Source organism: Schistocerca americana, chromosome 6, assembly GCF_021461395.2.
Source record: "Schistocerca americana isolate TAMUIC-IGC-003095 chromosome 6, iqSchAmer2.1, whole genome shotgun sequence".
Taxonomy (NCBI): domain Eukaryota; kingdom Metazoa; phylum Arthropoda; class Insecta; order Orthoptera; family Acrididae; genus Schistocerca; species Schistocerca americana.
Window position 1 is genome coordinate 592,059,938 of NC_060124.1, and position 72,089 is coordinate 592,132,026.

At 50.7% G+C, this 72,089-nt stretch overlaps 2 protein-coding genes across 2 annotated transcripts; both read right to left on the reverse strand.

Annotated features, from left to right (window-relative positions):
* Positions 1-21,563: 21,563 nt before the first annotated feature.
* LOC124620312 (mucin-4-like) lies at positions 21,564-29,549 on the reverse strand. Its single transcript, XM_047146985.1, has 8 exons — positions 29,013-29,549; positions 27,365-28,857; positions 26,765-27,182; positions 25,813-26,675; positions 24,367-25,530; positions 23,016-24,182; positions 22,667-22,883; positions 21,564-22,634 (listed from the first exon to the last, which is right to left on the reverse strand). Exons 1-8 carry the CDS (start codon positions 29,547-29,549, stop codon positions 21,564-21,566), a joined length of 6,930 nt encoding a protein of 2,309 aa, XP_047002941.1.
* A 2,408-nt stretch (positions 29,550-31,957) lies between these two features.
* On the reverse strand, positions 31,958-33,463 carry LOC124620313 (mucin-6-like). Its single transcript, XM_047146986.1, has one exon. It carries the CDS (start codon positions 33,461-33,463, stop codon positions 31,958-31,960), a length of 1,506 nt encoding a protein of 501 aa, XP_047002942.1.
* Positions 33,464-72,089: the final 38,626 nt, after the last annotated feature.

Sequence of the window (72,089 nt, forward strand, 5' to 3'; positions counted from 1 at the left end):
GTACCAAATGGGTATGCGGGAGCACGAGCGTTACGTCCGCATTGGGCAGTACAACAGACCTACAGACACAGGAAACCACGAATACTGCTGCAGCGCAATTAAATGCAGTGACACCTAAGATGGCGAAATGCAAGATCAGAGAATCTACCAAAATGCTCGGCACTCTATTAGCCGATGTTTACCAATTATGGAGTGCAGCGTATCACCACTCCCTTCACCAGCGAACCCATTACAATGAGCTTTCCCACTCTTCCACTAGCATGCAGAACCTATTAATTGCAGTTTGACGTCACGCTCAGCAGAGCCATCATGGTAACGTAAGTGATTTAGTACGAAAAACAATAGACCCACAAGAAGGCCACTGCAACCGTAGCCCAAGAAATGGTTTCACCTATGATACTATTTGACTCGCTACGATACGAACGAAACTCCTCTGACGGAAGTTCAAGGCCATTCACATATTGTCAATTGTCTGACAAAAGTATTCTTAGAGGCCGCACATCACCCAACAAACTATGCCGTGTGTAGCGCTGTCGTGCTAACCTTCCGTGGAAAGTTGGTCTTGTCACTGTGGTTGGCTCTGAGCACTATGGGACTTAACATCTCAGGTCATCAGTCCCATATTACTTAGAACTACTTAAACCTAACTAACCTAAGGACATCACACACATCCATGCCCGAGGCAGGATTCGAACCTGCGACCGTAGCAGTCACGCGGTTCCGGACTGCAGCGCCTAGAACCGCACGGCCACAGCGGCCGGCACTCTTGTCACTGTGCGCGGGATTAAATACACAAGACTGGGTGCGAGGCGGTCGAAGCCTTAACGACACTTTGTGGAGATATTGAAAAGCTGCAAATCTTGGGACACGTCATGCGAATATAGATGCACGAAATGAAGCACTATTTTTAACTAATCCGTAAGTGTTTCGCGTGGCTCAGTAATAGTCCCTCGAATTTCTGTTTTTAGATCTTGTTTTCAATACTAACGGGAAATTTAATATAAAAGCTGGAATATCGACATATAGTGGTCGTTAATTTGTAACATATACAGCGATCTTCCTACAAAAACAATTCCAACGTTCCTGGGAAGAGAACAGTTCAAATTTTTATGCATTCAACGTGAGCCCCATGTGTTGCACAAATACCAGAACGGTGGTTCACTTCATGCCAGACACGAAGTAGCTGGTGTGTCGTTGTCGAACTCACAGGTTAAACAATACGATGACTATGAGGCATGGTGGAGGGGAGGGGGGACAGATGGAAATGCCGTCTTTTACATGACCACACAATAAGTCACAATATGTGACGTCTTGAGTCTGAAGTGTCAGACATCGCGTCGTTCAAGCTGTGAGCTCGATAATGAGACACCAGCTGCTTCGGTGTGGCAGGAAATGAGCTGCTATTCTGGGATTTGTCGTGTAACACATTGTGCTCTCCTTTTACACATAGAAATAAGAATTTTTCTGCTTCAAGGAACACTGGAGTGGGGTTGAAGTCTTTTCCCTCTTTTTGAATAGCCCTATACTCTATTGAGGAGGTAATGAATAGAATTGGGGATAAGGAGCAGCTTGTGGCACAACTTGACTAGAAGAAGGGATCGGTTGGTAGGACATGTTCTGAGACATCGAGAGATCACCAATTTAGCATTGGAGGGCAGCGTGGAGGGTAAAAATCGTGGAGGGAGACCAACAGATGATTACACTAAGCAGATTCAGAAGGATGTAGGCTGCAGTAGGTACTGGGAGATGAAGCTTGCACAGGAGAGAGTTGCGTGGAAAGCCGCATCAAACTAGTCTCAGGACAGAAGACCCCAACAACAACAACAACATACTTGCTTCATGGTTATAAACGTTCAAAGTCCAGCCTATATCCAAACTTCTACGAAGAAGGACGATAGAATTTTTTTACAGGTCTTAGTTGCCAAGTACTTAATTTCTGATGTATCTGTAGTATTTATTAGATTACGTACACTATCACCACGTGTAGTCTTTCGTGTTCGGATTTAAAATAAGCTTCTTAAACTTTGAAGTCATTTTATGCTACGTGCGTAATGTTACTGTAAACCGTCTTTTTTGGCTTTAGCGTGATTTATTACCTCGCAACTATAAATCAGGTTGCACGTTTCACGAATTATATTAACTGATAACCGTGGGATACAACAGCACTGAATTTGAGGTACTCCTGACTTCTACCAGTCGCTAGAAATCGTAAAGTTGTTAACAGCCTCATTCGTTTTCGTTAAGAATTGTTTGATGTTCAGCAACTCTGAAATGAATAATTCGCCCCTTATCAGGTAATTGTGAAAATTATCGGGGCCAGCTGCTGAAGTAACAGAACGTGGGTGAATTTCTTTGCTCGCATTACTCACTTTAGTCCATAGCTCTCAGCTCTTTGGCCTCGTTACCTCTAAGACAGTTTATGCGATCCCCTGTTTGATTCCGTGTGAAACAAATCTGTATCTCTTAGGACAAACAATGAACTTTAGGTAAGGTCGGGACGTGTTTTGGCTGCCACGAAATTGGTCGGTTGGCCGACATGTTGATGCGTAAGTAGGAGCCCTCAGTGTAACTCACAGATCGTATTGCGAAATCAAAGAGTGTGTTGAAATTTTTTTCATAAAAAGCACATCTATGTCATTACTTTGTTAGACTGACGTACAGGGTGGTTAAAAACAGTGTGAAAGGCTTTTAAGGGTGTTGCACGGTAACTTGTACTGACAATTAACTGAAAGGAAACAATTCGATACGTTAGAGTTTCCGAGTTCATTAGCATTAACGTTAGCCTATCAGTTTGATCAGCGCGGAAATTCCAGCGTCGGAAAGAGACTGTCGCCAAACGTGTCCTTCGGTTTTTCCTAAAATCAAACAGGAGATTAAAAAATTTGGAGTGTGACGGTAGTAGGGATCGAACCCGAGCCAAACACTGAGCAACCTCGTGCGCCATCATCTACACCATGATAACTGACAGTTGTATGTGGAGGGCACTTTAATTTTCCCACGCAACAGCCTGACTTAACTTCAATGTTAATTAACTCTAAACAGTGCAAGGTATGTTGTTTTCTTGTCTTTTCAACACAACCTACCGTGGCACACCCCTTACAATCTATTGCGATTGTTTCTCACGACCTCTATAGATGAAGTGCATGCCTACCCTACAGACCTACACCGCACCTAAAATGTAACATGTTTCACATGAAACGAGTTTATGCTAACGAGAGAAGCGAGTTGGTGACTCCATTTCCTCTCACCACTAGACGTGACCAACTGTCCGTTCACGCCGTACACCACGTTAGTGAACGTGGGAGGTAAGTAATTCCAAAGCCGTAAGACGTATGCTAACGCATTTCCTCCTTTGGCAAAACACTGCACTTTTTCCATTACTATAAGATACTACACACCAACAGCACCTACTCTTTCGATTTCCGAGTAAATCATTTCTCTAGCATGTGTGAAGTTTTCTGGCTGTTGTCAAACATTTCGGTTGATTAGAATAATTCTTCGTAAGATATCAGTTTAATAAAATTTCTCAAACTTCAGGGGCTAACCCATCATCAAATTAAGATTTTATTTTCTACATGCTACAGATTTGACTGGCGCTTCCGTTAATATACACAATGCGAGACTAAAGGCAAATCATCTCACCTGCGCTACAGTAACTTTTTCGAATCCGCGATAGTGACAAACTGTACTGCAATGGTAAATACGTAGCTGTGAAGCTGAATCTCACCATTGGAACAGAAAACTCGATACCAATGGCTGCGCGCTTAGAGCAAATTCTAATGGTAACAGCCTGGAAACGGTGATTGTGGAAATGTTGCCGACACACGCGTCAGGTTAAGCAACAGATCTTAGACCGTAAAATCACAGCACCTAGCTACGAACGATATATATTGTTTCAGTCTGAGGTAAACATTCGCACCGAAATTAAATACCACAGTATTTAAGACTGACTCAGTAACAACATCCGTTTTTTATTTTGCTAAGCTAACGCTTAAGCAGTACATGGAAGACTTACATGTCCAGACTGATTTCCTGGTAAGACTACAAGCAAAGAAATGTTTGAATTTCTTATAATGGCACGTAAGGATGACAATTTTCGACAATTTTTTTAGTTTCAAGAAAAATCAAAGCACTCACTGTCAGCAGCTTATGTCACTGAAACTTCATAAATTCAGCGCTAAGATCATATTCGGCTCTTCACTTACCTTCCATGCCATAGCACCTTCCCAGATTTTACATGAGAAAAGTGAAGTGATTTTTTTACTGTTTTAACAGTTGCTAAATGGTTCATTTCTTATGTACCTGTGGCATTTATTACGTAGTGTGCGAACCGCCATGTTTAGACTGCCTTCGAATTTTGAATTTTTTATATTTACTTGTCAGTGCGTTACATAAATCAAATTTTGCATTACCATGATGTGTTTCTGTAGTAAACTATAAATCACGTTTACTGTTTCACAAACCACTGTAATTAATAATTGTGGGGATACATCAGCACTGAATTTGAGATCCTCTAACTTCTGCTATGGGGCAGAAATCTATGTAGGCAACAGCCTCTCGTGACTACCCGTTTTCGTTAAGAATTTGATTTCAGTAGGTCTGAAACACGATTCATCCATTGCTACACAATTAAGAAAACCATCGGCTCCCAGTTGAGTAAGTAGCGGAACCTGGGGAATTTATTTCCTTGCATTAGTTGCTTTTTTGGCCACAGCTTTCATTTTTTTTTTTTTTTTTTGCTTTGTTACGTCTAGAACAGCCAAGGAAAACCCTCCTTGTTTCTGTACAAAACCAAGGAGCAACTTTCAGAACAAACTCAATGAAGTTAAGGTTAGCAAATCACAACACACCGGCGCTGTAATCGCCGAGTGCAGTCTGTCGAGACGTGGCTGAACGCTGCCACGAAACAGGGCGGTCGGTTGGCCCAAATCCTGAAGCGTGTGTAGGGGTCTTTGAACTGTTACATGTTCTATTGGCCATCAGACGTATTCTAAGTCTAAGTCTACCCCAGCCTGTGGGTAAAATTACATTTTCTGAGGGATAAAAACTGAATCATTCAATTCTGTTTCGGTCACGAAACAATTATTTTCAAAAGACCATTAGTATCCTCAATTTTGTAAGACATTCTGATGATTTAAGCTACCAGTAATTAGGATGAGATTTTCACTCTGCAGCGGAGTGTGCGCTGATATGAAACTTCCTGGCAGATTAAAACTGTGTGCCCGACCGAGACTCGAACTCGGGACCTTTGCCTTTCGCGGGCAAGTGCTCTACCAACTGAGCTACCGAAGCAAGACGCACGCCCGGTACTCACAGCTTCACTTCTGCCAGTACCTCGTCTCCTACCTTCCAAACTTTACAGAAGCTCTCCTGCGAACTTTGCAGAACTAACACTCCTGAAAGAAAGGATATTGCGGAGACATGGCTTAGCCAAAGCCTGGGGGATGTTTCCAGAATGAGATTTTCACTCTGCAGCGGAGTGTGCGCTGATATGAAACTTCCTGGCAGATTAAAACTGTGTGCCCGACCGAGACTCGAACTCGGGACCTTTGCCTTTCGCGGGCAAGTGCTCTACCAACTGAGCTACCGAAGCACGACTCACGCCCGGTACTCAAAGCTTCACTTCTGCCAGTACCTCGTCTCCTACCTTCCAAATTTTACAGAAGCTCTCCTGCGAACCTTGCAGAACTAGCACTCCTGAAAGAAAGGATATTGTGGAGACATGGCTTAGCCACAGCCTGGGGGATATTTGCAGAATGAGATTTTCACTCTGCAGCGGAGTGTGCGCTGATATGAAACTTCGCGGCAGATTAAAACTGTGTGCCCGACCGAGACTCGAACTCGGGACCTTTGCCTTTCGCGGGCAAGTGCTCTACCAACTGAGCTACCGAAGCATGACTCACGCCCGGTACTCACAGCTTCACTTCTGCCAGTACCTCGTCTCCTATCTTCCAAACTTTACAGAAGCTCTCCTGCGAACCTTGCAGAACTAGCACTCCTGAAAGAAAGGATTTTGCGGAGGCATGGCTTAGCCACACCCTGGGGGATGTTTCCAGAATGAGATTTTCACTCTGCAGCGGAGTGTGCGCTGATATGAAACTTCCTGGCAGATTAAAACTGTGTGCCCGACCGAGAATCGAACTCGGGACCTTTGCCTTTCGCGGGCAAGTGCTCTACCAACTTAGCTACCGAAGCACGACTCACGCCCGGTACTCACAGCTTCACTTCTGCCAGTACCTCGTCTCCTGCCTTCCAAACTTTACAGAAGCTCTCCTGCGAACCTTGCGGCCTAGGTCTTCTTGTCTTCATTACGTATGGGAGTTCAGAACCCTTCGTTTCTGCAGAGGGTACTGAATATGCCGCACTTTGGGTGGGTCACTCATAGTCCTGGATTCACTCCATTAGTGTTAATGGTGAAGCTGCTATCAGCAAGTCGTTTCGCCAGTCGCAGGGTTGGGAATCTGTAACCAGCTCGGTTTGTTGTCAACCCAGGAATATCTTCATGGTGGGAACTTGAAGACTATTCATCATTTTGGAATATTCTTTCAAAAGTGCTTCTTGTCTTCTTACCATAGGAGGGACTATATGGCTGAGTATTGGAAGCCGGTATAGGGGAGCAGTTATCTCCACCCAGAGATGATCCTTGTGGTTTTATTGAGCTGAGTGTTTGTCCTATTTACGTGCCGGCTGTCCAAGCACACCGGAGCACAACACTCAACTGCGGAAGTTCGAAGCCTTTCTACTGATGCTCTACAGTTAGCACTACAAAGTTTCTCGGTAAGTTTCTTGTTTCATCGCCGGCATTGATTTTTTAATGTAAAAATGTCTTGTTGCATCGTGATTCTGGTTCCCATTGAGCTGTTGGTCCCCTTGAGGTTGGTTGTGTGGGTAAGTTCAAGGGTCGGAGGAAGACAAGGGCGTACCACATTCTGTAGGAACACGCTCAGCAACGCATAGGGGTATTCAGATCAGCCTCCGGAACGGTGACAGCCTCAACTTGTTAATGTAGCCACCAATGACGTAGCTGACACGTACTGAGTGCCTTTAACACAGAGCCCAGGTCTCCAAGGCGAAGCTCGCTGCCTTGGTTTCTGACATAGTTGGCGAACGCTCTGAAGTTATTTGGTAGATCACGCACATATCATGCGGCTTTACTTACGTAAAGATGTATTCGTATACGGTATCTTCTCAGGACTGTCTGTTGCGTAGAAACCTGTCTCTCGTTACATTCGTAGACGCTCGATCGAAAGTTCGTACTAGTTTCCTATAACGTAGATAACTGAAATGTGGTCATTATCAAGGAAACTGCAATGTGAAGAAATCTGCTACTAAACGTAAATGATCTCTGCTTCAACCTTATACAACCTCTACTGAAAGAACAGGTTCTAAATTGCTACGTAGAAACAATGACGGACCGTACAGGGTGTTCGTAAATTCCCGTTACAAACTTCTATGACTTGTAGAGAGGAGTGAGTACGTAACACTTTGAGCAGGAACACATGTCTAGAAACGTCATCCAACGTCGCTGCAGAGCCTCAAAGTTATACTGTGCACACATACATTTACAGGCGCCGGTGCATATGATTCCTTAATGATGTTACAAACTTTCTTGGATGAAAGCAGGAAGATAAATGTATCAATTTGAGGTAAGGGTCCCTGGTCCGGAGACGAAGGACTAAGGTTGCAAGAGAAAGTCGTTCTTATATCTCTGGTAGCGGAATACATGTACCGCTAGTGTTGTTGCTGAAATTGTAGGGTAGGCAACTTTCGGAGGTAGAAGTATTCACCCAAAACAAGAAAAGACATTTAGCAAACGTGGGCTTTAAAATGTATACCTTAAGAGCTATGAACACTTGTTCAGTAGAGGAGATGTTTCACAGCAGCATAGATAAACAAGTGCTCGTAGCGCCTCAGGTATGTGTTTTAGAGCCCTAGTTTACGGAACGTTTTTTCTTGTTTTGGTCCCTACTAGCACATCCGGAAGTTGCTTGCCCTAAAATCTTAGCAACAACAGTACCAGTACATGTATTCCACTGTCAGAGGTATCAAAATGGTTTTCGCTTATAACATTCGATCGTTCGTTGCCGTACAAGGACTTTACTCCAAATTGATACATTTATCCTTCTCCATCGTCTTAGAATGTTGTAACATCATCACGGAATCATCCAGCATATACTTACATTTACAGACACCGGCGCATGTAACTTTGTCGGTCTGTAGCGTCGTTGGGTGACGTTTCCGAAAATGGGTTTCTAAACAAATTATTATTCACTCCACTCTAAAAGTCCTAGAAATCTATAACGGGAATTTGGGAATACCCTGCATGCTAAGCACTTAATGATGAACTTATAGGGCTAAAAATTTTTATTGCATCTTGAATAAAATTTTGAACTCAAGCTTGACTTTTCTTTCTTTGATATTGTTTTCCTTCATCAACTCGTTAGCGCTAGGAATGATACGCAACGTGTTTTTAGTGATATCATTACATCACAGTCTCGACAGGTTATTTTTCCACGTTTATGTATGCAGTTCATGTGGTGCACGCTCTATAGAACGTGATGCAGTTAAGGGATTGGAGAAAAAAAAGTATAAGCGCTATGTCTCATCTCTTTCTTTATGTTTTTAATTGTCTTTTTTTGTTCTGGATCTAATTTCATTCTTCCCAGCTTAAGCGAAATACTAAGGGATCTTCTGCAAAGCAAGGCAAAAGTAAATAATTTGAAAAAAATTCTAGTAGTTTACACAAATTTTAAAAAAAGTTAGCGAATGAAATAAGATATTTTTTGCCCTAAACTGTCTGTCAGTGGCAGTTTACTTACTTCTTTGTTCGTATCGATCATTTGGATTCTCAAAAATGTTCGAATGTGTGTGAAATCTTATGGGACTTAACTGCTAAGGTCATCAGTCCCTAAGCTTACACACTACTTAACCTAAATTGTCCTAAGGACAAACACACACACCCATGCCCGAGGGAGGACTCGAACCTCCGCCGGGACCAGTCACACAGTCCATGACTGCAGCGCCTTAGAGTTTGGATTTTCGAATGAGTTGTTCTTCACTTCATCCTTCTAAACAATACCTCTCGTTCCTCTTGTTTCTCCCTATTTTCGTCTTGTTTTTGAGCCCGGTACTAGTCCAGCTAGGATATCCCACTTTTTTCCTGTGCCACAATCTATCTTGTGTTTCTGTGCATCAATCTTTTCCAATATCGCAGTTGCTTCCCATTATTTTCCGACTTCTTTCACTCAGTTCTTCCCCGTTAAATCTGTTTCGTTCCACATCTTTTGAGTCAAATTCTTACCGTTCACAATCATGATGTGCTTGAAAATCTCAATCTTCTCTTCTGTAACATGCTTAAATCCATATATCCATATATCCATATATCCAAAATTCACCCTGTTTTTCCGTTCGCCAAATGTCTCTTCAAATTTTCAGACCCTTATTCGCCAGATGTATGCAGACTCCCTTGCCCAACATGGTTGCTTCAGATCCGTACATCTCGGCATTTCTGGTTATTTTTGACATATTTCTGTAATTTGGCTGTAATTCATTACAGACATTATAATGTCTGCAAGTTGTCTTTTCAGCATATCGTGGTTTTTGCAGTATGTAAGGCCTGTCTAATATGATCTTGTTCATCTGTTGGTTAATTGTTATTTGGCAGTACATACTAACTGATAAGGGAATAAAAAACTCTTACAATTCCCTGTCTTTTTCTTCTTTAAAACGTCAGATGGCATTTCAGGTCCACGACTCTATCCTGTAGTTACGTTACTTCTATCATGTTGGATTTTGATGTGTAGATTGAAACCATTTATGATATAAAAGAAAAATTAAAACTGTTATCTGTGTCAGTCACCTTTATTTTGTTTATCTTCTAACAGATAATTGGTCTACATTAGCATTTCTTTTCATGGACGTAGCTGGATGTCTGTCTTAGGCTTCAATTCGTTAAAAATGAGTTATTATGTCCCACTTGTTATCATAATATGTCACTGAAGGCACACATTATAAACGACGACAAAACTTCTTATAAGATGATAAATCAAAAGGCATATTATATGTTGTTATGTATACGCGTTTTTGCAACTGATTATTGCTAGACCACGCATTTTTTAGGTCGTGAAAGTACATTTTTGGCACCTAAAATATGCTCTTTTAGATCTTCATTTTGGCTATATAAAACCTGAAATAGGCCCTAAAATGTATTATGTAGTAGAACTAACTACAATGTAAAGTAAACATTCTTGACATATGAGCATATTGTTACTCATAAAAAAAAGGAAAATATAAATATGCACAACAACTCTACACAGCAGATGCTATACCACTTTCATGCTCAAACTGATCTCAAACCTCCTCAGTTTTCCTAAGGTAAAAATATAGTATAAAACCCATACAGCCATACGTTGAAATAGTGTAATATGTAATGTAATTAATTGCTGATAAACCAGTGGTTTCATACGTTCAGACCATAGCTGGCCTCGCGCTAAATAACTAAAACCTTATCTACGTTTTCCAGAGTAAAGCTAAGGTGCTTGTCAGTCAGTATTGATCTATAAGCCGGAAAAAAAGTTCTTCCTCAACAGATGTGACAGGGGTGAGTTTTACTTTCGTCTCATGTTAGACATGAATACTGCAATCAAGGGACGAGGATTTTCCGTTACTTATGTATGCTGTTGTATAGTAATTCAGCCGTTTTCGCTCATGCTTTTCCTCCCACTTCACTCGGCGCTTCATTAACTTTCTTTTTCACTTCCTTCAGTAAGGATATGCTCTCGTTGGTCGGTCTCCCGAGCCTTCTAATTCGGAAATGGTCCTCGCTACAAATGTGTAGTGGGCTCTAATATATGCCATGTCCCGCTGGATTGAAGAATTTTGGAGCACGTGCTTTGCAAAAGTTACAGAGGCGACATCGTACATTAGATTTCCAGTTACCTTCTGCGGTCCTGGCAGGTGCTTATTGTAGCCCACTGCCGCTAACCACCTGCTCCAGCGATTAACATGTTTATGTGGCTGGGAAAAAAAATTCTTTACTATAGAGATAATTTAATTTACGTTAGGGAATTCTAGCCATACTTGCTCTGCTATACGGTTGGTGCCATGTACATGCAGTATGAAAGGGTAGAAAATTTGAAGCAACTGAAACGCTACAATCATATATGCAGCGGCATCTGGAAGACAGAAGCACCTCGTTTCTATCCAGGCCTTTTGGATTCAGCACATTCAAAGTGTGCAATTGTTTGCTAGTTACTCTTTGGGAGCTGTTTTGAACAAATCAGCTAAGTCCTAGAAGTGGCATCTGGGTCCGACGTGCCAACAATCAGATTTACAGTGTACCGGACAAGACTGTCAGTATTTTGATCAACATAAATCCATGTGCAAGATTCCGTAATATTCTCTCGGGTTCTACGCAGTGCGTCAGTGGAAACTGAATCCACGTAATTTTTACGCAACTTTGCCTTTGCCGGAACCGACTGATTGCAGTACTTTTCAAGAAAACCTTTGAAATTAGGATTTTTTAGATTTCGAAAAGGGATGTTTGATGCCACAATAGCATGACACAAGTCACCGCTGAAATGGTTCTTTCTGATGGATTCTTCAGATTTCTTTGTTAAAAGCGATTGCTTTGATTTTGATTTTCGTTCAACATTTACCTTATGTAATGCTCCACCTCTATGATGACGCCAAGGGGATTTTTCACAACGCACGTTACCAAGGGGTGAGGGGGTGAGAGCGTACTTTGTGCCCTCCCGAAAAAAATCAAAAGAAACAAAAATTCGTTAATTGTTGTTGATTTATATAAACAACACACTTTTTAAAGAGTTGTTGATTTGTAAGAATGATCTAGAGACTCAAATCACGTTTTATCACGTTCTTTGCAATATCAACACACTTTCAATAATGTATACCACTGACTTCATGACCGCCAAAAAAAAAATTGGAAAAATGCAAACTTCGTTCATTGTTATTGACTTTTATTTTCAACATACTTTTTAAGAAATACTGGTGTGTAAATACGGCCCTGAACCACGAACCACTGAATAACACACTTAGCGGGGAAAGTGAAAACTGTTACAGAGACTTAAATTTGTGGGTAGTGTTTAACTGGAAATTTTTAAAGGTTCATGAAGTCTGGCAGAAGAATTCATTAGAACCAACAAACATTTTTCAGAATTTTAAAATAAAAAATTAACTGACTAAATTACAGCTTTTTCGAAAGGCGGGCATGAAGTACTGCCTCCCCCCCTTGGTATTGCGAGGGGTAAGTGGGACTTTTTGTGACTCAGAGCCTACTACAAGAAAGAAACAGGAGAGTGTATACAGGTGCATATAAAAAGTATTTGGTGTTGTTAGAGTACACTGGTACTTATTTTTAGAAAAATAATAAAGGTCAAACAGGAAACATAGAATAAAGTTTGACAATTTTAGTTTTCCATCCATCCTGCCACTGAACAGAGTTTCGTTACAACTCAAAACTTTGAGCAAATTAATACCCGGTGCATGATTTTAAGAACATGAATGCTTTTACCTATAGGTTTGCCATTTTCACACTGCTTACTTTCCCTTTGTACAAAGACTGAGCTCAGTAACCAACGTGTTCTTGTGTCTCTTAGCATGATATTAAGCAATATTTACATAATAATATGCTTCAGGAATGCTCTGGTGGTGAAAGATGTAACGACTTTGAGTAGAGGGAAAACATGTGTTCTGAGACAATTTTTTAGTGCAGGTTGCAAACATTCAGGGAAAAACTTGATTGATTTATGACCCCTCCCCTTGCCCTTAACAAATTGCTCTGTTAATTTATGTATGACCACCTGGGGATAATACGTCCTTCTGATAAAGCCCCCTCAACCCTCCCCCCTCCCCTACCCCTGCCGCTCTGGGAAACACTTCGTTGATACAAGTACACTTTTGATATCAAATTAATTGACTAATTAATTAAATTGATATATTAATTACTCCCTTCCCCTACTGAGAAATCTCCAGCCCTCCCCTCTGACCCATCATCCCCCTATCCTCCGCCACCTCTCTGAAAACCTTCAACCTTCCCCCCTCCCCCTCGCCAATATAGGCACAGTTTCAGGCCCCCTCCCTCTCCATTAGTTTGAGTGACTAATTAATTAAATCAATAAATTAATTAACCTCTCCCCCTCTGGCAAATTCCCTCGGCCCCTCCCTTTCCACACCTGGCTATTGACGACTACATGCTGGGGAGGAAGGATCTCATAGCAAGAAATTCAATTACAAAGCAGAGGATATGCTGTTTATTTATAAAATTCAATTTGGAGGAGTTGTATTTCTGTTGCTCATTATTCTCTGCCATATTGGAAGATGCATGTCTTGTAAAATAAATAAAAAAGACGTAATTGAATAGATCGCTTTTTTTTCAATCACACAAAGGATATCATCAACATAACTCACCATAAGTAATTACACTGTTAAATGTCTTTCGCACTGACTGCAAAGCATTGTGCGCCTATATGCCAACCGATTCGCTGGACTGCACCATGCACTGATGTCCGAGAGATGGCACTATGCTCTCTCAGGCCCGTTCACCATGTGATCCTGGACACGAATTTTGAGCCTCGTTATAAAACTCTGACTGATGGCTTGGCTGTTCGCTTACGTGAAATTCCGAAAGAATGAGCCTGAATAGTGCGCCTTGGCGGCAGTTGATTCATTTTTATTCTATTACTCTAATGGCCCGCCCAATGGTGTAGATATTTCCTGACATCTTCGATGCAGTGTGTGTGTGTGTGTGTGTGTGTGTGTGTGTGTGTGTGTGTATGCTTACATCCCACCCTTAAATAGTGCAAGTTGCTGTCCTCTCCGGAGTTGACCTAAATTGGGCGTCTGTTTGGTTTAACCTTCCGTCTGTTAGCCACCTCTTTGAGTTGTTCTGGATGTCTGTAACGTCTCTCTTGCGATGTCGTTCAATGTGGCCACGTGGCGTTGCCGGCCTTGATTTCTGTATACTGCATTTTGCGCCCCTGTTAGCTCAGTGCTTCCATATTGACTCTGGTTTCAAAAAGGCTCTGTTCTATTTTGTACTGGACTTGTATTCCCTTCCCTTATGTATTTATTAAAACTCTTTCTGGACAAGTGGTATGGAACCGACCGTTAACACATGTCTTAGTGAGTGGTAGTTTGGCAGCGTGAGGGCCTCGCCTTGCGGAAGACGACGCGGGCCTGATGGGGTGGAAGGACGCTCGGAGCTGCGACAAGCGACGGACGACAGTTCTGCAAACGGCTCACTGAATCAACAGTTACGTAAAGCAGTTTATACGCATTTCCAAAGCGGCACATTTTGGGGGTGTGTCTCAAATAGTTGTCTTTTCTCCTAGAATGGTTGATGGCTTAAGAATTTTACGGAAAGTAATTGTAAGATTTTATTATGGTAACGCACAGAGACTTTAACATTTTCAAAGCAAAATACAGGAATTTGGGGAAGGTGGGTTGAAAGCTCATTTTGGGGGTGTGTCTTAATTTTTTTTAATGGTTAACACTTCTCTTAAGAATTGGACCATTGCAAATCTTCCTAAAGCACTCGAGTAGGTCTGTAGTTTGCGCTATGTGTATCTTTTATTTATTGATGACGTAATGAAGTAGGTCAGCAAATCGAGTTTTGTATCTTCTTCAAGTATGTGTAAATTCCTAAGAGACCAAACTGCTGAGCCCATCGGCCCCTAGACATACACACTACTTAGACTAACTTAGGCTAAGGACAACACACACACACGCACACACAGCCATGCCCGAGAGAGGACTCGAATCTCCGGCCGGCCGCGCAATCCGTGACATGGCGCGTCAAACTGAGCGGCCACTCAGGGGCATGCTTTTGTTTCTTGTTGTGAAAGTACTTTCTTTCAATGCTGCTCGTTGCGTCAATTTATATATGACTCCTGTGTGCATGTCGTATTCTTACAAGGACTTCAGTTCACTATTTGTCCTCTCTCTCCTTTTTTGCTCTGCGTTGAACATGGCTCCTGGATGTTCGACGGCACTGCCTATTTTTGTTATGAAGGAGCTTGCCATTGAAGGGGTCGAAGTCCTTGGTAATGATAGAGAAATGGAGTATACCTTTTTTCTGCGCCAGACCTTGATTCTATTTGTGCACCGTCCAGTTCCGGACGGACTTTGGAACGTTCCCGATTTTATGAAAAAGGATTGCGTTTTGTGTTGTGGAAAACTCCGCGGCATATTTCGCTACGAGCTGATTTTAACTATGTTGCGTCTTCTGGATCAGTTTCCCTGTCCTCAATTCTGTCGGAAATTGCAAGATTTAGTACATTCCTTGAAACTGCAAAACTATTAGATCTGTGAATATTTTACTCGTCAAATTTACTTATTTTACTGCTATTTCTAACTGTAGCCTTGACTGATTTTATTCATCTGATTGACTGCGTGATTAGTCGATGTTATCCCCACCAGTATGTTGTCGGTGCATAGGGACAGTGCAGCTAAATAAGGGACGATCACATAAAATATGGGACTTCTGGTCACCCTACCCCGGTCAGTCCGACGAAGAATCAGCAACGCTGGTGCCCTGTCCCTGGACTATAGTGAAGACTTCTGGATCCACCCATGTGCAACAGTGGCAGGTTGTGGTGTTACACTCAAAGACTGGTAATTACGGCGAGGTAGCCGTCTCAACCAATAACGGCTGCCGTTGCTCAGTAGCGTGTGCCAGGCGTCGCTTTACTGTAAACAGCAATCAATTGCGAAGGTCATGTACGTCATCGATCCGTCTGACCGCCTGCCTTACGAGCTACAATGCTGGGGTACGTATGGAGCGAAGTGGTGGCTCATGTTTACCTGACGACACACCGCATAGGTCTTGCTGTTACGGAGGTATCAGCGGATCTCGCTGTGCCGTGCTAGGTTAAAGAGATTTTTCTAGTGTGCGACGTGATCCTGTCCTGCGGCTTTGCCGCACTAAATTTCTCTGAGGTCCGCTGTCTGACCATCCAAAAGCGCTGGTGTTGTGTTTTCCCCCGACCCGCTCTCGGTGCAGAAATGTTATTCTTCGCTCCTGCCTCCTGTCGACTCCACCGTAATGCTAGCGAGATGGCTTCGCTCTGGGACTTTAAAAATCCTAACCGTTTACTGCCTTGTTGCTGTACAACAGCAGGTGAGGTTGACCAGCTATCTGGCCAGTGCTGTCCGAGTTAAATGCGCCGGTACAGCTGTTTGAATGTACGATTCCTACCGATGTGCGCGTAACGCACAGAATAAACTTTTTACTATTATGGTACTTGACTGTACTCGAGACTTGTTGGCTCCTGCTCCATGTGAAATAAAATCCAGTGAGATTCCAGTAAACGCGGAAGAATACATGGTGTAATCTTTACATCAGTTTCATTCTTGTGAATAACACAGTATACCATCTCCGACTGTGGCTCTTGCGGAAGAATGGATTGTCATTTCTTCCGAAATTCAGATACCAGAATGAAAGTGTCCCCAGCGGAGTTCAGTTCGTTATAAAGAGGGATACACACTATCCCAAATTAAAATCCAATAATAATTCTGGAGATATTCCTCATCAGAAAATATCGCAGGCGGTAGCTGGCATGGCGGCCTTGTACACGGGCGTGCGGGACTGCAGCGGCAACTAAAGCTGTAATATGTCACGTTAAGCATTAAAGAGTAGTTCTAAGACTGTAGTTTGGCCCTGAGAGGTCTTTTTTATTCGTGAAAGTGAATGTAATCTTGCGTGCCGCGTGGCGAGTTTCGTAGGCGGAGCGTCAGGCCACGGTGGTGTCAGCGTGGAGTGCAGGGGGCTGTGGTGACGTCAGAAGCGGACGGTGCTCACAGCGTGGAGTGCAGTGGGCTGTGGTGACGTCGGACACAGACAGCACTGAAAGCGTGGAGTGCAGCAGGCTGTGGTGACGTCGGACATGGACGGTGCTGACAGCGTGGAGTGCTGCGGGCTGTGGTGACGTCGGACGCGGACGGTGAACACAGCGTGCAGAGCAGCGGGCTGTGGTGACGTCGGACACGCACGACGCTGACAGCGTGGAGTGCAATGGGCTGTGGTGACATCGGACACAGACGGCACTGAAAGCGTGGAGTGCAGCAGGCTGTGATGACGTCGGACACGGACGGTGCTGCCAGCGTGGAGTGCAGCGGGCTGTGGTGACGTCGGACGCGGACGGTGCCGGCAGTGTGGAGTCCAGCGGGCTGTGGTGACGTCTAACGCAGACGGTGCTGACAGCGTGGGGTGCAGCGGGCTGTGGTGACGTCGGACACGGACGCTGCTGACAGCGTGGAGTCCAGGAGGCTGTGGTGACGTCGGACACGGATGGTGCTGACAGCGTGGAGTGCAGCGGGGTGTGGTGACATCGGACGCGGACGGTGCACACAGCGTGGAGACCAGCGGGCTGTGGTGACGACGGACACGGACGGCGCTGACAGCGTGCAGTGCAGTGGCCTTTGGTGACGTCGGACGCGGACGGTGCTGACAGTATAAAGTCCAGTGGGCTGTGGTGACGTCGGACACGAACGGTGCTGACAGCGTCGAGTCCAGCAGGCTGTCGTGACGTCGGACGCGGACGGTGCTGACAGCGTGGAGTCCAGCAGGCCGTGGTAATGTCAGACCCGGACGGTGCTGACTGCGTGGAGTGCAGCGGGCTGTGGTGATGTTGGACACGGATGGTGCTCACAGCATGGAGTCCAGCGGGCTGTGGTGATGTTGGACGCGGACGGTGCTCACAGCTTGGAGTGCAGCGGCATGTGCTGACGTCGGACGCGGACGGTGCTGACAGTGTGGAGTCCAGTGGGCTGTGGTGTGTCGGACGCAGACGGTGCTGACAGCGTGGTGTGCAGCGGGCTGCGGTGACGTCGGACGCGGATGGTGCTGACAGCGTTGTGTGCAGCGGGCTGCGGTGGCGTCGGACGCGGATGGTGCTGACAGCGTTGTGTGCAGCGGGCTGTGGTGTCGTCGGACGCGGACGGTGCACACAGCGTGTAGTGCAGCGGGCTGTGGTGACGTCGGACGCGGACAGTGCACACAGCATGGAGTGCAGCGGGCTGTGGTGACGTCGGTCACGGACGGCGCTGACAGCGCGAAGTGCAGCGGGCTGAGGTGACGTCGGACGCGGACGGTGCTGACAGTGTGGAGTCCAGTGGGCTGTGGGGACGTCGGACGCGGACGGTGCTGACAGCGTGGAGTGCAGCGGGCTGTGGTGACGTCGGACACAGACGCAATGTCAGGGTGGAGTACAGCAAGCTGTGGAGACGTCGGACACGGTCGGTGCTGACAGCGTGGAGTCCAGTGGGCAGTGGTGACGTCGGACGCGGACGGTGCTCACAGCATGGAGTGCAGCGTGCTGTTGTGACGTCGGACGCGGACAGTGCTGACAGCGTGGAGTCCAACAGGCTGTGGTGACGACGGACACGGACGACGCTGACACTGTGGAGTGCAGCAGGCTGTGGTGACGTCGGACACGGACGGAGCTGACAGAGTGGAGTCCAGCGGGCTGTGGTGACGTCGGACGTTGACGGTGCACACAGCGTGGAGAGAAGCGCGCTGTGGTGACGTCGGTCACCGATGGCGCTCACAGCGTGGAGTGCAGCGGGCTGTGGTGACGTCGGACGAGGGCGGTGCTGACAGTGTGGAGTCCTGTGGGATGTGAAGACGTTGTACGCGGACGGTGCTGACAGCCTGGAGTGCAGCGGGCTATGCTGACGTCGGACACAGGCGGCACTGATAGGGTGGAGTCCAGCAAGCTGCGGTGACGTCGGACACGGACGGTGCTGACAGCATGGAGTCCAGCGGGCTGTGGTGACGTCGGACGCGGACGGTGCTGACAGCGTTGTGTGCAGCGGGTTGTGGTGTCGTCGGACGCGGACGGTGCACGCAGTGTTGAGTGCAGCAGGCTGTGGTGACGTCAAAGTGGTACGGCGCTGACAGCGTGGAGTGCAGCGGGGTGTGGTGACGTCGGACGCGGACGGTGCTGACAGTGTCGAGTCCAGCAGGCTGTGGTGCTGCCGGACGCGGACAATGCTAACAGCGTGGAGTGCAGCGGGCTGTGGTGACGTCGGACGCGGACGCTGCACACAGTGTGGAGTGCAGTGGGCTGTGGTGACGTCGGTCACGGACGGTGCTCACAGCGTGGAGTGCTTCTTGCTGTGGTGACGTCGGACGCGGACGGTGCTGACAGCGTGGAGTGCAGCGGTCTGTGTTGACGTCGGACATGGACGATGCTCACAGTGTGGACTGCAGCAGGCAGTGGTGACGTCAGACGCGGACGGTGCAGACGGCGTGGAGTGCAGCGGGCTGTGGTGACGTCAGACGCGGACGATGCTCACAGCGAGGATTGCAGCAGGCGGGGCTGACGCCGGACACAGCCGGCACTGACAGCATGGAGTGTAGCAGGCTGTGATGACGTCGGACACGGATGGTGGTGACAGCTTGGAGTGCAGCGGGCTGTGGTGGCGTCGGACACGGACGGTGCTCACAGCGTGGAGTGCTTCTTGCTGTGGTGACGTCGGATGTGGACGGTGCTGACAGCGTGGAGTGAAACGGGCTGTGGTGACATCGGACTCGGATGGTGCTCACAGAATGGAGTCCAACGGGCTGTTGTGACGTTGGGCACGTACGGTGCTCACAGCGTGTAGTGCGGCGGGCTGTGGTGACGTCGGACGTGGACGGTGCTGACAGCGTGGAGTGCAACGGGCTGTGGTGACGTCGGACACGGACTGTGCTGACAGCGTGGATTGCAGCGGGCTGTGGTGACGTCGGACATGGACGGTGCTGACAGCGTGGAGTCCAGGCGGCTGTGGTGACGTCGGAAGCGGACGGTGATGACAGAGTGGAGTGCAGCGGGCTGTGGGAACCTCGGACACGGACGGTGCTCACAGCGTGGAGTGCTGCAGGCTGTGGTGATGTCGGACGGGGTCGGTGCTGACAGCATGGAGTGCAGCGGGGTGTGGTGACGTCGGACATGAACGATGCTCACAGCGTGGACTGCTGCATTCAGTGGTGACGTCGGACACGGACGGTGCTGACAGCGTGGAATCGAGCCGGCTGTGGTGACGTCAGACACGGACGGTGCTGACAGCGTGGAGTGCACCAGGCTGTGGCGACGTTGTACGCGGGCAATGCTCACAGCGTGGAGTGCAGTGGGCTGTTGTGACGTCAGACGTGGACGGTGCTGACAGCGTGAAGTGCATCGTGCTGTGGTGACGTCGGACATGGACGGTGCTGACAGCGTGGAGTCCAGCGGGATTTGGTGACGTCGGACGGGCACGGTGCTGACTGCGTGGAGTGCAGCGGGCTGTGGTGATGTCAGACCCGGAAGGTGCTGACAGCGAGGAGTCCAGCAGGCTGTGGTTACGTCGGACACGGACTGAGCTGACAGCGTGGAGTGCTGCGGGCTGTGGTGACGTTTGACGCGGACGGTGCACACAGCGAGGAGAGCAGCGGGCTGTGGTGACGTCGGACACGGACGGCGCTGACAGCGTGGAGTGCAGTGGGCTGTAGTGACGTCGGACACAGACGGCACTGAAAGCGTGGAGTGCAGCAGGCTGTGGTGACGTCGGACACGGACGCTGCTGACAGCGTGGAGTCCAGCAGGCTGTGGTGACTTCGGACACGGACGGTGCTGACAGCGTGGAATGCAGCGGGCTGTGGTGACGTCGGACGCGAACGGTGCACACATCGTAAACAGCAGCGGGCTGTGGTGACGTCGGACACAGACGGCACTGATAGAGTGGAGTACAGCAAGCTGTGGAGACGTCGGACGCGGTCGGTGCTTACAGCTTGGAGTCCAGCGGGCAGTGGTGACGTCGGACGCGGACGGTGCTCACCGCGTGGAGCGCATCGTGCTGTTGTGACGTCGGTCACCGATGGCGCTCACAGCGTGGAGTGCAGCGGGCTGTGGTAACGTCGGACGCGGACGCTGCTCACCGCGTGGAGCGCAGCGTGCTGTTGTGACGTCGGTCACCGATGGCGCTCACAGCGTGGAGTGCAGCGGGCTGTGGTAACGTTGGACGAGGGCGGTGCTGACAGTGTTTAGTCCTGTGGGCTGTGAAGACGTCGGACGCGGACAGTGCTGACAGCGTGGAGTGCAGCGGGCTGTGGTGACTTCAGACACAGGCGGCACTGACAGGGTGGAGTCCAGCAAGCTGCGGTGACGTCGGACACGGACGGTGCTGACAGCATGGAGTCCAGCGGGCTGTGGTGAAATCGGACACGGACTGTGCTGAGAGCGTGGATTGCAGCGGGCTGTGGTGACGTCGGACATGGACGATGCTTACAGTGTGGACTTCTGCAGGCAGTGGTGACGTCATACGCGGACTGTGCTGACGGCGTGGAGTGCAGCGGGCTGTGGTGACGTCAGACGGGGACGGTGCTCACAGCGAAGATTGCAGCGGGCGGGGATGACGCCGGACACAGCCGGCACTGACAGCGTGGAGTGTAACAGGCTGTGGTGACGTCGGTCACGGATGGTGCTGACAGCGTGGAGTGCAGCGTGCTGTGGTGGCTTCGGACACGGACGGTGCTGACAGCGTGTAGTGCGGCGGGCTGTGGTGACGTCGGACGCGGGCGGTGCTCACAGCGTGGAGTGCAGCATGCTGTGGTGAAGTTGGACGCGGACGGTGATGGCAGCATGGAGTGCAGCTGGCTGTGGTGACGTCGGACGCGGACGGTGCTGACAGTGTGGAGTCCTGTGGGCTGTGAAGACATCGGACGCGGACGGTGCTGACAGCGTGGTGTCCAGCGGGCTGTGGTGACGTCGGACGCGGACGGTGCTGACAGCGTGGAGTGCAGCGGGCTGTGGTGAAGTCAGACCCGGGCGGTGCTGACAGCGTAGATTCCAGCGGGCTGTGGTGACGTCGGACGCAGACGGTGCTGACAGCGTGTAGTGCAGCAGGCTGTGGTGATGTGAGACCTGTACGGTGCTGACAGAGTGGAGTGCAGCGGGTTGTGGTGACATCGGACACGGATGGTGCTCACAGCATGGAGTCCAACGGGCTGTTGTGCGTTGGACGCGGACGGTGCTCACAGCGTGGAGTGCAGCGGGCTGTGGTGACGTCAAACGAGGATGGTGCTGACAGCCTGGAGTCCAGCGGCCTGTGGTGACGTCGGATACGGACGGCGCTGACAGCGTGGAGTGCAGCGGTCTGTGGTGACGTCGGACGTGGACGGTGCTGACAGCGTGGAGTCCAGTGGGCTGTGTTGACGTCGGAAGCGGACGTTGGTGACAGATTGGAGTCCAGCGGGCTGTGGTGACGTCGAAAGCGAACGGTGCTGACAGCGTATGGTGCAGCGGGCTGTGGTGACGTCGGACACGGACGCTGCTGACAGCGTGGAGTCCAGCAGGCTGTGGTGACTTCGGACACGGACGGTGCTGACAGCGTGGAGTGCAGCGGGCTGTGGTGACGTCGGACGCGGACGGTGCACACAGCGAAAAGAGCAGCGGGCTGTGGTGACGTCGGACACGGACGGCGCTGACAGCGTGGAGTGCAGTGGCCTTTGGTGACGGCGGACGCGGACGGTGCTGACAGTATAAAGTCCAGTGGGCTGTGGTGACGTCGGAAACGAACGGTGCTGACAGCGTCGAGTCCAGCAGGCTGTCGTGACGTCGGACGCGGACGGTGCTGACAGCGTGGAGTCCAGCGGGCTGTGGTGATGTCAGACCCGGACAGTGCTGACTGCGTGGAGCGCAGCGGGCTGTGGTGATGTTGGACTCGGATGGTGCTCACAGCTTGGAGTCCAACGGGCTGTGGTGATGTTGGACGCGGACGGTGCCCACAGAGTTGAGTTCAGCGGCATGTGCTGACGTCGGACGTGGACGGTGCTGACAGTGTGGAGTCCGGTGGGCTGTGGTGTGTTGGACGCGGACGGTGCTGGCAGCGTGGAGTGCAGCGAGCTGTGGTGACATCAGACACAGACGGCACTGACAGGGTGGAGTGCAGCCGGCTGTGACGACGTCGGACACGGACGGTGCTGACAGAAAGGAGTCCAGCGGGCTGTGGTGACGTCGGACTAGGACGGTGCTCACAACATGGAGTGCAGCGGCATGTGCTGACTTCGGACGCGGACGGTGCCGACAGTGTGGAGTCCAGTGGGCGGTGGTGTGTCGGACGCGGTCGGTGATGACAGCGTGGAGTGCAGCGGTCTGTGGTGACGTCGGACGCAGACGGCACTGACAGGGTGGAGTACAGAAAGCCGTGGAGACGTCGGACACGGTCGGTGCTGACAGCGTGGAATGCAGCGGGCTGCGGTGACGTCGGACGCGGATGGTGCTGACAGCGTTGTGTGCAGCGGGCTGTGGTGTCGTCGGACGCGCACGGTGCACACAGCGTGGAGTGCAGCGGGCTGTGGTGGCGCCGGACGCAAACAGTGCACACAGCAAGGGGTGCAGCGGGCTGTGGTGACGTCGGACGCAGACAGCACTGACAGGGTGGAGTACAGAAAGCTGTGGAGACGTCGGACACGTTCGGTGCTGACAGCGTGGAGTGCAGCGGGCTGTGGTGACGTCAGACACAGGCGGCACTGACAGGGTGGAGTCCAGCAAGCTGCGGTGACGTCGGACACGGACGGTGCTGACAGCGTGGAGTCCAGCGGGCAGTGGTGACGTCGGACGCGGACGGTTCTCACAGCGTGGAGTGCAGCGTGCTGTGGTGACGACGGACGCGGACGGTGCAGACAGCGTGGAGTCAAACGGGCTGTGGTGACGACGGACACGGACGACGCTGCCACCGTGGAGTGCAGCAGGCTGTGGTGACGTCGGACACAGGCGGCACTGACAGGGTGGAGTCTAGCAAGCTGCGGTGACGTCGGACACGGACGGATCTGACAGAGTGGAGTCCAGCGGGCTGTGGTGACGTCGGACGTGGACGGTGCACACAGCGTGGAGAGCAGCGCGCTGTGGTGTCGTCTGTCACCGACGGTGCTCACAGCGTGGAGTGCAGCGGGCTGTGGTGACGTCGGACGCGGACGGTGATGGCAGCATGGAGTGCAGCTGGCTGTGGTGACGTCGGACGCGGACGGTGCTGACAGTGTGGAGTCCTGTGGTCTGTGAAGACGTCGGACGCGGACGGTGCTCACAGCGTGGAGTGCGGCGGGCTGTGGTGACGTCGGACACCGACGGCGCTGACAGGGTGGAGTCCAGCAAGCTGCGGTGACGTCGGACACGGACGGTGCTGACGGCGTGGAGTCCAGCGGGCTGTGGTGACGTCGGACGCGGACGGTGCACAGAGTGTGGAGTGCAGTGGGCTGTGGTGACGTCGGTCACGGACGGTGCTCACAGCGTGGAGTGCTTCTTGCTGTGGTGACGTCGGACGCGGACGGTGCTGACAGCGTGGAGTACAGCGGTCTGTGTTTACGTCGGACATTGACGATGCTCACACTGTGGACTGCAGCGGGCTGTGGTGACGTCGGACGCGGACGGTGCTGACAGTGTGGAGTCCTGTGGTCTGTGAAGACATCGGACGCGGACTGTGCTGACAGCGTGGAGTCCAGCGGGCTGTGGTGACGTCGGACGCGGACGGTGCTGACAGCGTGGAGTGCAGCGGGCTGTGGTGAAGTCAGACCCGGGCGGTGCTGACAGCGTTGAGTCCAGCGGGCTGTGGTGACGTCGGACGCAGACGGTGCTGACAGCGTGTAGTGCAGCGGGCTGTGGTGATGTGAGACCTGTACGGTGCTGACAGCGTGGAGTGCAGCGGGCTGTGGTGACATCGGACACGGATGGTGACACAGCATGGAGTCCAACGGGCTGTTGTGACGTTGGACGCGTACTGTGCTCACAGCGTGGAGTGCAGCGAGCTGTGGTGACGTCAAACGAGGACGGTACTGACAGCCTGGAGTCCAGCGGGCTGTGGTGACGTCGGATACGGACGGCGCTGACAGCGTGGAGTGCAGCGGTCTGTGGTGACGTCGGACGTGGACGGTGCTGACAGCGTGGAGTCCAGTGCGCTGTGTTGACGTCGGAAGCGGACGTTGGTGACAGATTTGAGTCCAGCGGGCTGTGGTGACGTCGGAAGCGGACGGTGCTGACAGCGTGGGGTGCAGCGGGCTGTGGTGACGTTGGACACTGGCGGTGCTCACAGCGTGGAGTGCTGCTGGCCGTGGTGACGTCGGACGCGGACGGTCCTGACAGCGTGGAGTGCAGCGGTCTGTGTTGACGTCGGACGTGGACGGTGCTGACAGCGTGGAGTGCAACGGGCTGTGGTAAAATCGGACACGGACTGTGCTGACAGCGTGGATTGCAGCGGGCTGTGGTGACGTCGGACACGGACGGTGCTGACAGCGTGGAGTCCAGGCGGCTGTGGTGACGTCGGAAGCGGACGGTGATGACAGAGTGGAGTGCAGCCTGCTGTGGTGTCGTCGGACACGGACGGTGCTCACAGCGTGCAGTGCTGCAGGCTGTGGTGATGTCGGACGGGGTCGGTGCTGACAGCATGGAGTGCAGCGGGGTGTGGTGACGTCGGACATGAACGATGCTCACAGCGTGGACTGCTGCATCAGTGGTGACGTCGGACACGGACGGTGCTGACAGCGTGGAATCGAGCCGGCTGTGGTGACGTCAGACACGGACGGTGCTGACAGCGTGGAGTGCACCAGGCTGTGGCGACGTCGGACGCGGGCGGTGCTCACAGCGTGGAGTGCAGTGGGCTGTGGTGACGACGGACGTGGACGGTGCTAACAGCGTGGAGTGCAGCGTGCTGTGGTGACGTCGGACATGGACGGTGCTGACAGCGTGGAGTCCAGCGGGATTTGGTGACGTCGGACGCGCACGGTGCTGACTGCGTGGAGTGCAGCGGGCTGTGGTGATGTCAGACCCGGATTGTGCTTACAGCGAGGAGTCCAGCAGGCTGTGGTTACGTCGGACACGGACTGTGCTGACAGCGTGGAGTGCTGCGGGCTGTGGTGACGTCGGACGCGGAGGGTGCACACAGCGTGGAGAGCAGCGGGCTGTGGTGACGTCGGACACGGACGGCGCTGACAGCGTGGAGTGCAGTGGGCTGTAGTTACGTCGGACACAGACGGCACTGAAAGCGTGGAGTGCAGCAGGCTGTGGTGACGTTGGACGCATGCGGTGCCGACAGTGTGGAGTCCAGCGGGCTGTGGTGACGTCTATCGCAGACGGTGCTGACATCATGGGGTGCAGCGGGCTGTGGTGACGTCGGACACGGACGCTGCTGACAGCGTGGAGTCCAGCAGGCTGTGGTGACTTCGGACACAGACGGTGCTGACAGCGTGGAATGCAGCGGGCTGTGGTGACGTCGGACGCGAACGGTGCACACATCGTAAAGAGCTGCGGGCTGTGGTGATGTCGGACACGAACGGTGCTGACAGCGTCGAGTCCAGCAGGCTGTCGTGACGTCAGACGCGGACGCTTGCTGACAGCGTGGAGTCCAGCGGGCTGTGGTGATGTCAGACCCGGACGGTGCTGACTGCGTGGAGCACAGCGGGCTGTGGTGACGTCGGACACAGACGGCACTGATAGAGTGGAGTACAGCAAGCTGTGGAGACGTCGGACATGGTCGGTGCTGACAGCGTGGAGTCCAGCGGGCAGTGGTGACGTCGGACGAGGGCGGTGCTGACAGTGTGGAGTCCTGTGGGCTATGAAGACGTCGGACGCGGACAGTGCTGACAGCGTGGAGTGCAGCGGGCTGTGGTGACGTCGGACATGGACGATGCTACAAAGTGTGGACTGCTGCAGGCAGTGGTGACGTCATACGCGGACGGTGCTGCTGGCGTGGAGTGCAGCGGGCTGTGGTGACGTCAGACGCGGACGGTGCTCACAGCGAGGATTGCAGCGGGCGGTGATGACGCCGGACACAGCCGGCACTGACAGCGTGGAGCGTAGCAGGCTGTGGTGACGTCGGACACGGATGGTGCTGACAGCGTGGAGTGCACCGTGCTGTGGTGGCGTCGGACACGGACGGTGCTGACAGCGTGTAGTGCGGCGGGCTGTGGTGACGTCGGACGCGGGCGATGCTCACAGCGTGGAGTGCAGCGTGCTGTGGTGAAGTTGGACGCGGACGGTGATGGCAGCATGGAGTGCAGCTGGCTGTGGTGACGTCGGACGCGGACGGTGCTGACAGTGTGGAGTCCTGTGGGCTGTGAAGACATCGGACGCCGACGGTGCTGACAGCGTGGTGTCCAGCGGGCTGTGGTGACGTCGGACGCGGACGGTGCTGACAGCGTGGAGTGCAGCGGGCTGTGGTGAAGTCAGACCCGGGCGGTGCTGACAGCGTAGATTCCAGCGGGCTGTGGTGACGTCGGATGCAGACGGTGCTGACAGCGTGTAGTGCAGCAGGCTGTGGTGATGTGAGACCTGTACAGTGCTGACTGCGTGGAGTGCATCGGGTTGTGGTGACATCGGACACGGATGGTGCTCACAGCATGGAGTCCAACGGGCTGTTGTGACGTTGGACGCGGACGGTGCTCACAGCGTGGAGTGCAGCGGGCTGTGGTGACGTCAAACGAGGATGGTGCTGACAGCCTGGAGTCCAGCGGGCTGTGGTGACGTCGGATACGGACGGCGCTGACAGCGTGGAGTGCAGCGGTCTGTGGTGACGTCGGACGTGGACGGTGCTGACAGCGTGGAGTCCAGTGGGCTGTGTTGACGTCGAATGCGGACGTTGGTGACAGATTGGAGTCCAGCGGGCTGTGGTGACGTCGGACGCGGACGGTGCACACAGCGTAAAGAGCAGCGGGCTGTGGTGACGTCGGATACGGACGGCGCTGACAGCGTGGAGTGCAGCGGGCTGTGGTGACGTCGGACACGGACGCAGCTGACAGCGTGGAGTCCAGCAGGCTGTGGTGACTTCGGACATGGACGGTGCTGACAGCGTGGAGTGAAGCGGGCTGTGGTGACGTCGGACGCGAACGGTGCACACAGCGTAAAGAGCAGCGGGCTGTGGTGACGTCGGACACGGACGGCGCTGACAGCGTGGAGTGCAGTGGGCTTTGGTGACGGCGGACGCGGACGGTGCTGACAGTATAAAGTCCAGTGGGCTGTGGTGACGTCGGAAACGAACGGTGATGACAGTGTCGAGTCCAGCAGGCTGTCGTGACGTCGGACGCGGACGGTGCTGACAGCGTGGAGTCCAGCAGGCTGTGGTGATGTCAGACCCGGACAGTGCTGACTGCGTGGAGCGCAGCGGGCTGTGGTGATGTTGGACACGGATGGTGCTCACAGCATGGAGTCCAGCGGGCTGTGGTGATGTTGGACGCGGACGGTGCTCACAGAGTTGAGTGCAGCGGCATGTGCTGACGTCCGACGCGGATGGTGCTGACAGTGTGGAGTCCGGTGGGCTGTGGTGTGTTGGACGCGGACGGTGCTGGCAGCGTGGAGTGCAGCGAGCTGTGGTGACGTCAGACACAGACGGCACTGACAGGGTGGAGTGCAGCCAGCTGTGGTGACGTCGGACACGGACGGTGCTGACAGAAAGGAGTCCAGCGGGCTGTGGTGACGTCGGAATAGGATGGTGCTCACAGCATGGAGTGCAGCGGCATGTGCTGACTTCGGACGCGGACGGTGCTGACAGTGTGGAGTCCAGTGGGCGGTGGTGTGTTGGACGCGGTCGGTGATGACAGCGTGGAGTGCAGCGGTCTGTGGTGACGTCGGACGCAGACGGCACTGACAGGGTGGAGTACAGAAAGCTGTGGAGATGTCGGACACGGTCGGTGCTGACAGCGTGGAGTGCAGCGGGCTGCGGTGACGTCGGACGCGGATGGTGCTGACAGCGTTGTGTGCAGCGGGCTGTGGTGTGGTCGGACGCGGACAGAGCACTCAGCATGGAGTGCAGCGGGCTGTGGTGACGTTGGTCACGGACGGCCCTGACAGCGCGGAGTGCAGCGGGCTGAGGTGACGTCGGACGCGGACGGTGCTGACAGTGTGGAGTCCAGTGGGCTGTGCTGACGTCGGACGCGGACGGTGCTGACAGCGTGGAGTGCAGCGGTCTGTGGTAACGTCGGACGCAGACGGCACTGACAGGGTGGAGTACAGAAAGCTCTGGAGACGTCGGACACGGTCGGTGCTGACAGCGTGGAGTGCAGCGGGCTGTGGTGACGTCGGACACAGGCGGCACTGACTGGGTGGAGTCCAGCAAGCTGCGGTGACGTCGGACACGGACGGTGCTGACAGCGTGGAGTCCAGCGGGCAGTGGTGACGTCGGACGCGGACGGTGCTCACAGCGTGGAGTGCAGCGTTCTGTGGTGACGCCGGACGCGGACGGTGCAGACAGCGTGGAGTCAAACGGGCTGTGGTGACGACGGACACGGACGACGCTGCCACCGTGGAGTGCAGCAGGCTGTGGTGACGTCGGACACAGGCGGCACAGAGAGGGTGGAGTCTAGCAAGCTGCGGTGACGTCGGACACGGACGGAGCTGACAGAGTGGAGTCCAGCGGGCTGTGGTGACGTCGGACGTGGACGGTGCACACAGCGTGGAGAGCAGCACGCTGAGGTGACGTCTGTCACCGACGGTGCTCACAGCGTGGAGTGCTGCAGGCTGTGGTGATGTCGGACGGGGACGGTGCTGACAGCATGGACTGCAGCGGGGTGTGGTGACGTCGGACATGAACGATCATCACAGCGTGGACTGCTGCATTCAGTGGTGACGTCAGACGCGGACGGTGCTGACGGCGTGGAGTGCAGCTGGCTGTGGTGACGTCGGACGCAGGCGGTGCTGACAGCGTGGTGTGCAGTGGGCTGTGGTGATGTGAGAACCGTACGGTGCTGACAGCATGGAGTGCAGCGGGCTGTTATGATGTCGGACGCGGACGGTGCACACAGTGTGGAGTGCAGTGGGCTGTAGTGCAGTCAGACCAGGGCGGTGCTGACAGCGTAGAGACCAGTGGGCTGTGGTGACGTCAAACGAGGACGGTGCTGACAGCCTGGAGTCCAGCGGGCTGTGGTGACGTCGGATACGGAAGGCACTGACAACGTAGAGTGCAGCGGTCTGTGGTGACGTCGGACGTGGACGGTGCTGGCAGCGTGGAGTCCAGTGGGCTGTGTTGACGTCGGAAGCGGACGTTGGTGACAGATTGGAGTCCAGCGGGCTGTGGTGGCGTCGGAAGCGGACGGTGCTGACAGCATGGGGTGCAGCGGGCTGTGGTGACGTCGGAGACAGACGGCGCTGACAGGGTGGAGTCCGGCAAGCTGCGGTGACGCCGGACACGGACGGTGCTGACAGCGTGTAGTGCGGCGGGCTGTGGTCACGTCGAACGCGGGCGGTGCTCACAGCGTGGAGTGCAGCGGGCTGTAGTGCAGTCAGACCCGGGCGGTGCTGACAGCGTAGAGACCAGCGGGCTGTGGTGACGTCAAACGAGGACGGTGCTGACAGCCTGGAGTCCAGCGGGCTGTGGTGACGTCGGATACGGAAGGCGCTGACAACGTAGAGTGCAGCGGTCTGTGGTGACGTCGGACGTGGACGGTGCTGGCAGCGTGGACTCCAGTGGGCTGTGTTGACGTCGGAAGCGGACGTTGGTGACAGATTGGAGTCCAGCGGGCTGTGGTGGCGTCGGAAGCGGACGGTGCTGACAGCATGGGGTGCAGCGGGCTGTGGTGACGTTGGACACTGACAATGCTCACAGCGTGGAGTGCTGCTGACTGTGGTGACGTCGGGCACGGACGGTGCTGACAGCATCGAGTGCAGCGGGCTGTGGTGCTGTCGGACACTAACGGTGCAAAAATTGTTTAGTCCAGCGGGCTGTGGTGAAGTCGTACACTGACGGTGCTCACAGCGTGGAGTGCTGCAGGCTATGGTGACGTCGGACGCGGACGGTGCTGACAGCGAGGAGTCCAGCGGGCTGTGGTGACGTCGGACGCAGGCGGTGCTGACAGCGTGGTGTGCAGCGGGCTGTGGTGATGTGAGAACCGTACGGTGCTGACAGCGTGGAGTGCAGCGGGCTGTTATGATGTCGGACGCGGACGGTGCACACAGTGTGGAGTGCAGTGGGCTGTGGTGACGTCGGTCACGGACGGTGCTCACAGCGTGGAGTGCTGCTGGCTGTGGTGACGTCGGACGCGGACGGTGCTGACAGTGTGGAGTCCTGAGGGCTGTGAAGACGTCGGACGCGGACGGTGCTGACAGCGTGGAGTGCAGCGGGCTGTGGTGACGTCGGACACAAACGGCGCTGACGGAGTGGAGTCCAGCAAGCTGCGGTGACGTCGGACACGGACGGTGCTGACAGCGTGTAGTGCGGCGGGCTGTGGTGACGTCGGACGCGGGCGGTGCTCACAGCGTTGAGTGCAGCGGTCTGTGTTGACGTCGGACATGGACGGTGCTGACAGCGTGGAGAGCAACGGGCTGTGGTGACATCGGACGCGGACTGTGCTGACAGCGTGGATTGCAGCGGGCTGTGGTGACGTCGGACACGGACGGTGCTGACAGCGTGGAGTCCACGGGGCTGTGTTGACGTCGGAAGCGGACGGTGATGACAGAGTGGAGTGCAGCGGGCTGTGATGATGTCGGACACGACGGTGCTCACAGCGTGGAGTGCTGCAGGCTGTGGTGATGTCAACGGGGACGGTGCTGACACCGTGGAGTGCAGCGGGCTGTGGTGACGTCGGACATGGACGATGCTCACAGTGTGGACTGCTGCAGGCAGTGGTGACGTCAGACGCGGACGGTGCTGACGGCGTGGAGTGCAGCGGGCTGTGGTGAAGTCAGACCCGTGCGGTGCTGACAGCGTAGAGTCCAGCGGGCTGTGGTGACGTCGGACGCAGACGGTGCTGACAGCGTGGAGTCCAGCGGGCTGTGGTGACGTCGGACGCGGACGGTGCTGACAGCGTGGAGTGCAGCGGGCTGTGGTGAAGTCAGACCCGTGCGGTGCTGACAGCGTAGAGTCCAGCGGGCTGTGGTGACGTCGGACGCAGACGGTGCTGACAGCGTGTAGTGCAGAGGGGCTGTGGTGATGTGAGACCTGTACGGTGCTGACAGCGTGGAGTGCAGCGGGCTGTGGTGACATCGGACACGGATGGTGCTCACAGCATGGAGTCCAACGGGCTGTTGTGACGTTGGATGCGGACGGTGCTCACAGCGTGGAGTACAGCGGGCTGTGGTGACGTTAAACGAGGACGGTGCTGACAGCGTGGAGTCCAGTGGGTTGTGTTGACGTCGGAAGCGGACGTTGGTGACAGATTGGAGTCCAGCGGGCTGTGGTGAAGTCGGAAGCGGACGGTGCTGACAGCGTGGGGTGCAGCGGGCTGTGGTGACGTTGGACACTGACGGTGCTCACAGCGTGGAGTGCTGCTGACTGTGGTGACGTCGGACGCGGACGGTCCTGACAGCGTGGAGTGCAGCGGTCTGTGTTGACGTCGGACGTGGACGGTGCTGACAGCGTGGAGTGCAACGGGCTGTGGTGAAATCGGACACGGACTTTGCTGGCAGCGTGGATTGCAGCGGGCTGTGGTGACGCCGTACACGGACGGTGCTGACAGCGTGGAGTCCAGGCGCCTGTGGTGACGTCGGAAGCGGACGGTGATGACAGAGTGGAGTGCAGCGGGCTGTGGTGACGTCAGACACGGACGGTGCTCACAGCGTGGAGTGCTGCAGGCTGTGGTGATGTCGGACGGGGTCGGTGCTGACAGCATGGAGTGCAGCGGGGTGTGGTTACGTCGGACATGAACGATGCTCACAGCGTGGACTGCTGCATTCAGTGGTGACGTTGGACACGGACGGTGCTGACAGCGTGGAATCGAGCCGGCTGTAGTGACGTCAGACACGGACGGTGCTGACAGCGTGGAGTGCACCAGGCTGTGGCGACGTCGGACGCGGGCGGTGCTCACAGCGTGGAGTGCAGTGGGCTGTGGTGACGTCGGACGTGGACGGTGCTGACAGCGTGGAGTGCAGCGGGCTGTTGTGATGTCGGACATAAATGGTGCTGACAGCATGGAGTCCAGCGGGATTTGGTGACGTCGGACGCTCAAGCTGCTGACAGCGTGGAGTGCAGCGGGCTGTGGTGATGTCAGACCCGGATTGTGCTGACAGCGAGGAGTCCAGCAGGCTGTGGTGACGTCGGACACGGACTGTGCTGACAGCGTGGAGTGCTGCGGGCTGTGGTGACGTCGGACGCGGACGGTGCACACAGCGTGGAGAGCAGCGGGCTGTGGTGACGTCGGACACGGACGGCGCTGACAGCGTGGAGTGCAGTGGGCTGTAGTGACGTCGGACACAGACAGCACTGAAAGCGTGGAGTTCAGCAGGCTGTGGTGACGTCGGACACGGACGAAGCTGGCAGCGTGGAGTGCAGCGGGCTGTGGTGACGTTGGACGCGGGCGGTGCCGACAGTGTGGAGTCCAGCGGGCTGTGGTGACGTCTATCGCAGAAGGTGCTGACATCGTGGGGTGCAGCGGGCTGTGGTGACGTCGGACACGGACGCTGCTGACAGCGTGGAGTCCAGCAGGCTGTGGTGACTTCGGACATGGACGGTGCTGACAGCGTGGAATGCAGCGGGCTGTGGTGACGTCGGACGCGGACGGTGCACACATCGTAAAGAGCAGCGGGCTGTGGTGACGTCGGACACGAGCGGTGCTGACAGCGTCGAGTCCAGCAGGCTGTCGTGACGTCGGACGCGGACGGTGCTGACAGCGTGGAGCCCAGCGGGCTGTGGTGATGTTAGACCCGGACGGTGCTGACTGCGTGGAGCACAGCGGGCTGTGGTGACGTCGGACACAGACGGCACTGATACGGTGGAGTACAGCAAGCTGTGGAGACGTCGGACACGGTCGGTGCTGACAGCGTGGAGTCCAGCGGGCAGTGGTGACGTCGGACGCGGACGGTGCTCACAGCGTGGAGTGCAGCGTGCTGTTGTGACGTCGGACGCGGACAGTGCTGACAGCGTGGAGTCCAACGGGCTGTGGTGACGACGGACACGGAAGACGCTGACACCGTGGAGTGCAGCAGGCTGTGGTGACGTCGGACACGGACGGAGCTGACAGAGTGGAGTCCAGCGGGCTGTGGTGACGTCGGACGTTGACGGTGCACACAGCGTGGAGAGAAGCGCGCTGTGGTGACATCGGTCACCGATGGCGCTCACAGTGTGGAGTACAGCGGGCTGTGGTAACGTCGGACGAGGGCGGTGCTGACAGTGTGGAGTCCTGTGGGCTGTGAAGGCGTCGGACGCGGACTGTGCTGACAGCGTGGAGTGCAGCGGGCTGTGGTGACGTCGGACACAGGCGGCACTGACAGGGTGGAGTCCAGCAAGCTGCGGTGCCTTCGGACTCGGACGGTGCTGACAGCATGGAGTCCAGCGGGCTGTGGTGAAATCGGACACGGACTGTGCTGACAGCGTGGATTGCAGCGGGCTGTGGTGACGTCGGACACGGACGGTGCTGACGGCGTGGAGTGCAGGGGGCTGTGGTGACGTGGGAAGCGTACGGTGATGACAGAGTGGGGTGCAGCGGGCTGTGGTGACGTCGGACACGCACGGTTCTCACAGTGTGGAGTGCTGCAGGCTGTGGTGATGTCGACGGGGCGGTGCTGACAGCGTGGAGTGCAGCGGGCTGTGGTGACGTCGGACATGGACGATGTTCACAGTGTGGACTGCTGCAGGCAGTGGTTACGTCATACGCGGACGGTGCTCACAGCGAGGATTGCAGCGGGTGGGGGTGACGCCGGACACAGCCGGCACTGACAGCGTGGAGTGTAGCGGGCTGTGGTGACGTCGGACATGGATGGTGCTGACAGCGTGGAGTGCAGCGGGCTGTGGTGGCGTCGGACACGGACGGTGCTGACAGCGTGTAGTGCGGCGGGCTGTGGTGACGTCGGACGCGGGCGGTGCTCACAGCGTGGAGTGCAGCCGGCTGTGATGAAGTTGGACGCGGACGGTGATGGCAGCATGGAGTGCAGCTGGCTGTGGTGACGTCGGACGCGGACGGTGCTGACAGTGTGGAGTCCTGTGGGCTGTGAAGACATCGGACGCGGACGGTGCTGACAGCGTGGTGTCCAGCGGGCTGTGGTGACGTCGGACGCGGACGGTGCTGACAGCGTGGTGTGCAGCGGGCTGTGGTGAAGTCAGACCCGGGCGGTGCTGACAGCGTAGATTTCAGCGGGCTGTGGTGACGTCGGACGAAGACGGTGCTGACAGCGTGTAGTGCAGCGGGCTGTGGTGATGTGAGACCTGTACGACGCTGACACCGTGGAGTGCAGCGGTCTGTGGTGACGTCGGACGTGGACGGTGCTGACAGCGTGGAGTCCAGTGGGCTGTGTTGACGTCGGAAGCGGACGTTGGTGACAGATTGGAGTCCAGCGGGCTGTGGTGACGTCGGAAGCGTACGGTGCTGACAGCGTGGGGTGCAGCTGGCTGTGGTGACGTCGGACACGGACGCTGCTGACAGCGTGGAGTCCAGCAGGCTGTGGTGACTTCGGAAACGGACGGTGCTGACAGCGTGGAGTGCAGCGGGCTGTTGTGACGTCGGACGCGGACGGTGCACACAGCGTAAAGAGCAGCGGGCTGTGGTGACGTCGGACACGGACGGCGCTGGCAGCGTGTATTGCAGTGGGCGTTGGTGACGGCGGACGCGGATGGTGCTGACAGTATAAAGTCCAGTGGGCTGTGGTGACGTCGGACACGAACGGTGCTGACAGCGTTGAGTCCAGCAGGCTGTCGTGACGTCGGACGCGGACGGTGCTGACAGCGTGGAGTCCAGCGGGCTGTGGTGATGTCAGACCCGGACGGTGCTGACTGCGTGGAGAGCAGCGGGCTGTGGTGATGTTGGACACGGATGGTGCTCACAGCATGGAGTCCAGCGGGTTGTGGTGATGTTGGACGCGGACGGTGCTCACAGAGTGGAGTGCAGCGGCATGTGCTGACGTCGGACGCGGACGGTGCTGACAGTGTGGAGTCCGGTGGGCTGTGGTGTGTTGGACGCGGACGGTGCTGGCAGCGTGGAGTGCAGAAAGCTGTGGTGATGTCAGACACAGACGGCACTGACAGGGTGGAGTGCAGCCGGCTGTGGTGACGTCGGACACGGACGGTGCTGGCAGAAAGGAGTCCAGCGGGCTGTGGTGACGTCGGACTAGGACGGTGCTCACAGCATGGAGTGCAGCGGCATGTGCTGACTTCGGACGCGGACGGTGCTGACAGTGTGGAGTTCAGTGGGCGGTGGTGTGTCGGACGCGGTCGGTGATGACAGCGTGGAGTGCAGCGGGCTGCGGTGACGTCGAACGCGGATGGTGCTTACAGCGTTGTGTGCAGCGGGCTGTGGTGTGGTCGGACGCGGACGGCGCACTCAGCATGGAGTGCAGCGGGCTGTGGTGACGTTGGTCACGGACGGCGCTGACAACGCGGTGTGCAGCGGGCTGAGGTGACGTCGGACGCGGACGGTGCTGACATTGTGGAGTCCAGTGGGCTGTGGTGACGTCGGACACGGACGGTGCTGACAGTGTGGAGGCCAGCGGGCTGTGGTGCCGTCGGACGTGGACAGTGCTAACACCGTGGAGTGCAGCGGGCTGTGGTGACGTCGGACACAGACGGCACTGACAGCGTGGAGTACAGCAAGCTGTAGTGACGTCGGACACGGACGGGGCTGACAGCGTGGAGTCCAGCGGGCTGCGGTGACGTCGGACTCGGATGGTGCTGACAGCGTTGTGTGCAGCGGGCTGTGGTGTCGTCGGACGCGGACGGTGCACACAGCGTAGAGTGCAGCGGGCTGTGGTGGCGCCGGACGCAAACAGTGCACACAGCATGGGGTGCAGCGGGCTGTGGTGACGTCTGCCACGGACGGCGCTGACAGCGCGAAGTTCAGCGTGCTGAGGTAACGTCGGACGCGGACAGTGCTGACAGTGTGGAGTCCAGTGGGCTGTGGTGACGTCGGACGCGGACGGAGCTGACATCGTGGAGTCCAGCGGGCAGTGGTGACGTCGGACGTGGACGGTGCTCACAGCGTGGAGTGCAGCGTGCTGTGGTGACGCCGGACGCGGACGGTGCAGACAGCGTGGAGTCCAACGGGCTGTGGTGACGACGGACACGGACGACGCTGCCACCGTGGAGTGCAGCAGGCTGTGGTGACGTCGGACACAGGCGGCACTGACAGGGTGATGTCCAGCAAGCTGCGGTGACGTCGGACACGGACGGAGCTGACAGAGTGGAGTCCAGCAGGCTGTGGTGACGTCGGACGTGGACGGTGCACACAGCGTGGAGAGCAGCGCGCTGTGGTGACGTCTGTCACCGACGGCGCTCACAGCGTGGAGTGCAGCGGGCTGTGGTGACTTCGTATGCGGACGGTGATTGCAGCATGGAGTGCGGCTGGCTGTGGTGACGTCGGACGCAAACGGTGCTGACAGTGTGGAGTCCTGTGGTCTGTGAAGACGTCGGACGCGGACGGTGCTGACAGCGTGGTGTGCGGCGGGCTGTGGTGACGTCGGACACCGACGGCGCTGACAGGGTGGAGTCCAGCAAGCTGCGGTGACGTCGGACACGGACGGTGCTGACAGCGTGGAGTCCAGCGGGTTGTGGTGACGTCGGACGCGGGCGGTGCTCACTGCGGGGAGTGCAGCGGGCTGTGGTGAAGTCAGACCCGGGCGGTGCTGACAGCGTAGAGTCCAGCGGCGTCTGGTGACGTCGGACGCAGACGGTGCTGACAGCGTGTAGTGCAGCGGGCTGTGGTGACATGGGACACAGATGTTGCTCACAGCATGGAGTCCGACGGGCTGTTGTGACGTTGGACGCGGACGGTGCTCACAGTCTAAAGTGCAGCGGATTGTGGTGACGTCAAACGAGGACGGTGCTGACAGCCTGGAGTCCAAGGGGCTGTGGTGACGTCGGATACCGACGGCGCTGACAGCGTGGAGTTCAGCGGTCTGTGGTGACGTCGGATGTGGACGGAGCTGACAGCGTGGAGTCCAGTGGGCTGTGTTGACGTCGGAAGCGGACGTTGGTGACAGATTGGAGTCCAGCGGGCTGTGGTGACGTCGGAAGCTGACAGTGCTGACAGCGTGGGGTGCAGCAGGCTGTGGTGACGTTGGACACTGACGGTGCTCACAGCGTGGAGTGCTGCTGGCTGTGGTGACGTCAGACGCGGACGGTCTTGACAGCGTGGAGTGCAGCGGTCTGTGTTGACATCGGACGTGGACGGTACTGACAGCGTGGAGTGCAACGGGCTGTGGTGACATCGGACGCGAACTGTGCTGACAGCGTGGATTGCAGCGGGCTGTGGTGACGTCAGACACGGACGGTGCTCACAGCGTGGAGTGCTGCAGGCTGTGGTGATGTCGGACGGGGACGGTGCTGACAGCATGGACTGCAGCGGGGTGTGGTGACGTCGGACATGAACGATCCTCACAGCGTGGACTGCTGCATTCAGTGGTGACGTCAGACGCGGACGGTGCTGAGGCGTGGAGTGCAGCGGGCTGTGGTGACGTCGGACGCAGGCGGTGCTGACAGCGTGGTGTGCAGCGGGCTGTGGTGATGTGAGAACCGTACGGTGCTGAGAGCATGGAGTGCAGCGGGCTGCTATGATGTCGGACGCGGACGGTGCACACAGTGTGGAGTGCAGTGGGCTGTGGTGGCGTCGGTCACAGACGGCGCTGACAGGGTGGAGTCCGGCAAGCTGCGGTGACGTCGGACACGGACGGTGCTGACAGCGTGAAGTGCGGCGGGCTGTGGTGACGTCGGACGCGGGCGGTGCTCACAGCGTGGAGTGCAGCGGGCTGTGAAGACGTCGGAAGCGGACGTTGGTGACAGATTGGAGCCCAGCGGACTGTGGTGGCGTCGGAAGCGGACGGTGCTGACAGCATGGGGTGCAGCGAGCTGTGGTGACGTTGGACACTGACGATGCTCACAGCGTGGAGTGCTGCTGGCTGTGGTGACGTCGGACGCGGACGGTCCTGACAGCGTGGAGTGCAGCGGTCTGTGATGACGTCGGACGTGGACGATGCTGACAGCGTGGAGTGCAACTTGCTGTGAGACATCGGACGCGGACTGTGCTGACAGCGTGGATTGCAGCGGGCTGTGGTGACGTCGGACACGGACGGTGCTGACAGCGGGGAGTCAAGGGGGCTGTATTGACGTCGGAAGCGGACGGTGATGACAGAGTGGAGTGCAGCAGGCTGTGGTGACGTCGGACACGGACGGTCCTCACAGGGTGGAGTCCAGCGGGCTGGGGTTACGTCGTTTGAGGACGGTGCTGGCAGCGTGGAGTGCAGCGGGCTGTGGTGAAGTCGGACACGGACTGTGCTGATAGCGTGGAGTCCAGCTGGCTGTGGTGACGTCGGACACGGACGGTGCTCACAGCATGGAGTCCTGCCGGTTGTGGTGACGTCGGAATCAGTCGGTGTTGACAGCATGGAGTGCAGCGGGATGTGGTGACGTCGAACACTGACAGTGCTCACAGCGAGGAGTGCTGCAGGCTTTGGTGACGTCGGACGCGGACGGTGATGACAGCGTGGAGTGCAGCAGTCTGTGGTGACGTCGGACGTGGACGGTGCTGACAGCGTGGAGTCCAACCGGCTGTGTTGACGTCAGACACGGACGGTGCTGACAGCGTGAAGTGCAGCGGGCTGTGGTGACGTCGGACACAGACGGCACTGAAAGCGTAGAGTACAGCAAGCTGTGGTGACGTCGGCCACGGACGGTGCTGACACCGTGGAGTCCAGCGGGCAGTGGTGACGTCGGCCACTCATGCTGCTGACAGCGTGGAGTTCAGCGGGCTGTTGTGATGTTAGACCAGGGCGGTGCTGAAAGCGTGGATTCCAGTGGATTGTGGTGACGTCGGACAAGGACAGTGCTGACTGTGTGTAGTAAAGCAAGCTGTGGTGATGTCGGACGCAGATGGTGCTGACAGCGTGGAGTGCAGCGTGCTGTGGTGACGTCGGACATGGACGGTGCTGACAGCGTGGAGCCCAGCGGGCTTTGGTGACGTCGGACGCGCACGGTGCTGACTGCGTGGAGTGCAGCGGGCTGTGGTGATGTCAGACCCGGACTGTGCTGACAGCATGGAGTCCAGCTGGCTGTGGTGACGTCGGACACGGACGGTGCTGGCAGCGTGTAGTGTGGCGGGCTGTGGTGACGTCAGTCGCGGGCGGTGCTCACAGCGTGGAATGCAGCGGGCTGTGGTGAAGTCGGACGCGGACGGTGCTGGCAGCATGGAGTGCAGCTGGTTGTGGTGACGTCGGACACGGACGGTGCTGAGAGCGTGGAGTCCAGCGGGCTGTGGTGACGTCGGACACGGGCGGTGCTGACAGCGTGGAGTGCAGCGGGCTGTGGTGATGCGAGAACCTTACGGTGCAGACAGCGTGGAGTGCAGCGGGCTGTGGTGACGTCGGACACGGACGGTGCTCACAGCATGGAGTCCTGCCGGTTGTGGTGACGTCGGAATCAGTCGGTGTTGACAGCATGGAGTGCAGCGGGATGTGGTGACGTCGAACACTGACAGTGCTCACAGCGAGGAGTGCTGCAGGCTTTGGTGACGTCGGACGCGGACGGTGATGACAGCGTGGAGTGCAGCAGTCTGTGGTGACGTCGGACGTGGACGGTGCTTACAGCGTGGAGTGCATCGGGCTGTGGTGACGTCGGACACAGACGGAGCACACATCGTGGAGTGTTTCAGGCTGTGGTGACGTCGGATGCGAACGTTGCTGACAGCGTGGAGTGCATCGGGCTGTGGTGACGTCGGACACGGACGATGCTCACCCCATGGAGTGCTGCAGGCTGTGGTTACGTCCGGCGTTGACGGTGGTGACAGCGTGGAGTGCAGCGGGCTGTGGTGACGTCGGACGCGGACGGTGCTCACAGCATGGTGAGTAGCGGGCTGTGGTGACGTCGGAACAGACAGCACTGACAGCGTGGAGCGCAGCGAGCTGTGGTGACGTCGGACGCGGACGGTGCTGACAGCGTGGAGTGCAGCGGGCTGTGGTGACGTCGGGCATGGACGGTGCTGACAGCATCGAGTGCAGCGGGCTGTGGTGCTGTCGGACGCTAACGGTGCTGAAATTGTGGAGTCCAGCGGGCTGTGGTGAAGTCGGACACTGACGGTGCTCACAGCGTGGAGTGCTGCCGGCTATGGTGACGTCGGACGCGGACGGTGCTGACAGCGAGGAGTCCAGCGGGCTGTGGTGACGTCGGACGCAGGCGATGCTGACAGCGTGGTGTGCAGCGGCTGTGGTGATGTGAGAACCGTACGGTGCTGACAGCGTGGAGTGCAGTGGGCTGTTATGATGTCGGACGCGGTCGGTGCACACAGTGTGGAGTGCAGTGGGCTGTGGTGACGTCGGTCACGGACGGTGCTCACAGCGTGGAGTGCTGCTGGCTGTGGTGACGTCGGACGCGGACGGTGCTGACAGTGTGGGGTCCTGAGGGCTGTGAAGACTTCGGACACAGACGGTGCTGACAGCGTGCAGTGCGGCGCTCTGTGGTGACGTCGGACGCGGACGGTGCTGGCAGCATGGAGTGCAGCTGGCTGTGGTGACGTCGGACGCTGACGGTGCTGACAGCGTGGAGTGCAGCGGGCTGTAGTGAAGTCAGACCCGGGCGGTGCTGACAGCGTAGAGACCAGCGGGCTGTGGTGACGTCGGACGCAGACGGTGCTGACAGCATGTAGTGCAGCGGGCTGTGGTGATGTGAGACCTGTACGGTGCTGACTGCCTGGAATCCAGCGGGCTGTGGTGACGTCGGATACGGATGGCGCTGGCAGCGTGCAGTGCAGCAGTCCGTGGTGACGTTGGACACTGACGGTGCTCACAGCGTGTAGTGCTGCTGGCTGTGGTGACGTCGGACGCGGACGGTCCTGACAGCGTGGATTGCAGCCGTCTGTGTTGACGTCGGACATGCACGATGCTGACAGCGTGGAGTGCAACGGGCTGTGAGACATCGGACGCGGACTATGTGACAGCGTGGATTGCAGCGGGCTGTGGTGACGTCGGACACGGACGGTGCTGACATCGTGGAGTCCAGGGGGCTGTGGAGACGTCGAAAGCGGACGGTGATGACAGAGTGGATTGCAGCAGGCTGTGGTGACGTCGGACACGGACGGTGCTCACAGTGTGGAGTCCAGCGGGCTAGGGTTACGTCGTTTGAGGACGGTGCTGACAGCGTGGAGTGCAGCGGGCTGTGGTGACGTCGGACACGGACTGTGCTGACAACGTGGAGTGCAGCGGGCTGTGGTGTCGACGGACGCGGACGGTGCACACAGCTTGGACTGCAGCAGGCTCTGGTGACGTCAAAGAGGTACGGCCCTGACAGCGTGGAGTGCAGCGGGCTGTGGTTACGGCGGACGCGGACGGTGCTGACAGTGTGGAGTCCAGCGGGCTGTGGTGACGTCGGACGCAAGTGGTGCTAACAGCGCGGAGTGCAGCGGGCTGTGGTGACGACGGACCCAGACGGCACTGACAGCGTGGAGTACAGCAAGCTGTGGTGACGTCGGACACGGACGGTGCTGACAGCGTGGAGTCCAGCCGGCTGTGGTGACGTCAGACCCGGACGGTGCTGACAGCGTGGAGTGCTGCAGGCTGTGGTGACGTCGGACGCGGGCGGTGCTCACAGCGTGGAGTGCAGTGGGCTGTGGTGACGTCGGACGTGGACGGTGCCGACAGTGTGGAGTGCAGCGGGCTGTGGTGATGTCGGACATGGACGATGCTGACAGCGTGGAGTCCAGCGGGCTGTGGTGACGTCGGACACGGACGGTGCTAACAGTGTGGAGTCCAGCGGGCTGTGGGGACGTCGGACGCGGACGGTGGTGACAGCGTGAAGTGCAGCGGGCTGTGGTGACGTCGGACACAGACGGCACTGAAAGCGTAGAGTACAGCAAGCTGTGGTGACGTCGGCCACGGACGGAGCTGACAGCGTGGAGTCCAGCGGGCAGTGGTGACGTCGGCCACTCATGCTGCTAACAGCGTGGAGTGCAGCGGGCTGTGGTGATGTCGGACACGGACGATGCTCACAGCATGGAGTCCTGCGGGCTGTGTTGACGTTGGAATCAGTCGGTGTTGTCAGCATGGAGTGCAGCGGGATGTGATGACGTCGAACACTGACAGTGCTCACAGCGTGGAGTGCTGCAGGCTGTGGTGACGCCGGACGCGGACGGTGATGACAGTGTGGAGTGCAGCGGTCTATGGTGACGTCGGACGTGGACGGTGCTTACAGCGTGGGGTGCAGCGGGCTGTGGTGACGTCGGACACAGACGGAGCACACATCGTGGATTGTTTCAGGCTGTGGTGACGTCGGACGCGAACGTTGCTGACAGCGTGGGGTGCATCGGGCTGTGGTGACGTCGTACACGGACGGTGCTCACCCCGTGGAGTGCTGCAGGCTGTGGTGACGTCAGGCGTTGACGGTGGTGACAGCGTGGAGTGCAGCGGGCTGTGGTGACGTCGGACGCGGACGGTGCTCACAGCGTGGTGTGCAGCGGGCTGTGGTGACGTCGGACGCAGACGGTGCTAACAGTGTGGAGTCCAGCGGGCTGTGGTGACGTCGGACACAGACGGCACTGAAAGCACATAGTACAGCATGCTGTGGTGACGTCGGACACGGACGGTGCTGACTGCGTGTAGTACAGCGAGCTGTGGTGACGTCGGACGCGGACGGTGTACACAGCGTGGAATGCAGCGGGCTGCGGTGACGTCGGACACGGACGTCGCTGACAGCATGGAGTGCAGCAGGCTCAGGTGACGTCGGAGACGGACGTTGCTGACGGCGTGGTGCCCAGAGGGCTGTGGTGACGTCCTACGCGTACGGTGCTGACAGCTTTGAGTGCAACTGGCTGCGATGACGTCAGTTGCGGACGCTGCTGAAAGCGTGGTGTCCCGCTGGCTTTGGTGACGTCGGACACGGACGGTGCTGACGGCGTTGAGTCCAGCGGGTTGTGGTGACGTCGGACGCGGACGGTGCTCACAGCGTGGAGTGCAGCGGTCTGTGGTGACGTCGGACGCATACGGTGCTCACAGCGTGGAGTCCAGCGGGCTGTGGTGACGTCTTACGCGGATGGTGCTCAGAGCGTGGAGTGCAGCGGGCTGTGGTGATGTCGGACACTGACGGTGCTCACAGCGTGGTGTCCAGCGTGCTGTGGTGACGTCTTACGCGGATGGTGCTCACAGCGTGGAGTGCAGCAGGCTGTGGTGACGTCGGACATGGACGGTGCTGTCAGCGTGGAGTCCAGTGTTCTGTGGTGACGTCGGACACGGACAGTGCTGACAGCGTGTAGTGCAGCGGGTTGTGGTGACATTGGACACGGATGGTGCTGACAGCGTGGAGTCCAGCGGGCTGTGGTGATGTCGGCCGCGTACGTTGCTCACAGCATGGAGTGCAGCGGGCTGTGGTGACGTTGGACACGGACGGCGCTTACAGCGTGGAGTGCAGCAGGCTGTGGTGACATCGGACTCGGATGGTGCTGACAGAGTGGAGTCCAGCGGGCTGTGGTGATGTCGGACCCGGACTGTGCTGACAGCGTGGAGTGCAGCGGGCTGTGGTGATGTCGGACGCGGACGGTGCTGACAGCGTGGATTCCAGCGGGCTGTGATGGCGTCGGACGTGGACGGTGCTGACAGCGTGGTGTGCAGCATGCTGTGGTGGTGTCGGACGCTGATGGTGCTGACAACACAGAGTCCAGCGAGCTGTGCTGACGTCTTCCGCAGACGGTGTTCACAGCGTGGAGTGCAGAGGGCTGTGGGGACGTCTGTTGCAGACGGTGCAGACGGCATGGAGTGCAGCGGGCTGTGGTGATGTCGGACGCAGATTGTGCTGACAGCACGGAGTGCAGCGGGCTGTGTTGATGTCAGATGCGGACGGTGCTGACAGCGTGGAGCGCAGCGGGCTGTGGTGACTTCGGTTGCAGACCGTGCTGACAGCGTGGAGTGCAGCGGGCTGTGGTGACGTCGGACGCGGATGGTGCTGACAGTGCGGATTGAAGCGTGCTGTGTGACGTCGGTCACGGTCAGTGCCGACAGGGTGGAGTGCGGCTGCAGACTGCGAGAGCCACAGCTGTTCATCGCGTCAGGAGTCCCAGACAGCAGCGGCCGACTTGACAGACGCAGTCTACGGAAAGCTGGCTGCAGGTATCGTCAACTGGCCTGTGGCTCCTGTTTCCTGTTGTTACCGAGTAACAGCGCGTGAAGGTGCAGGACAAACTACACAGCGTACTGCGCTTCATGAAACTGGTTGCACTCAGTTTAGAAGCGAACTACATGCGCAATAGATCCATAATTTGGGAATCGACTGCTGTACGGCAAATTTCGTCAGCTGCGTGCTCTGTTTGCCTCACTTTTTTGAAGCATTTGGTAAGTGTGCATTGGCTTTTGACTAAGTTAAGCTCCACGTCCGCGAGTATACGTGGACACTGGAGCATACAATCTGTAGACAAGAAAAAGATAATTGAAAAACATTACAGCTTAAGGACATTAGGTGTGATGAGCCCAAGAAGTTCAGACCCCTGCTGCCAGTGCACCATGTCTCAACATATTTAACTGACCAGGAATTCTTAGAAGCGCTCCTCGAAAAAAACCTGAGTGAACACATTACTAAAGATGGGTTCGATAGTGAGGTTAAAATAAAATTTAAAACAGGACCAAAGGGCAAAAGGACAGTAAACAATATTTTAAAAGTGTCGCCAAGAATACGGTTACCGCTGCTTCAGAATGAAAGGGTTTTCATTCAGTTTGAATCTTTGTTTATCAGTGACTTTGTTGCTGTACAAAAATGTTTTAACTGTTGGCTTACTATTCGGTCACCGATCGAAGCATTGCGAGAAGGACCCAGTATGTGGGAGACGTGCAAAACAGTGACACAAAGTGTCAGCATGCAGGCAGGAGAATCCTGTAAGCTGTATACCTATCAAACCCACAAATAAAACATGCGATAAGGCAGGGGGTGGGACTGTCCTACATATAAACAGCCCTACGAAAGACAAATAGAGTGCACCGCGTATGATGTTCTGGACAACGTCCAATAATAAGGAGTGCTACCGTAACTGTCAGAAAGCACCCCCCTAACACAAGCAGGGACAGACGTAACTAGTAACATAAACAGGCAAAGGTACAAATCGCCGTCAACTAGAATGAGAGGCTGGCGGCGAGCCATTGCCTTGCAGCAAAACATGGGGTTCCTGCAATCCCCATATGCCAATACTAGTAATGATGTCGAACCTCAGTTCTGGGAGAGAATACAATTTAGGTACTTAAGCATTACCGACTATATAGGAGATATGAGCATGCAGGGTGCAATTGAATATGAAGTTGCCAGGCACCTGAAACATCACATGTTTGACAGGGCCTCTTCCAGGCTGGCCCCCTTTTGCGAGTTGACGAACTGGAAGACAAAATACACACAATATAGTTCAGAGAAATGTATCGACGTCCTTGGACCTCCATAGGATAAAGATGTCACGGAGTTCATAAGAAATCCAACACCATAAGCAAACACAGACAAAGACAATCGTACACTACCCGCACAGCAAGTAGAGTGCAAAACAACCAAATGTAGACCCTATATTACACCAGTTCGTTTTGCCTATAGGGTTAGTACACACAGTCAATACGAAAAATAAAGCAGTGAGGTAGTTGAACAGGAAGACACATCCTTCACCTACCGAACACAGGACCCAACCACCCCAGAAATGGACATACAAGAGTCACCATTCACAAAATAAGTCGCTGGAAGGCATCAAAAAGAACAAGTCACTATCAGGGAAAATGCTCAGCAAAAACACATCAAATTCCACACTACCAGAAACCATAAAGGAAGAAGAACACGCAGCACTGCAACATTACTCGAAACTGGAGCAACAAACAAACAGTCAAGAACACCAGCCAGACACAACCAAGGACCCCAGCTGAATACCGTTTATCACATAAACTACGAAAGCTTAGAAGCTAACCTACAGCTTAGCAGACTAGAAAACATGGATATATTTCAAACAGCTCTTCGCTACGTAATACGAAACAAGCGTGAAAATGGGGATAAAATCTGCTTCCCAACAACAGAACGAACTGATAGGCTGATCCTAAGAGTTGAAAATCGAACACCAAACAACTCTGTAGACTTTTAGGGGAGGCATGTGCACGAAGGGGAGATGGCCTATACCTATGGAAAGCATAGAAGGACTTCGTGAGAGAACATGTACGGGTGTTTCTGAATTTTAAAGAAACCACACCTAAGTGATTTTCCTTGATTAGACATCCCTTATGAACGTAATGCAACTAAACTGCCAGGGAAGTACCCTAGTAAACATGTAACTAGGTAGGCTCCTGGAAGAAACAAAAGCAGACATTGCCCGGGTTCAGGAACCCTTTCTGCGAGGCAGGAAGATTTCAGGACTCCCCTTGCATTAAACACAATAGTAGGTGCACTGAACCCGAAAACGACGATAATAGTAGTTCATAAAAACCTCTAGTAACACAGATCACCCACTTTTGCTCTGAACACATCGCCACAGCAGGATGTATGACTCATGTCGTCCATTTACGCTCAGTACTCGTATGATATAGAACCTTTATTAGACAAAATAAAAGACATTGCACGGAACTCAGAAAGAAAAAGGCTGCTCATTCTAACCGATATAAACGCGAAATCCCCCTTATGGAACTCATAACTGATAACGGAGGATAAACATTGGTTGGCGTGGTAAATGAATGCAACGTCTTTACACTGAGTAGGCAGGGTCAGCCGCCTACCTACCGCGGAGACTCTGGTGGTGTAAGTAACGTAGACCTTTCTCTAGGTAACGCAAAATCTCTTCCACTAGTGAGCACATGGAGGGTATGGGATAGAGCCACACACAGCGACCACAACGCAATCACCATAAGCACAGATATGTCATTACACATAACATGGGCCACGAACAACAGTATTTACTCACAGGAATAGGTGACTGGAAAAAAGTTAGAGGTATTGTTGAGGCGTCGTCACTACACACAGTTCAAAGCAGTATAGATTGCAAAACGCATATACTGACAGAGGACCAACAAAGAGCAAAGGAAGCAGGTATACCACGGGAAAAAAACTATATGGGGACAGAAACAATCGTGGTCGACAGAACTGGCAAGATTAAGGAAGGATTCACGGGACAAAAGAAAGTATTACCAACAAGCAAAAACAGCTCCTGAAAGACAGATTGGACTTGACCTGTATTGTGACGCTAAAAGAAATACCAGAAACAACTAAAGACAATAAGGCTAGACTACAGGACCAATTTCGTCAAAACCCAGCAACAGAATGACATTTGGGGACAACCTTTCAAGATAGAAACAGAACGAGTTAAGACACCGACAGTTCTGTCAACACTAAAACAAGCTGACGGCACCATGATCAGAGGATGGAGAAGCACAGCAGAATATTTTCTGAACAGGCTACTCCCACATGTCGATCCCACACAAGACGAGTGACACCACGCTGTCCTAAGAGAGAGCATGAGGCAAGCAGGCTTAAAAAACCGAAAAGCAACTGGCCCAGACAGTATACTTTCAGATACATTAAAACAAAGGGTAACACAAATCACACCTTTTCTTACTAACGAGGCACTACTAACAGGCAGAATTCCAAACTTTTGGAAAAGTACTAATGTAGTAATAATCAGGAAATCACAAAACAAAGAGCAAAAGACTCCAAAACGTACCGACCGATCTGCCTCTTAAACACTCTCTCCAAGGAACCGAGAAGGCTGCTGTCTGACCTCATACAACCGCACAGACATCTCCTTGGGTAAACGCCCCATCAATTCGGCTTCAAGGAAGCTAGATCAATAGAAGACGCCGTCAACCAAGAACTGAGAGTTACAAATAGCATCAGTGACAAATACGTGGCCGCCATAAAAATCGACATAGCCAGGGCTCTGAGAACCTGTGGTGGCCGACCCTCTTCGCCAGGTTAAGGGAAATGAGGCTATCAGCTTCCCTCCTCAATAGCCTCCTCGACTACTGCAGAGGCAGAGTGGCATAGTGGAGGGCTGGTACACACAAGGTTGTCAAGAGAATAACGAAGGGATGTCCACAGGATTCCATTTGTGGACCAATATTCTAGGATATTGTAATTGTACCCTTGTTGAACATGCCGGGTGGTGACAATAGGGTAAGAGGTGTGGTGGCACACGGAGATGACCTGCTCATAGTGGTGTCAGCCAAGTTGAGAGCAGCAATAGAGACAACAGGCACGCAACTGGTTTAGAAAATTAACACTTGGTGCAAAGATTATAAATTAAAAGTCGCTCCCATAAAAAATGTATATTTATTGCTCAGAGCGACATTACAGAGGAATCCAATTCTAAAATTAGGCAATACAAGCATCAAGAGGAAGCAAGCCACACATTATGTACGGCTGCCAATTGGCTAAAAACAGACTTTCAACTATCATATCAAAGTTACAATTGACAAAGCCCCCAAAATCATCCACAAACTAGCAAGACTCGACACAACTCAGTACACATCACCTATTAAGCCGGTAAGGACCTACAACATTGTGATATTTGATTCCATCGCACACTTTGCCGCAAGTGTGTTGGCTCACAGACTGAACATAGACAAACGAGACAATTGCAAGATAAGAGTAGTAGGGCAACAAGGAGTCACCCCACTCTGCATTGTTGACAAATTTGCTCAAGATGGCGGGTCCAAGATGGCGGAGATAGATATGGCAACATCGCGATGATGGCACTGCGGGAAGTTCAAATTTTGGCGGGAAAACTGGTCGGTTGGGCTATCTCTCCAAACATATGGGGAGAGACAGACACTGTGTTACAGACGTGTGAGGGCTTCCCAGCGAAACTTCTGCAGCGTAGTCGGAACAGCAGGCACGCCAACTGTGCGAAACTCACAATAAACCTTTTCCTTTGACAGCAGGAGCCCACTGCTGACTGAGTTTCTGGAACACGACGTCACAATTAATGCCCATGGAAATGAAGATGTTTTGCAAAAATTGAAGCATTCGATCAAGTCCAAAAGCCCAGGAATCTTGACGCACGGCGCAATTCTGTTGCAGAATAATGGCTGACCACAGGTCGTCAATGTTGTTTCGATTACCCTTCAGAAGTGTCACAGGTAGCCCCTACTCATCCTTGGGTGGGCGATTGTGAAACAACCACCCTCAGGCCTACTCTGGCACCCTGTGATTACCACCTCTTCAGTAAACTGCTAAACAGTGGGTCAAAGGCGCTGGTCCTGTCTTCAGTCGTGCGGTTATACAGGCCTTAGTTCCACAGTGGTATAAGGCGACTGAAACGGACGGAGATTACGTCACAAAATTACATTTTGTCTGCCAAGAGTATGTCAAGATATGTAAAAGCTTTGGAGGTAAGGAAGTAAAATGCATGACAAAAAAAAAAAAAAATACATTATGCAATCCTTTTCGGAGTGATCCTCGTAAAAATACGGCCACCCAAGGCTGCACGGCAAATCAAACATGAGATATTTACACAACCATTTTGTACGAGAGGGTAGCCGATGGGCAGTTCGTAGAAGCGCACTCACTGCATAATTATTTCTACGTATGCGCCTAATATAACAAGCGAATCCGCAGGGAGGCGTGTGCGTGCGGCCGGCTTGTCTGACGCTCGCGGGTCTGCGTGCCGATAAATCCCGCTCTCTCATCGGCAGTCGCCATCCGTCGCTAAGCGAACGTCATTTCGCCGCCTGATTTCCGTTAAATGCGATCAGCCATCAATAACAGTTACCTGCAGCGAACGCAAGCTGGCGGCGACACGGAATGACACCAGCACTGGATGTGTAACTCGTCATGTTTCCTGTCTTGTATATACATAACCGCTGAACTACGTACCAAACACGGTGACGAAAATGGGAAGTCTAGCTCCTTGAAGCAACAGTCGACATGAATCACACTTTGTGGAGATGTTCGTCACATAACGGCCATTGAATGATTAAACTAAGACTCCGTTTGGAGGTGATGTCCGTCATCAGCAATGGTATTATGTGTGGCCATACCAGGTAGAAGAAGACTGAGAAGTGTTGTTAGGCTGTTTCTTTAATAGATCTGTCGTATTTTCCGTGTGTTTTGCTAATACAGCGCAATTTTTTGTTCGTCTTCCGCACAACATTTGCTACTTGATCGTTCCATGTTAAGTTGTTCGTAACTATAATCCTAGGTATTTAGTTGCAGCGACAGTTCCTAGATTTGTGTGGTTTATGAAGCAACCGAAATCAGGAAATTCTCTTCAGCTACAAGTGCTATTTACATTCGTGATTTGTAGGATAGAAATGTGAAAGAAGTAACATAATTATACAGGTAATTTGTTTGTTTGTGATATTACATTCGAGTATTTCTCATTTACAAACAAACTGGAAATGCGTAACCTTGTGGCATATACCCTGGTCTAATTCCAGCCCCACCCCAACCTGCACGACATCAGCTATCGTTGTGTAGTCATAACCCATCACAAGCACAGTTCTTGCAATGCCTTACTGAAACATTTACTTCTTCAACCCACACTCCCAATCCAGCTGTGCGCCTCTGACAGGAATACAACTTGTACATTATCTTTTCCTACGGTTCATTCCCTTTCCATCGGAATTTCTTAGCCCGAGCTTGTCGTTGATCTCCAGTCGAGCTACAGCAGCTTCAGTGTCAGTAACATCATCAGCATTACGCCTCTAAATTACCATCAGCATCACATTCATACATCGTCACACCAACGTATCTCTTTCCAGTTCATCAAATGCGCACTCTTTATGATCCTTTTTCTTTAAGATTGTTGTAGTCATTACCTATACGAATGTAGAACACATACATCAGTGCAGCCAGCTCGCCCGAAATTGGAACGAAATTGTGAAAATGGGAAAACGGGTATTTGTGATTTTTAATTGTTGTCATTGAGAATACTCAAACATAAAATGCAAATAAATTTCTGCGGTAAGTGATAGTTAGCATAACCGTATTAAACATTTACATAAAGGCAATTCACATCAAGCCACCGGCAACGATCTGAGGTGAACTTAGTATGGACTGCCTGCTTCGTATTTCGTTCACTGGGCTTCTTTGTCTAAGAATCATGATGTACTTACAAACTGGCAGAGTATCAGTTTGACACATAGTCAACAGCAACTCTGCAGGCATTCAGTGGCGGCTTGCGTGTAGGCACTGTGGAAATGTAGCACCTGCTATTTTCTTCCACTTTATATAATCAATAGTGTTTAATACAACGAATTCTTTATTTACATTTGTACAATGTACACAGACAGCAAAACTTGCAACAGCAAGAAGGAGTTGTCAGATGTAAACGAAAGCTGGTAGGCGTGTTGGTGCATCTGGAAGATTGTGTCCGCTCTGATGTCGCGGCGGTCGCAGAAGAGAGTCGCTGGTAGCTCCACTGTGAGGATGCAAATCAGTTTTACTTTAAATACACGTCGTAACGGCGGTGAGCGATAATTATCTCTCAGACTGGACGTGGTGAGCTCATGTTGGTCACGAATGCCTTTTAGGCGACAAAGGCACTGAGTGTGAACTAGGTCCTGTAATAAGGCCACGAGAAGCAGGATGTTCCTCCTACAGTGCTGCACGAGGGCTGCGGCCACTGAAAACGACTGCTGGCGCAACGAGACCGGACTCCGGCCGACCGCGTGGCAGTACCCAGAGGGGAGACCGGCGTTCCCGGCGTATCGTTCTGGAGCGTCGAACTGCGTCTGCAGCAGCAGTCTGAGCAGCAGTTGGCTCCACAGCGACGCAGCCAGCTGTAACGAGTCAGTTACGTCGAGGGCAGCTCCGAGCCGGACGCCCTGCAGCGCCCTTCCCGCTGACCACAAACCACCGCCATTCGCGGCTCCAGTGGTGTCGAGCGAGAGCTCACTGGAGGGCAGCTGGAGGTCTGTTGTGATTCCTGACGAAAGCTGGTTCTGTCTCGGAACCACTGTCGGCCAATTGTTGGTTAGAGGAAAGCCAGTTGACGGCCTGTAGCCAACCTGTTTGCATGCTGGACACACCTGACCTACACCTGGAGCTGTGGTCTGGGGTGCGGTTTCGTGTGACAGCAGGAGCACTCTTGTGGTTATCCCGTGCGCCCTGACTGCAAATTCATGTGTCAGTATTGTGACAACGAGTCGTTGTTGTACTGCCATTCCTGTACAGCACTCCATTGGTGGTTTCCAGCAGGATAACGCTAGCCCACAACCCAACATGCTCTACAGAGTCTCGACGCGTTGCTTTGACCTTCTCGATCACCAGATCTGTCTCCAATCCGGCACACGTGGCACATCACCGGGCGACGACTCCAGCGTCTTCCACAAACAGTATTAACCGCTCCTGTACTGACCGACCGACAGCAACAGGCGTGGGACTCCAACCCACAAACTGATGGCCGGCACGTGCACAACACAGCGCATGCGCGTTTGCACGCTTGCATTCCACATTGTGGTGGTTACACCGTTTATTAGTGTACCAACATTTCGAAATTACATTAACCTGTGGTCTTGCAATGTGGATCACTTAAATGTCTACCCTAGACAAAAACATTCCCGAAATTTCATTTCTTTACATTAATTACTTTTTGGTGTTGCGATATTTTCTCCTTCAGAGTGTAATCATTATGCTTAATGTCAGAAGACATCCATCAATTTTTGAAAAAGATACAAAAAACTTTGCGTGGAATTCCGCTTCACACTTCCAGCAGCGTGGTTTTCGGTTGTTGAGCGCATGCGCGCACAGGAAGCTGTCAGAGTGGGTGCCCCGGGGGAGAGGGAGAGACAACACTGTCGCTTCTGCAGTACCGAATCTGGCGAGGTGACTGCTGCTGGGAGACGGGCAGTCTTATTTTTTAACCCAGCTGTGTTGTGCTTAAAAACGGTGTTTCATTTTACTGAATGTGATCAATTGTAGAATGAGATTATAACTCTGTTACCAGCTGTTCTTTCCGATTACTTTTCTTTCAATTCTTTTGTGAGAAAGAAAACTTGAACCGTGGCCCTCTATCCCCAAGAAATAATGTCTGTGATTATAAACCATAGGGTTCACGAAAATTTGTAACCTTTAAAAAGTCATTCATCAGTAACAGATTCAGATCAAACCTCTGCAGAGGTAACAGTAATTTAAAATACCTGAATGATGTTAATTTCAAGTTTTGGTTATTCTAATGAAATTATACCTCATGCTGAAATAATTTGCAACCAAATGCACTCTCAATAAATTAGTGTATTTAAAGGTAAAGCACATATAACAAATTTCATAAGTGTTTTTTTAGGATTTGCCGACTGCCTTTCCGCAGTGGTAACGTCGGTTCCTGCCACATCACCGAAGTTAAGCGCTGTCGGGCTGGGCTAGCACTCGGATGGGTGACCATCCGGTCTGCCTGACGCTGTTGGCAGGCTGGGTGCACTCAGCCCTGAGGAGCTACTTGAATTAGAAGTAGCGGCTCCGGTCTCGCAAAGTGACATACGTCCGGGAGAGCGGTGTGCTGACCCAGTGCCCGTCTATGTTCGTAACCAATGACGCCTGTGAGCTGAGGATGACACGGCGACTGGTCGGTACGGTTGGACCTTCATGGCCTGCTTGGGCAGATTTTAGTTTAGTTTCATTTTAGGATTAAGAAAGTCGAAGTTGTGTGAGAATCCTTCAAATACACCCATGCCAAAAGCAAGGGAAGTGTGTGATAATGGACAAATACTCTTCCACTGAGCACACAGTAGCTGCTAAATTGTTCAACAAGGAATGCTTCATTCAAGAATGAACAACGTATAGAAGACGTAGCACTGACCACTGAACTTATCTCTAGAATGACAAAGAAAAGCTTGAAATTGATCAAAAAGTGTTCTATTGTGGGTCTGATATTCACAAATATTACAGATGTTGTTTGTGAAATTACGAAACTTATAGAAAGTGTTGTTAACAGTCCCGTGACTACATGAGAGGCAGAATGTTGATTTTCAAAGCTGAAAAAATAGTAAGTTTACGAAAAATCACCATGAATTCGAAAAGACTAAATACGCTTAAAGCTCTTTCAGTTGTTCTCAGCTGTCATCATCCAGATAATAAGGAACAAATTTTTCATATTTTCGCACAAATTAAAAAAAAAGAAGAAACATTTAAATGCTTAGATCAGACTAGAACTGTAACAATTAAGGTTCAAGTGAGTAAAAATGTTTGATTCTGTTCTTTTAGGATTCTATCAAGTTTCTGAAAATTCTGTTTTATACACGTTCGTTTCTTTTTACATCATATCTAAACTGAGGCTAAAAATTTTCTGGGTCAGGTCCCTCACTATTTTTAGCTGCGAGCTGACATTGCAAATATAGTTCAGTAAACCTCCTCTGCCGTTCTCATGTCAGGTGTCCGATCTTGTCCCTAAATACCCTGAACACTGGGCACTGTCACGGATCGGGCGTATCTGGTCCAGCGGTACGGTGTCACTGTATCGCCTACTGCACCAGCAAAGCGATAAAAATAACAGTAAATGGTGTCAGGTTTACTTTAGTGGTTACTTTAGCTGGCATAGAACTGAGCGTCAGCGCTGGTCGTTCGGTTATTCATTCCTTGGCGTCAGACTTCTGAAAGCAAATCAACAGCGGTTATGGGCTGCGAGCAGATCACGTGAAGGAAAAGCGAGTCTAGACGAGCCATTTATAGTAAAATCTTAGTCGACCAAAACCTCTGCAAACTACCGAAAAATTTGAAATAATAAGGAGAAAAGGAATATGTACCGGACGGAGATTCGAGGAGAGGGTGTGCTGGGCCGCCGCGGTTAGCAGGGAGAGGTGAACGCTGACATGGAGTTGTCATCCCACCCACTGACTCACCTGGCTAAGCAAAGCTACGATGCCAAAAATATTGCATTCGAGTGGCTGTTTCTTTCCATTGCGTACGCATTTTTGTGCTATGGCGACTAAACGGGAGCATGTTGTGATTACTTTCGCTGACCAGCTAGCTACTACCCATGAAGTTGAGAAAGGAATTTTACTGGAAACGTTGCAGCTAACTACAGAGTTGGTGCTTCTGTGGATTCAGAATGGGTGAAGTCGTGATCTAAATTTGTAGAGTAATCTGTGGGAAATCTAATGGGAAAAACAGTGAACACTTCCGAGAAAAAGAGATGCCTTTTCCGTCTTGAAACTGCAAAAAGAAGCTAAAATATTGGTTGTTGCTAGGCGAAGAAAGAAAAGATTTTTCTTCAAGCAGTGGGTGGTTAATCGGGTTTAGAAACATATGGCATTCCGCAATAGAATGTGTGTGGACTAAAGTTATTTGCAGACCCGGACGCGATATGTTTTCAAAACAGAATTTGGAGATTACACCCAAGACTACACTAAACGTCGATTTTATATTTTACAATTGCCTGAAACGGAAGTTATTTTCAAGATGTTGTCTCCAAAACCTTTGAGCTCCCTCAAATGAAACGTCTGCTTCAGGACACAAAATGAAAAAATAAACGCTTCCGGCACACGTAGACTGCCCCTAATGTGTTTCGGGAAGGTATTCTTGATCAACGGTATTTTTGGATAACTTATGAACTCATTGCCAGATGGTTTAGTGATCAGTTCGTAGCGAAAGTTGATAAGTTGTAACGAAAAAGGTCTGCTTAACAAAGACATCGCATGATTTCTCAATGCGCCTACATGTCATTGCGAGTTAAAATGTTGCGATATTGTGCATTTTCTTCCCCCAAGTGTTACGTCTGTATCTGTCCCTGGCTCAAGGCATAACAGCATTTAAATGGCGCCACCTGGGGCTGTTTGTGAGAACGATCCTGCATATTAGTGACATGCAAAACAACAATGAGAATGATGCGATGAGGGAAGTAAATATGAAATACATAATTTATTGGTGAATGCAGGCCTGATAATGTCAAAGCAGAAATTCTTCATAGGTGCTGTAGAAAGTTGTATGATTGGCATGAAGAAAATTATTCGTAAAATTTTGAGAACTTGACAGATATTGTAAGGAGAATTCGTGGTTAAGGAGACATGGATACTTGCGATGTAGATGAGTGGGTAGTGACGGACGATTCACAAGAAATAACGGACCAAGAAATTGTGAAAACGGTGTTCCAGTGAAACAACTGACGCGATCGAAAAGGCGAAGTAGATAATGTGAAAGACAGATTGACAGCGGCGATGGTTTTCGACTACTGCTGGTAGGTCTGTATTAATAATTTATCTTTCAAAAACCTACTTGCTATAGTATAACACAGAAATCACGGTATATGTTTTGTTTTTAGTGCAGGTTTCTCCAAGATTTGTTGAACAATGCATTGTGTCAACGCCAGCTGTTGTCCTTCTAATGAAACGATGGCGGGACATTGCTGCTCGAAAACGTGGCAGAGACCCAAGAAACAAGCAAAAATTACCGACTGTTTTGAATGATTGATTCGCATGCAACAAACTACTGTATTACGTACAGCGTATTGTATACGAATGTAATGTAATCCTAAAAAGGTAATTCTTACTTTCATAAAGATCATAAGTATAGCCTACAAAGAGATTTTTGAATTCGTTTCACCTTCAAAGCTTTTTAAATGTACTTACTGTAATTGCAATACAAAGTACTGCAGTACATCTTAGAGGTTCATGGGCTAACCAAAGAAACTGTTACCCAAAACGTCTTCCCCTCCTTTGATTCGGTTGTACTGTATAATACCAATCGACAAACACGGGGCACGGTAAACCGGCCCCAGTTTCAAGCATCCTATTAAACGGTTTCCACGGCCAACAAAAATTTGATTTTCAATGTTTCATACAATTATTGACGGAAATTAAAAATTTTGAATGTTGTCACAATTTGTCGTCATGACGTATAATCTTACGTTGCAGGTCAAACACAGTAAGACAAGTACACTCATACTCATAAATTAAGGATAATTGCACAACGTGGCACAGCAAAATACTGGTGCTAATAGCATAGGCACAAAGGCAACACACACGACACAGATTGGTAAGTCCACAATATTGGTGATAAGTTGAGAAAACCGTCCCGGAACACATGTGCTACAAGGCACCACTGTTTCCTGCGCATGTACCCCCACGTCAGTACGGGATATGATCACCATGCACACGTACACAGGCCGCACAACGGGGTGGCATACTCTGGATCAGGTGATCGTGCAGCTGCTGGGTTATAGCCTCCCATTCTCGCACCAGTGCCTCTCGGAGCTCCTCAAGTGTCGTAAGGGTTTGAAGACGTGCAGAAATACATCGACCAGGAGTATCCCAGACGTGCTCGATGGGGTTTAGGTCTGGAGAATAGGCAGGCCACTCCATTTGTCTGGTACCTTTTGTTTCGAGGTACTCCTCCACGATGGCAGTTGGGTGGGCCCGCGCGTTATTATCCATCAGGAGGAACGTGGGACGCACTGCACCTCTGAAAAGGCAGGCATACTGGTGCAAAATGACATCCAGATACACCTGACTTGCTACAGTTCCTCTGTCAAAGACATGCTGGGGTGTACGTGCACCAATCATAATCCCACCCCACACCATCAAACCACGACCTCCATACAGGTCCCTTTCAAGGACATTAAGGGGTTGGTATCTGGTTCCTGGTTCACGCCAGATGAAAACCGGGCGAGAATCACTTTTCAGACTATACCTGGACTCGTCCATGAACATAACCTGGGACCACTGTTCCAGTGACCATGTCACTGTGTTCTTGACACCAGGCTTTACGGGCTCTCATGTGACCAGGAATCAGTGGAATGCACCTTGTAGGTCTCCAGGTGTCTGTTCAGTCGTCTGTAGACTGTGTGTCTGGAGACAGCTGTTCAAGTGCCTGCAGTAAGGTCCCTAACAAGGCTACCTGCAGTACTCGGTCGCCGTCTGCGGGCACTCGTGGTGAGATATCGGTTTTCTTGTGGTGTTCTACACTGTGGACATCCCGTACTGTAGCGCCTGGAAACGTTTCATGTCTGCTGGAATCGTTGGCATAATCTTGAGATCACACTTTGTGGCACACGGAGGACTCGTGCTATGACCCGCTTTGTTTGACCAGCCTTGAGTCGTCCTAGTATTTTAACCCACATAACGTCATCAATATGTGTTCTTTGAGCCATTTTCAACACACAGTCACCATGAGCATGTCTGAAAACTTCTGTACAAATACTCACTGCACCGTACTCTGGCATGCACCAGCACACCTCAGCGTATGTGGACTGCTCCCAGTGCCACTGTGCGACTGTGCGACGACCTGTAGGGAAGCAGTCCACCCATGTCATGTAGAATTCATATGATTTCCATTGTGTGCCAGCCAAGTCCGCTGTAACTAACTATGGTGTCAAAAATGCTGTGCAAAACCTTAAAAGTAAAGTAAATAATCTGAAAAGTTAATAGCATGTCAGAAGTGATGCTAAAATGATAATGTGTTAAGTTTCAGTTTAGTAACTTTAACAGATTTCGAAATTTGGATGTTTTACGTAAAAAACATCAGTGCAACAGGAAGGAGCTAGAAACTTCAAAATTTATATTGGGATTCCTTTTTTATTGTAATTTAACGGAAACACCATGCTGGATCTCACAAAATAACATTTTGGTTGAAATTCATGATTTTCTGTTTTAGTGTCCTAAAAGTACGGAAGCAAGATAGATTAAGTGATTAGACAAGGCTAGGATGTTTCGATTTATGTTGAATGTAGATACGCTATAATAACGAAGATGTGAGAAGTTTCCAAAAGGTAGCTATAAAATTATAGCTGTATATATGTCTTTCCAAAGGGCAAGTTCAGAGCTCACCTATTGCATGCAGTGCAACTAAAATAATTATCTCGCCAAAAGTATTTCACCTAGCCTCATCAGAATTTTATTATAGATACTTACCTGTGTGCTGATTGCACAATTAAATTGAGAGCTCCATTGGCCTTCAGCGAATGAGGCAATTAATTATTTAGTAACTTGAAGTGGTGCTCTACTAGCCCCAGCGGCTAGTCAGGAAGGCAAATTTTGTCGGCTACGCCTCCGGCGGTCCGCACCGTGGCTGTATAAATAAGAGCGGTGCGAGCTAGAGTCAGGCCCCAGTTCTCTTCTAGATTCGTACCAACGGGCACTCCATGTTGGAAGCCACGTCGCGTCTGTGCTGTTGCAAGGAACAGCCCTCTCGGTATGCACATAACAATGAGTTCGCATTGTGGTAAGGTGTTAATTGTGGAACGACTTCAGTTACTTATTCTCAGTTTGTGTATGTTGTATAGACCTTCTATCATTACTAGCGTGGCGTTTGATGACTATTAACATCAAATTTTGGTGAGCATTCACTTTGGACATTTACATTGATAACGATTATTGAACAGTTTCATTGTCTAGGAATAATAGGACCCACGCAATAGACTCTGAACAGCTCTGATACTATAAGAGCCGACAGTAGCATTGGTTGGGTAAACCTTTGTCTGGAACTTAATGCTTTATCGATTTCAGAGTATAGTAAAAATTATTATAGTAAACTGCATTTTCAATGAATCTCAGCCATAATCCTATATCCTCTGCGTAATGAACTTCAATAATCAAATAACTCTATTTCTCCATCAGAGTGGGAACAGTGAACTTTAATTATAGGCATCACGTTTTTGCTAATCACTTTCTGGTTGCCAACATTGTAGTTAGAGAGCCTGTGTTGTGAACGGCAACAACAGAAAAATTTCCAGCCAACACCCCTCAGACTGCAGGTCAAATTCACCACATGGTCAATTTGCGAGGTGATTTAAAATTGCAAACTGCCCACCAGACTGTTGTTTCACCATGTAGCAGCATTATCCCTAATTTATGAACATGAGTGTATTCGTCTTGGGATGGCATAACAGATCGCGAGCAAATACCAATAATAGATTCATTCAGTATATGAGCATGAACGCACTTGGCACGTTCCAATACAATTACCACAGCACTTCAAACATTTGCGGAATTAATTTTGGCTGAGCCCACCACAAACAACGGCAGGAGAAAAATTTATCACTCATTGCATTTTTGCTGTTCGTGTTGTAAGACTGACGCATCAGGCATGACGTTTTAGTTCATTACGTATTTACTACAAACTCTATTTGCAGACAGTATCCACATATACGACTGAATGTAGCTCCACAATTATATCACTTTGCGGCGCACAGCTCAGGAGAAATCACGTGAGAAACACTGAGATGCGAGGAAAACTGGTTTATCCTTCAAATGGAGCGCAAATTACCCAGACTATACTCTTGCAGTGTCTGATAATGAGAGCACTCAGCGACACCCAACCATCTTTAAACATAATTCCAAACATTTTCTAAACTTTCTCTCGCTCATATGCTTAAAGCCTAATAATGAGCACATCAACTAACTTGTAAAGTAATTAAAAACGTTGATGCTGTTTTATACATGGGAGTTCTACACTTATAAAAATCTGTATTTTACTGATATACAGTAAAACTAACGAAACCATTGTTTTTGTGAGCAGCGATCCCGAGACTGCTTTGACATTACACTGTAACCTAGTCTACGTTCTGCAGTTCATTTCTTATCTACTTCAACATTAATTTGAACCAATTTACTGTACTCAATTCGCGGTGTTGGTCTACTATTTCTAACCTTCATCTCTATGTTCCATTATCAGATTAACTGTTTACCCGATGTCACAGATCTGATGCTGCAGCCCTGTCCTCACAATTCGATTCATAAACACATTAATAAGTAACTCCTCGAAACTTCTGTAATCTGTACCAGCATGTTACAGGGTCAACTGTTCTCCCAGCTCGCCTACGTGGATTGAGTCGCTTATGCACTCCTGTGCGGTAGTGTTCAACCTTGGATGGTTACCATTTATTTATTTAGTTATTTACACGTCAAGTTCCGTAGGGCCAAATAGAGGAGCAAATCTCCAAGGTCATGAAATTACAACATAAAAGAAATAACAGATAAAAAATAGATGTTTATGAACGCAAAAACGTCAGACAATAAGTTTAACTAAACGCAATCAGCAATACAATAAGGATCAGCTAACTTTTTCAAGAAACTACTCGACAGAATAGAAGGAGTGACCCATGAGGAACCTCTTCAGTTTCGATGTGAAAGTGCGTGGATTACTGCTAAGATTTTTGAATTCGAGTGGTAACTAATTGAAAATGGATGCAGCAGTATTCTGCAAACCTTTTTGTGCAAGAGTTAAGGAAGTCGGATCCAAATCCAGGTTTGATTTCTGCCGAGGATTAACTGAGTGAAAGCTGCATATTCTTGGGAATTAGCTAATATTGTTAACAAGAAATGACAGTAAGGAATATGTATATTGAGAGGCCAATGTCAAAATACCCAGACTAATGAAAGGGTCGACAAGGTGTTCATGAACTTACACCACTTATTGCCCGAACTACCTGTTTCTGAGCTCAAAATAACCTTTTAGAATGGGAAGAGTTACCCCAAAATATAATACCATACGACAGAAGCAAATGGAAAACGATCACTCATTTCTGATACTATTCGAATAGTAAAAATGGCAGTATTAAGTCTTTGCACAAAATCCTGAATTTGTGCTTTCCATGACAGCTTACTATCTATCTGAAAACCTAGAAATTTGAACTGTTCCGTTTCACTAATCATATACCCGTTCTGTGAAATTAAAACGTCAGGTTTTGTTGAATTGTGTGTCAGAAATTGTAAAAACTGAGTCTTTCTGTGACTTAGCGTTAGTTTATTTTCTACAAGCCATGAACTTAAGCCATGTGCTGCACTATCTGAAACCGAGCCAATGTTGCATACACCATCCTTTACTACCAAGCTAGTCTCATCAGCAAACAGAAATATTTTAGAGTTACCTGTAATACTAGAGGGCACATCATTTATATAAATAAGGAACAGGAGTGGCTCCAACACTGATCCCAGGGGCAACACCCACTTGACAGTATCCCACTCAGACCCCACATCATAGCTGTTATCAACATTGGGAATAATGACCTTTTGCTGCCTGTTGCTAAAGTAAGAGGTGAGCCAGTTGTGAGCTACTCCCCGTATTCAATAATGGTCCAACTTCTGGAGCAATATTTTGTGATAACACAATCAAATGCCTTAGTTAAATAAAAAAATTATGCCAAGCACTCGAAACCTTTTGTTTAGCCCATCCATTACCTCACAGAGAAAAGAGAATATAGAATTTTCAGTTGTTAAACGACTTCTGAAGCTGAACTGTACATTTGATAGCAAATCGTGTGATCTAAAATGATCAGTTATCCTTACATACACAGCCTTTTCAATAACTTTTGCAAACACTGATGGCATAGAAATAAGTCTAAAATTATTTACATCATCCCTTTGTCCCTTTTTATAAAGCAGCTTTACTACTGAGCACTTAAATCACTCAGGAAACTGATCCTTCCTAAAGGAAAAATTACAAACATGGCTAAATACAGGGCTAACATTTGCAGCACAGTACTTTAATATTCTGCTAGACACCCCATCATAACCATGAGAGTCCTTAGGCTTCAGTGATTTAATTATTGACTCAATCTCCGTCCTGTGCGTATCACTGAGGAGTGTTTCAGACCTCAATCTCGGAAAGGCATTTGCCAAGAAAATTATATGATTTCCTGTAGAAACTGAATTTTTATTTAATTCACCAGCAATATTCAGAAAATGATTTTTAAATACTGTACATATATCTGATTTATCAGTAGCAGAAATATTTTTCCTGCAAACTGACCTTCTGCTGCTAACCAGACACTTCCTTCAACAACTTACCACATGGTTTTAATTTTATCCTGTCAATTACCTATTCTATTTGCATACCACATACTCTTTACTTTCCTAATAACATTTTTAAGCACCTTACAGTACTGTTTGTAATGGGCTATTGTAGCTTGATTATGACTACTTCTAACATTTTGATATAATTCCTGCTTTGTTCTACAAGATATCCTTATCCCACTAGTCAACCACCCAGGCTTCCTATTACTGCTAGTACCCCATTTAGAATGTTCTAATGGAAAGCAACTCTGAAAAAGCATGAGAAATGTGTAAGGAAAGCATTGTAGCCGGCCGAAGTGGCCGTGCGGTTAAAGGCGCTGCAGTCTGGAACCGCAAGACCGCTACGGTCGCAGGTTCGAATCCTGCCTTGGGCATGGATGTTTGTGATGTCCTTAGGTTAGTTAGGTTTAACTAGTTCTAAGTTCTTGGGGACTAATGACCTCAGCAGTTGAGTCCCATAGTGCTCAGAGCCATTTGAACCATTTTTTAAAGCATTGTATTTACCATCGATGTTATCGGCACTGTAAACAACCTGCCACTCTTGTTCCTTGAAAAGGTTTAAAAGATTTTCTGTTGCTGTTGGATTAACTTTACTACATAGTTTGTAATTAAATATGACATTGGTTTGAGTACAAAAGCTTTTTAGTGTTACAATTTGTGCATCATAGTCTGAAAGGCCATTCAGGCTTTTACTAACAAAAAGCCCATCTAGTAATGATGAATGAATAGAAATATTGTCTATGGCAGTGCTACTGTTCCCCTGCACCCCAGCTGGAAAAAACACAGTCTGCATCGGATCATATGAATTTAGGACATCTACCAACATCCTTTTCCTTGCACCATTGTGTACTAAATTTAGGCGGAAAGCGTTTTCAATGGCACAGAGAGGACCGGTGTTGTCGTACAGTTCTTGAGGACCAGGTTTTTCGCCGGTGTTGTGAATTAAATTGCAAACCTATTTCCAGTGTCTCATGAAGTAAGGGCACGTGATGCTCTTCATGGGGATCTGTGTGTCTCATGGGGGCATTGTGTGTGTGTGAATTCCTAAGGGGCCAAACTGCTGAGGTCATCGGTCCCCAGCCTTACACACTATTTAAACAAACTTATACTAAGAACAACACACACACCCATGCCCAACGGATGAATCAAACCTTCAGTAGGAGGGGCTGCACAATCCGTGACATGGCGCCTCAAACCGCTTTTGGTAGGCTTTGACACGTCGTCATACAACACAAATATGATCCAATGCTACATACACACATATTTTAAAACCATACCACCTATATTCGAGAGACACACTTAACACACAAGTTCCACACTTCGCGAAAGAAAGTTGCCAATGCATGTGAAGGGAGCAAAGATTTCCCAATCAGGCAGCTCAGCCTACCCCTCGGTGTCTCCCAGATAGTCATGCATTACAGTTTTACTCTTGTCTGTGCCCTGTTTCTAATGTTTATCATCCACGTTGTAACACCATGTAAAACGATACTCTGTAAGATTCACTTTATATTCGATGTTAAAATAATTCTCTCTTTCTTCGGGAAAATTTTATTGCTATTGCCAGCCTACATTTCATATCCACAAACACAATGCTACGGTAAGAAATGGATGGGGCTGAATCTCTTGAAACCAGAATAGTGCTTACAACATATGTTGGTAGCAAAAGCCGATCTATGGTAAGTAACGGACGGGATTTAAACTCTTGAAACCAGGTTAAAGCAAATTGCACATGGAAATAATGTACACTGCTCTACAGCATATAATGGGTGGGATCAAAACTCTATGCCAGTGACTTGTGCCGCAAGCTCAAATCTAGTTTCAAGAGACTGAATCCCATCCGTTACACACCGATGGTGTCTGTGACAAATGATGATATGAGCCTTAGGCCGTGTCCTACATGAGCGACAGAAGCGAGCGACAGTGAGGGACTTCTGGATACCCAACACTCCAGCGACATGTGGCAGCATCGGGCGAAAAGCTTGCGCGTCCTGCGTGTGAACGACCATGTCGTGCTACAAGATGGCTGCTTTGAGCCAATCAGTTGTTTCTATAAAACGGCGTCCCTGACCTGTAGAATACTGTAGTTGGAGAGTAAGGCGACAAAATTAGGTTTACTTAAGAAAATAAAGCAAAAAGGAATGCAGTGCATGAAATTTACAAAGGGAGGAATCTCCATGGAAAATTTCATAAATATCATCAACTACGAAGATCACCAGACAAATTCTTTGAATACACATGAATGAGCAGAGGAGCATTCGACTATCTCTTCAATTAATTAAATACAAATGTTTTTTAGATGATCAACAACTTTTAACAGCCAATAAATGCGGAGGAATGACTACTACATGGCTAACAACGCTAAATACAACCATAAGTACACAGATTGATACCTCTGAGCAAAATCTAGATGTGATGTAGGAGTAGCGTATGCAGTTGATGATTAAGTATCAGCCAGAGGTCCTGGGTTCGATTTCGAGGAGTTCTCATATTTTTACTGACTCAATTACAATTCTGCATATTAAGTTTTATGTATACTGTTTACACTGCATCGCTAAGTATATTTTTAAAGTCTTGCCAAAGAACTTGATCTTCACAGCTATCCCAGTATATCACACACACTCAATTCCTAATAAATTACAATTAACCATGAAATGTTACTGATATTCGATGTTGCGAACGTAATTCATCAGCAGTCAATGTGAAGGCCAAGCATTTCAATTACTGTAAATGGTTTGTAAAAGTAAAGCTTAGAAAATTTTTTAAAAGAAAGTCAAACGTTTTTTGTAATGATTTATCTAAAAGTATGAAATAAAAAATATTAGGGAAACGTTTGGTGCACCTCATTTTCTGTTCACGATTTAAAGTCTTTGAAGGCACATAGACCGTTTCTCTGATCTACTTACTTCTTTTATACAAATCATTTCATAAAATATTTGACTGATTTCTTTCATTTTTTAATTTCAAGTTTTATTCTGTAAGCATGATCTTACTGACTCCTCGTTTACCTTCCTAACGCATTTGATTCGAAGGAAGCCTTTTTTACTTTTAAATACCGCACCAAAGTATCTTTTTAAGTGCAAAATAGGTAGGTCTTGAACAGATGAAAATTTTGACACTTTATTTACAGCAGCTTTCCGTCAAATATTCCAATTTTTCCTCAGCTTCTTAATTAAGTTTTCGTTAATTGCCTTGATTACTTTCAAGCAGTTAAATATTTTCATGCAAAACTAGACCTCATGCTGGTGACTTTGATACCCCGTTTACCTGTTCCCCTCCCTTTGTTTGGCTATGAAAATTTGGACAAAAAGTCATGGTGTAAGTTATAGGAAGTCTTGTTTTCGCTCTGCTCACGTGTTTACAAAAACGTATCGAGTGTTAATCATATGATAAAGTAGCCCTTTCTGCGTGCTGACATTTCCAAAATTCGTCGATTCGAAATCTTGATTCTTTTATGGAATACGACAATTTTTACGACCACTTGATTCCCGAAGCGCAGGAAAGGTTCGGACGGGCCGCGAGCGACCCGTCCGCGGATATAACAACCAATATCTCAAGAATGAAGAGATATATCATTCCAGTCTCAACTTTAAATACAATTTAGTTATATTGGTTACATTTGATATGCAATAATGTATGCCCTTAAATGAACGATACGGGAAGTCTAAACAATGCGATTTGCAAATTCTTAAGAGTTTCGTGCAGCCACGTACTCAATTTCGTGCAGCACAGTAACTATGACGAATAACGAAAATTAATCACACCTTTATCGTTTAAAGATATGATGCAATAGATTGCGGAAGAATCAAATTTTTTCACGGAATAATTTTCTTAAAATCGGATGTTGAGTAATTCATAGCTGCCGTCGCGTCCGCTCCGCTGCTTTGCCGAGAAGACACGTTGTAAGAGGTCCACGACTAAGGAATTTGTTGCTGGCGCACTCGAGCAGATGTAATTTGATGGATTGCTCACGCGCTTCCTGCGATATGTAAACTATAAGAGAATCTCAGACCAGAGAGCAATGTTGCATGCAGTAGGAGCAGTGTGGCAGTAGTAGTAAGTAGTAGATAGCAGTCGTGTGTGTGGAGTTGGCTGGGCCGGTCGTGGGGATCGATGGCAGAGCCTGAGCGTTGTAGTATAAGGTAAAAGCAGCCTCGTGCATATTTACTATTGTTATGTCAAGCCCCATGTAAATGTTTTTAAAAAATCGCTTAATAATAATCTTCCTTATAAAAAATTAACTTTTGATAATCATTCATCTCAATTTAACGAACTTACTAATTTCTCCAATCCATGGACATCCTGATTATTGTAAAGAAAAGTCAGTTGTTTCTTTTTATACACGACAAATCTATCGGGCAGCATTGCATAGCGATGTGCCACAAAATTTCTTATAGGAGCATATATATATGCGTTATCCGGCGACCTTATTGAGGTAAGAATTTTCAATTTATTTAGAATGATCATTCAGGGCCATGACGCTGCACTGTTGACGTCCAAAATTTAGCAGTTTAAATTCACAGTTAATTACTGAATGGTTATAAGTGAACCACCATTTTACTGAGAGATTAGTCAAATTGTATTATTGGTAGGTTACGGAATTTATCTGTTCGGAGCTTACACTGAATGTGAATGATATAAATAATTACATTTTTTTACTGTTGGGAGGTTTCGGAACTTTCCTGTTGGGAGGTTACAACGTGGCTGTCACTCTGTGTCGCGCGTGCTGCAGCGGCAAGATTGAAATACATTTGAATTCAAACGTCGCCAGTTGCAGCGGGAGACACGCAGCGATACAGATGTCGCCCACGTAGGACCCTTCCGTAACTTCATCTGCGGTTGTGTTTTGTCACCTGCAGCTGTCGCGCGCTGTCGCTCGCTCCTGTCGCTCACGTAGGACAAGGTCTGAAAGATTCACAGCTTTTGTCTCGTCTTATTAATGCTGGCAACTGCTGTGTCTTCAGCACCTTTATCCACTTGAAAATGAATATAAGATGGAAATTGCAATCGTGGAAAATGGAATAAAAAAATACAGTGAATATGATGTTATTTCAAAAATTCAATGACACTGTGTTCTTACAACTGTAACAGCAGAAAATTTCATTCTTCAGTTTGTCAATTGGGAAGCAGAAACAGAGGTAGAATACACTAACTGTTTCTGTACACTTGCATTAGTGGAATACTGCAGCGAGTATCCTGTTTCCTGAAAAAGGAGACGCCTGTTCCGTGATCAAGATACTGAAACGGCCATGTATACAGTTCTACGTAGCTCCTGCGTTCTTTGAAATTGGAGTTCTTACATGCAACTAGAATTCTGAGAATTATCCTCCTGACTTTATTTATTTATTTATTTATTTATTGTTCAGTGGGACCAAATTAAGGAGAAGTCTCCATGGTCATGGAACGATTCAATACATGCAATTATAACACGATATTAGAAACAGATAAAATGAAATATATAAAAAAACATATTCAGGTGACAACTCGTAAGTTTAAATAAAGAAAGTAAACAATGTAACACTAGAATTTGCTTAATTTTTTAGCTCTTCCAGGAGCTCCTCGACAGAATAGAAGGAGCGAACCATGAGGAAACTCTTCAGTTTAGACTTAAAAGAGTTTGGGCTACTGCTAAGATTTTTGAGTTCTTGTGATAGCTTATTGAAAATGGATGCAGCAGAATACTGCACTCCTTTCTGCACAAGAGTCAAGGAAGTGCATTCCACATGCAGATTTGGTTTCTGCCTAGTAGTAACTGAGCGAAAGCTGCTAACTCTTGGGAATAGGCTAATGTTGCTAACAACTAACGACATTAAAGAAAATATATACTGTGAGGGCAATGTCAGAATTCCCAGACTATTGAACAGAGATCGACAAAAGGTTCTCGAACTTACACCACATACAGCTCGAACAGCCAGTTTTTGAGCCTAAAATACCCTTTTTGAATCAGAAGAATTACCCCAAAGAATAATACCATACGACATAAGCGTATGAAAATATGCGAAGTAGACTACTTTTCGTGTTGAAGTGTCACTTATTTCAGATACTGTTCTTATGGTAAATAAAGCAGCATTTAGTTTCTGAATAAAATCCTGTACATGGGCGTTCCACAACAGCTGACTATCTATCCGAACGCCTAGGAACTTGAACTGTTCCGTCTCGCTTGTAATATGCCCATTCTGTCTGATCAACATATCGGTTCTTGTCGAATTGAGAGTTAGAAACTGCAAAAACTGAGTCTTACTGTGATTTAACATCAAATTATTTTCCACAAGCCACGAACTTATTTCACGAACTACATTATTTGTTACTGTTTCAATATTACACAAAAGATCCTTCACTATCAAGCTGGTGTCATCAGCAAACAGAAATATTTTTGAATCACCTGTAATACTACAAGGCATATCATTTATATAAATAAGAAACAGCAGTGGCCCCAGCACCGACCCTTGGGGAACGCCCCACTTAACTGTGCCCCATTTGGACTGAACATCACTACCACTCTCAATATTGCGGAGAATTACCTTCTGCTTTCTGTTCTTAAAGTAAGAGGCGAACCAATTGTAAGTTACTCCCCTTACTCCATAATGGTCCAACTTCTGCAGTAATATTTTGTGGTCAACACGGTCAAAAGCCTTCGTTAAATCAAAGAAAACACCTAGCGTTTGCAACCTTTTATTTAATCTGTCCAAAACCTCACAGAGAAAAGAGAATATAGCGTTTTCAATTGTTAAACCATTTCTAAAACCAAACTGAACATTTGACAGCAAATTATGTGAATTTAAATGCTCCAGTAACCTTGTATATACAACCTTCTCGATAACTTAAGCAAACACCAGTGGCATAGAAATAGATGTAAAATTGTCAACATTATCAATGTCCCCCTTTTTATAAAGTGGCTTCACTACCGAGGACTTTAATCGGTCAGGAAACCGACTACTCCTAAAGGAAAAGTTACAGATATGGCTAAGTACTGGGCTAACATACATAGAACAATACTTCAGCATTCTGCTAGATACCCCGTCATATCCATGAGAGTTCTTGGTCTTTATTGATTTAATTATTAACTCAATCTCCCTCTTGTCAGTATCATGGAGGAGCATTTCAAGTAACAGTCTCGGAACACTTGTTTCTAAGAGCGCTATATGATTCGATGTTGGGACTAGGTTTATATTTAGTTCACCTGCTATATTCAGAAAGTGATTATTAAATACTGTACATATATGCGACTTATCAATAACACGGACATTCCCACTATGCACTGATTCTATATCCTCGACCTGTCTCTGCAGACCAGCCACTTCCTTCACGACTGACCATATGGTTTTAATTTTATCCTGAGACTTAGCTATTCTGTCTGCATACCACATACTTTTTGCCTTCCTAATAACATTTTTAAGCAGCTTACAATACTGTTTGTAATGGGTTGCTGCATTTAGATTTTGACTGTTTCTAACGTTTTGATATAATTGCCACTTTGTTCTACAAGATATTCTTATCCCTCTAGTCAGCCACCCAGGCTGCCTGTTTGTGCTAGGGCCCTGTTTTGAACGTTCTAACGGAAAGCAACTTTCAAAGGGCATGAGAAAAGTCTTGAGAAAAGCATTATATTTATCGTCTACTGTATTAGCGCTATAAACATCTTGCCACTCTTGTTCCTTGATAAGGTTTACAAAGGTCTCTACAGCAACTGGATCAGCTTTCCTAAACAGCTGATGACTATATTTAACACGTGTTGTAGCAAAAAAATCTTTTAGAGTTAAAATTTGTGCATCATGATCTGAAAGGCCATTCACCTTTTTGCTAACAGAATGCCATTGTAGTAATGAGGAATGAACAAAAATGTTGTCTAGGGTTGTTCTACTGTTCCCTTGCACTCTCGTTGGAAAGAATACCGTTTGCATAAGATTATTTGAATTAAAGAGGTCTACCAGCATCCTGTTCCTTGCACAATCACTTATACAATTAATATTGAAGTCAGCACATATAACTAACTTTTTGTATTTCCTATAAAGTGAACGAAGAACCTCCTCTAGCTTTAGCAAAAATGTTGTGAAATCGGAGTCTGGGGATCTATAAATAACAACAGTTAGAAGTTTAGCTCCGTTAAATTTAACAACACTGGCACAACATTCAAACACCTTTTCAGTGCAGTACTTTGAAACATCAATTGACTCAAATGGGATACAGTTTTTGCACATACATGGCTACTCCCCCACACCGCAAAGAGCTCTTACAGGTCTTGTAAGTCATGTAGAACATTTCTCTTGTGTTTTGTTCTCCGAAGGAGCTTAATAATTTTGGAGGAATTTCGTTTATTCCAGCTGCGTGGTTTAGACTTATGTACTAAAGTTCTTGCTTAAATTTTTCTGCCACGTGGGATTAGCCGAGCGGTCTGGGCGCTGCAGTCATGGACTGTGCGGCTGGTCCCGGCGTAGGTTCGAGTCCTCCCTCGGGCATGGGTACGTGTGTTTGTCCTTATGATAATTTAGGTTAATTAGTGTGTATGCTTAGGGACTGATGACCTTAGGTGTTAAATCCCATAAGATTTCACACACATGTTTTAAAATTCTTCTAGCG

What these genes read in the sequence shown, in the direction of transcription:
- LOC124620313 (XM_047146986.1), bottom strand. Translation starts at nt 33,463, where the DNA reads ATGTGTGCACCGTCCGCGTCCGACGTCACCACAGCCCGCTGCATTCCA.
- LOC124620312 (XM_047146985.1), bottom strand. Translation starts at nt 29,549, where the DNA reads ATGTCCGACGTCACCACACCCCGCTGCAGTCCATGCTGTCAGCACCGT. An exon ending in AGCCCGCTGCACTCCACGCT is followed by an intron (nt 28,858 to 29,012) that starts GTCAGCACCGAC and finishes CCACACTGTCAG; the next exon opens with CACCGTCCGCGTCCGACGTC. An exon ending in CGCCCGCTGCAATCCTCGCT is followed by an intron (nt 26,676 to 26,764) that starts GTGAGCACCGTC and finishes CACTGCCTGCAG; the next exon opens with CAGTCCACACTTTGTAGCAT.